At 41.0% G+C, this 72,089-nt stretch overlaps 1 protein-coding gene across 1 annotated transcript; it reads left to right on the top strand.

The window, feature by feature from the left end:
- Nucleotides 1–33,857: 33,857 nt before the first annotated feature.
- Nucleotides 33,858–48,586, top strand: LOC309384216 (vomeronasal type-2 receptor 26-like; the record flags this gene model as incomplete). The annotated part of the gene is made up of 4 exons (XM_081937457.1): nucleotides 33,858–34,015; nucleotides 34,880–35,165; nucleotides 47,130–47,256; nucleotides 47,685–48,586. 4 exons carry the CDS (start codon nucleotides 33,858–33,860, stop codon nucleotides 48,584–48,586), a joined length of 1,473 nt encoding a protein of 490 aa, XP_081793583.1.
- Between the last annotated feature and the right edge of the window lie 23,503 nt (nucleotides 48,587–72,089).

Raw genomic sequence — 72,089 nt, 5'->3', positions numbered from 1 at the left:
ATCTAATGTCATGAGCATCTATAAAATTCCACAGGTATGAAGGCAAATGGAATTAATTCTAAGTTGTAAATTGTTCAGATTTGCCTAGAAGGCAGCACTTGTCCATATTTCTCCAAAATAAATTTCTCCAAATAAATTGAAAGTTAGAGAGTAAATATTAGAAGAGCTGAAAGATTTTAAATTCACAAAGTATGTGAAGTGTGTGCGTCTGTGTGTGTATTTACATACATATGTAGTTATGTAGTTCCTGTGATCAGTTGCCCCCCCCCACCTGCCCCCACCCTATCCTGTCCTAAATTTCTGCATTTTTCAGCTCAGCTGATTCACGCAGCACAATGGATTTCTGTGCCTCAGCTGCTTTAGTTACCAGCACTGCTCAAACGGTAAGCTGTAGAGCTTGAAATTGGGGCAGTTTGTACTAGTACTACAGACTCAGCAGAGGGCTAGTACTAGTAACACCAGAAAGAGTGAAGCAGCTGGGTCAAAGGCAAAAGGACACTCAGCTGTGGATGTATCTGGTGTTGAAAGGAAAGTCTGATGCTGTAAAGATCTATACTCCATAGGAAGCTGGAATATAAGATCCATGAATCAAGGCAAGCTGGATGTGGTCAAACAAGAGATAACAAGACTAAACATCGACATCTTAGGAATCAGTGAATTAAAATGGACATGAATGGGTGAATTTAATTCAGATGACCATCAAGTATACTACTGTGGGCAAGAATCCCTCAGAAGAAATGGAGTAGCCTTCATAGTCAATAAAAGAGTAGAAAAAGCACTATCCCCAAAATGACAGAATGATCTCAGTTCGAATCCAAGGCAAACCATTCAACATCACAGTTGTCCAAGTCAATGCCCCAACCACTGGTGCTGAAGAGGATGAAGTTGACCAGTTCTATGAAGCACTACAGTACCTTATAGAAATAACACGAAACTGATCTCCTTATCATCATGGGGAGTTGTCAAGTAGGAAGGTCAAAAGATAACTGTAATAACAGTTTGGCCTTGGAGTACAAAATGAAGCAAGGCACAGGCTACAAACACTCTTTTCCAACAATCCAAGAGATGACTCTACACTTGGACATCACCAGATGGTCAACACAGAAATCAGATTGACTATGTTGTCTGCAGCCAAAAATGGAGAAGCGCTATGCAGCCAGTAAACATAAGACCAGGTGCTGACTGTGGCTCAGATCATTAGCTTCTCGTTGCAAAATTTAGGCTTAAAGTGAAGAAGATAGGGAAAAACACTAAGCCGCTCAGGTATGAACCAAATGATATCCCTGATGAATGTACAGTAGAGGTGACAAATAGATTTAAGAAATTAGATCTGATCCCATAGATCTATGGACGGAGGTTCACAATATTGTACAAGAGGTAGCAACTAAAACCATGCCATAGAAAAAGAAATGAAAGAAAAATGACTGTCTGAGGAAGCTTTACAAATAGCTGAGGAAAGAACAGAAGCAAAGGGCAAGGGAGAAAGGGGAAGATATGTCACTATGTTATTTTGTTTGTCTACTTGAGCCTCTATTATAAGTTATACTGTAGAGAAGTTTTTCTTATCTGACAATGATTTACTGCGCATGCTTAACATGTTTATAATACATCACACATTCCAGAGACTTCTTTCCTTTTGGTCTTTGTTCGTCTGCTGAAGAAGGTGGACAACATTTGTTCTTGCCAAAATGTAACAATTAGATAGATTTGTTTTATTTTTATTTTCATTTTATTTTCATATTAAAGTTTGTTTTCATTAGAACATGTTCTTGATTTTTTTTCATTTTCGCTACTTGAGGATATGCTGTTTGGAAAAGCCGTCGATTCCAGACCTCATTAGTTCAGGGTGAAATTTTTCCCCTGACAAGATACACCCAATTGAATGCAGAATTCCAGAGAATAGCTAGAAGAGATAAGAATGCTTTCTTAAATGAACAGTGCAAAGAAATAAAAAAAACAATAGAATATGGAGGACCAGAGAACTTTTTGAGAAAATTGGAGATATGAAGGGAAGGTTTCATGCAAAAATGTGCATGATGAAGGACCAAAATGGCAGGGATCTAACGAGGCAGAAGAGGTTAAGAAGGGGTGGCAAAATTGCACAGCAGAACTATACAAGAATGAGCTTAACATCCCTGATAATCACGATAGGATGATCACTGACGTCGAGCCAGACATTTTAGAATGTGAAGTCAAATGGGTCTCAGAAAGTCTGAGAAACAACAAGGCTAGTGGAGGCGACAGTATTCCAGCTGAGCTATTCAAAATCCTAAAAGGTGATGCAATAAAAGTGCTGCACTCAATTTGCCAACAAATTTGGAAAACTCAACAGTGGCCACAGGATTGGAAAAAGTCAGTTTACATTCCAATTCCAAAGAATGACAATGGCAGATAATGTTCAAACTACTGCACGATTGCACTCATTTCACATGCTAGCAAAGTTATGCTCACAATCCTACAAGCTAGGCTCCAGCAGTACGTGGACCAAGAACTTCCAGAAGTATAGGCAGGATTTCAAAGAGGCAGAGGAACTAGAGATCAAATTGCCAATATAGGCTGGATCATAGAGAAAGCTAGCGAGTTCCAGAAAAAATATCTATTTCTGTTTCATTCACTATGCTAAAGTCTTTGAGTGTGTGGATCACACCAAATTGTGGCACATTCTTAAAGAGATGGGAGTACCAGACCATGTTATTGGTCACTTGAGAAATCTATATGTGGGTCAAGAAGCAACAATGAGAAGTGTACTCGGAACCACTGATTGGTTCAGAATTAAGACAGGAATTAGGCAAGGTTGTATACTGTTGCCCTGCCAACTTAACTTATATGTAGAACTCAGCAGAGATGAATTTTTGCTAGTTTGCCCCAAATCGGGCAAACTGGTAGTGGCAGGGGCAGGAAGGTCTGCCTACCTGTCTGGACACTTCTTTGCATGCTCAGAAGCCTCGTGTGTGAGCACATGTGCGCATGTACAAGTGAACCGGTAGTAAAATAAATTGAAACCCACCACTGGAACACATCATGAGAATGGTGGGACTAAATGAATCACAAGTTGGAATTAAGATTGTCGGGAGAAATATCAACAGCCTCAGATATTCAGATGATACCACTCTAATGGCAAAAAGTGAGGTGGAACTAAAGAGCCTCTAGATGCGGGTGAAGGAGGAGAGTGCAAAAGTTGGCTTGAAACCTAACATTAAGAAAACTAAGACCATGGCGTCCACCCTCCTCAATTCCTGGCAAATAGATGGGAAAGAAATGGAGGTAGTGACAGATTTCATTTTCCTGGGCTCTATGTGTTCTCCAACTCGTCAGCTGCTTCTCTCCATTGCTGCTCTTGCTGGGAGAGCGTCTTGTACAATTTAGCAGCTGTGAGCTGCATCTTTTCTCTAAGTCCCAACTAGAAAGCACTGTGGCACAGAGAAGCTGCAGCCATGTTGAATGCTATTTCTCCCAGCCTCAGCACTTTCCGGATGGGACTTAGAGAAAAGAGTCAGCTCACAGCTGCTAAATTGCACAAGACCCTCTCCCAACAGTGCAGAGAAAAGAATCTGTTGCCCCAGAGAGCAGAGATGGAGGGGAGCAGGCCCCAAAAGGCTGCTCTGCCAAGCTTTGCACATGATTGAAGCACACACACTAACATTTTTTTATATATATAAATTTTATTTTATTTTTCTTTAAAAAAAGACAAAACAACACATACAGAACAAGAGCAGGGAAGTAAAAAAAACACAATTTCATCAAGCATGTCGTTTGGTTACAAGTTTTTGTGCAGTGGTTTTTACAATTAAGGATAAGGTCACTAATTATCCATTAAACATAGTTAAATATTTCATTGAGCTTTGGGTGTTCAAATTACCATTAGTATTCTTTCTTTTGTGACAACCCTTGTTTCTTTACATCCATAATTATATACTAGGTAACAATAAGTCTTTATAAAATTATATCACCATTCTCTAAAAGATAAGAATAAGGATTAAGTCAAAGAAAAGAAAAACTCATTACTTCATATAAGACATTTCTACTTTCCATTAGCCATAGAATTTCCAATCATCCTCAACTCCAAATATAATTTTCCATTATTATTTGTCAATCCATGTAGTCATTAAATATTTCAGTCTATATTTATATCCATTATTCATTACATCATCATTATTCCATTTTATATTATAAGATAGTTACCAACTACAATCATACCTAACAATTTAAATCAACTCACTCTTATATGTTGAATACCTTATTATTCTTATATCGTATAAGTAGATAGTCTGTTTCATAGTTAAAGCTTAACACATATAAAAAGAGTAAAAAGAAAGGATAATTTTTTTTAAACATTAAGTATAGCTTTCTATTATTATTACATATAAGATAAGATAAAGGGAAAAAAATTCATTTCCAGGTTTTTTTATCCAACCATTGATAAAACAAATCCCATACTTTATAGAATTGCTCATCCTCTAGTTCTCTAATTTCAAATGTAAGTTTACTCATTTCAGCACAGTCCATTATCTTCCGAACAATTTCTTCCTCTGTTGGTACTTTCTCATTTTTCCAGTGTTTAGCAAATGCAATTCTAGCAGTTGTTAACACATTTATAATCAAATATTTCAAGTCTTTATTGTATATTTCTGGTATTATTCCCAATAGAAAAAGTTCTGGTTTCAAGTCTATATGTTTATGTATCATTTTCTCCAACCACATGTGTATTTTAGTCTTTTAGCTTCAGGACAGGTCCACCACATGTGGTAGAATGTGCCCGGCGTATGTTGACATTTCCAGTATTTTTCAGACTTATTTTTCGACATTCTTGATATTCTCGATGGGGATAAGTGCCACCTATAAAACATCTTATACAAGTTTTCTTTATATGCAATTGACATTGTCATTTTATAATTTTGAGTCCACAATTTTTGCCATTTTTCTAAGTCAATCCCATGTCCAAAGTTTTTTCCCCAAGCTAGCATAGTTCCTTTCACTTGTTCTTCATATAATTTCACCTCTAATAGATAATCATAAAAAAATTTAATTACTTTTTCATCATTACCTGTTAAGATTTTATCTAATTCAGTCAGTTTATCATAAAAGCCCTCATTTTTTCGATCTTCATTGTATCTAGAATGTATTTGCACATATGAATACCAATTGAGTTCAATACCTCCTTGTTTCAATTCTTGTATAGATTTAAGTTCACCCTCTGTATTCAATAATTCAGCATATCTAACTTTTTCTTCCCTTTTATATACTATTGGATATGAAAAAGCTTCAATAGTTGATATCCAGACTGGAATTTTCAAGTAGTGCAACCTCTTAACCTTCTCCCAATTTGATAACAGAGCCTCTCTTATAAAATGGTCTCTGAAATAACCATGCTTTTTAGTTCCTTTATACCATAAGTATGCATGCCACCCCAACAGCAGCTCATGACCCTCTAGATTCAAAAGCCTATCATTTCTTAGTATTATCCATTCCTTAATCCACATCAAACTAGCTGCCTGGTAGTATAACTCCCAATCGGGTAGGCCCCACCCTCCCCTTGATTTGGCATCTTGTAACAGTTTACGTTTTATTCTTGCTTTTTTCCCTTGCCATATGAATTTCCACACCATTTTATTTAATTCTTCAAAATAGCCTTTCCCCAACTTAATTGGAATAGTCTGGAACAAATATAACAGTCAAGGTAGGATATTCATTTTAATTGTTGCGATTCTACCAATCATTGATAATTGAAGGTTCTCCCATTTTGCCAAATCTGTTGCAATTTGTTGCTTCAATTTAAGATAATTATCTTCTTTGAGGGTGCTGCATTTGGCTGTTAGGTGAATCCCCAAATATTTAACTTTATTTGTAATTTGCATTTCCAAATTTTCCGCCAATTCTTCTTTTTGTTTTCGGGGTATATTTTTTGTCAAGATCTTTGTTTTATCTTTGTTTATTTTTAAACCTGCAACTTCTCTATACGCCTCAATTTCTCCTATCAATTTGGGTGCAGATTGAAATGGCTCCTCAAGAATGAAGACTAAATCGTCAGCAAATGCTTGCAGCTTGTATTTTTCCTTTTTGATGGTCATTCCCTTTATTTCCTCCTCATCTCTAATCTTTCTATTTAGTACTTCTAATGTTAAGACAAAAAGCAATGGTGATAGTGGACAGCCTTGTCTTGTACCTCTTTTAATTTCAATTGGATCCGTCAGTTCTCCATTTATCATTATCTTGGCAGTTTGCTTGTGGTAAATCGTTTGTATAGCTTGAATAAAGTTCTTACCAAAGTTCATTTGTTCCATTTGTTGTATCATAAACATCCAATTCACATTGTCGAAGGCTTTCTGCGCATCCAGGAACATCAAAGCCATTTGCTTCCCAGAGTGGACCTGATAATATTCCAAGGTATCCAGAATTATCCTTATGTTGTCTCTAATTTGCCTCTTTGGTAAAAAGCCATTTTGGTCCGAGTGAATGAACCCATTTAAGTATTTTTTCAGTCTCTCCCCCAGTATAGAAGCAAATAGCTTATAATCTGAATTCTATAGTTCTTAATTTGCGTATGGTCTGCCTCCTCTTTGGGTAGCAATGTAATATATGTCTCCAACCATGAATTAGGTATTTTGCTTTCAATCATTACGTCATTCATGACTTCTAGTAATGGAATGGCCAAAGATTTTTCTAGTGTTCTATAGAATTCCACAGGAAGGCCATCCTGTCCCGGGGCCTTCCCATTATTTTGTCTTTTAAGGGCCTTGGTTAGTTCCATCATTGTTATTTTATCTTCTAGTATAGTTCTAATATCACTTGGTATTTGGGGGAGTTTGGCATTTTGTAGATATTGTTTCACTTCTTCCTCTTTTATGTTCTCTTCTTCATACAACTTGGCATAGTAATCTTGAATAATTTTCTTTTTTCCCATATTTCCATAGTGCAATTGTCCTTGTTCATCTCTTAGTTGTAATATTTTCTTGGTCTCTCTTTCTTTTCTCAGTTTATATGCCAGCCATCTGCCTGGTTTATTTGCATTTTCAAAATAGTTCTGTTTGGCGCCTCTGATTTTTTGAGCCAAGTCCTCCTTTTCCAGTAGGTCCATTTTGTGTTTTATTGTGTCCATCTTTATTTTAATCTCTTTCTTTTGTGGAAATTTCTGTAGTTCTTTTTCCAGTGTGCTGTAATCTTTTTCTAGATCCTTAGACACTTGTCTTTTCTTTAAATTTCTCTTTCTTACATAGTCTATTATCAAACCTCTAGAAAAGGCCTTCATTATATCCCAGAGATTCTGTAAGGATGTGTCTTCTTTTTTGTTTTCTTTAAAGAAGAAAGTCAATTCTTTTTCCATTTTCTTTACAAATTCTTTCTCTTTCAATATCATGTTATTTAGTGTCCATCTAGGTCTTATTCTTTGTTGTCTCCAACCAATTGTCGTTGGATTGTGATCCGCCCAGGTGTTCGACTCAATCTCCACGTCTAGTGCACTGTTGGATATATCCGTTGAGGCCCAAATCATGTCAATTCTAGAGAGCGATGAGTGTCTATTTGAATAGAAGCTGTATTGTTTTTTAGTGGGGTTCCTTTCTCTCCAAACATCTTTTAGGTTTATTTCATCCATCATCCTGAAGAAGGACTTTGGGAGTGTTTTTCTATTTAGTTTTGTTGTTTTGTGGGTTTTATAGTCCAAGTTCTGATCTACAATACCATTGAAGTCTCCCATCATACAAATATCAACATAGTCTAGATCAGAAATTTTCTTGTGGATTTTTTTATAAAATTCATCTTGTTTTTCATTAGGTGCGTAAATTCCAATTAGTAGTATTTTCCTAACATTGTCCATTATTTCCACCATTAAAATTCTTCCATCTTCGTCTGTATAGATTTGTTTCGCATGGATTTTATCTTTAATGTAAAAAGTCACACCTCTTTGTTTACAATCCGCTAACGAAGTAAAATTTCCCCCCAGTTTTGGTTGTACTAATAGATGGCTGTTTCTTTGCTGGATATGTACTTCTTGTAAGCAAATTATGTCTAATTTTAATTTTCCTAATTTATGAAATATTTTCCTTCTTTTATATGACAAATTGGTATGTAGGAAGCACACCACAATAGTAATGGGAGATTTTAACTACCCTGACATCAACTGGGAAACAAACTCTGCACCAAGTGGAAGATCCAACAGGTTCCTAACAAACCTAGCAGACAACTTTGTTTTCCAAAAAGTAGAGAAGGAAACAAGGGGATCAGCCATACTGGACTTAATTCTCACTAACAGAGAGGAAATGATAGAAGGTGTTGAAGTCATAGGAACCCTGGGGGCAAGTGACCATGCAATATTGGAATTCAACATTATCCAAACACAAGTAGTAGAACAAAGTCAAACTAGAGTCTTGGACTTTAAGAAAGCTAATTTCAATAAACTTAGAGAGAGCTTGGGAAAAATTCCATGGATGAGAATCCTCGAGGGGAAAACAACTCAAGAAGCTTGGGAAATTTTGAAAAATGAGATTAGAAAAGCCCAGTCTAACACAATACCAATGAAGAAGAAAAACAACAGCTCCCAAAAGAAACCAGCATGGCTGCATAAACAACTATCTGACAAACTGAAAGACAAAAAAAGTAAGTATAAAAAGTGGAAGGAGGGGGACATAACTAAGGCAGAATATCAGCAAATAGCCCGAGCCTGTAAAGATGAAGTGAGGAAAGCTAAGGCTCACAATGAAGAAAGGCTTGCCACAAAAGTAAAAATTAACAAAAAAAGCTTCTTCCAACATGTTAAAAACAAGAAAAAAGTTAAGGAAACAATTGGTCCATTGCTAGGAGAAAGTGGCAAGAAGGTGACAAGCAACAGGGAGAAAGCAGAACTATTTAACTCATGTTTTGCATCTGTCTTTACACAAAGGGATAAAACAGTCCAACCTATCAAAAGCAGCACCACAAAATTAGGAACACAAATTGAAATAGGGAAGAAAATGGTAAGTGAGCACCTGTCTACCCTAGATGAGTTCAAATCACCAGGACCGGATGGATTACACCCCAGAGTTCTGAAGGAACTAGCAGACGAGATCTCAGAACCACTGAATTATATCTTTCAGAGATCCTGGAACACCGGGGAACTACCAGAGGACTGGAAAAGAGCTGATGTGGTTCCCATCTTCAAAAAAGGGAAAAAATTAGATCCAGGAAACTACAGACCTATCAGCCTAACCTCAATACCAGGAAAGATTCTGGAAAAAATAATCAAGCAACGAATTTGCGAACACCTAGAAGCAAACAAAGTAATAGCCAAAAGCCAACATGGATTTGTCAAAAACAGATCATGCCAGACTAATCTTATTGCATTCTTTGATAATGTGACAAAATTAGTGGACCAGAGGAATGCCGTTGATATAGTTTACTTGGACTTCAGTAAGGCTTTTGATAAGGTAGACCATAACCTACTACTAGATAAAGTAGAAGAATGTGGGTTAGACAGCATCACCACCAGATGGATTGGTAACTGGCTGACCAACCGCACTCAACGTGTAGTTCTCAATGGAACTGCATCTACATGGAGGGAAGTATGCAGTGGAGTACCCCAAGGCTCTGTTTTAGGCCCAGTACTCTTCAACATCTTCATCAATGATTTGGATGAGGGAATAAATGGGGAACTCATCAAATTTGCAGATGATACCAAGCTGGCAGGAATAGCCAACACTCCAGAAGATAGGCTTAAGATACAGAAGGATCTTGACAAACTTGAACATTGGGCACTATCTAATAAAATGAAATTCAATGGTGAAAAGAGTAAGGTTCTACATTTAGGCAACAAAAACGGAATGCACAGGTACAGTATAGGTGATACCTTACTCAGTAGTAGTAACTGTGAAAGGGATCTTGGAGTCCTAGTGGACAACCATTTAAATATGAGCCAGCAGTGTGCAGCAGCTGCCAATAAAGCCAACACAGTTCTAGGCTGCATCAACAGAGGGATAGAATCAAGATCACGTGAAGTGTTAATACCACTTTATAATGCCTTGGTAAGGCCACACTTGGAATACTGCATTCAGTTCTGGTCGCCACGATGTAAAAAAGATGTGGAGACTCTAGAAAGAGTGCAGAGAAGAGCAACAAAGATGATTAGGGGACTGGAGACTAAAACATATGAAGAACGGTTGCAGGAACTGGGTATGTTTAGCTTAAGAGAAAGAAGGACTAGGGGAGACATGATAGCATTATTCCAATATCTCAGAGGTTGCCACAAAGAAGAGGGAGTCAAACTATTCTCCAAAGCACCTGAGGGTAGAACAAGAAGCAATGGGTGGAAACTAATCAAGGAGAGAAGCAACTTAGAACTGAGGAGAAATTTCCTGACAGTGAGAACAATTAATCAGTGGAACAGCTTGCCTCCAGAAGTTGTGAATGCCCCAACACTGGAAGTCTTTAAGAAGATGTTGGATAGCTATTTGTCTGAAACGGTATAGGGTTTCCTGCCTAGGCAGGGGGTTGGACTAGAAGACCTCCAAGGTCCCTTCCAACTCTACTATTGTATTATTGTATTATTGAAATTGAGTCCATTTATATTAATTGAAAGTAATTTTATTCCTTCCATCCTTATGTTTTATATATAGGGTTTATAGCTCTAGTTGATCTTGGTTCCCGTTGTGCTCTGATCTCTACACCCCCAACAGCCCCTTCTTCAATGTCAATTCCACCTACAGCACCCTCTGTCCTCTCAATTTCGATTATAGGTAAATCCAGCAGTTGCACCAGTAGCTCTTCGTTTCCAGGCTTCTCTGCCTTTCCTCTCAAATGTTCTGTGTAGAAAGCTTCTGCCTTCTCAATTGTATCAATTCTGTATCTCTGTCCTTTCCATAAAAACATGAGGCCTTCCGGAATCAACCATTTATAGTTAACTCCTATTTTAAGTAGAACTGTGGTCAAAAATTGGTATTTTCTTCTCTTCTCTCTCACCCTTCTTGGTATTTGCTTTAGAATTGCAATCTCTTTGCCTTTGTATTCCAGTTTTTTATCTCTTGTATTTTGCAGGATTTGTAGTTTTAATGCTTTTTTCGTAAATCTTACATGGACCTCCCTTGGGAGGGAGTTCCTCGTTGCATATCTTGTATTAACTCGAAATGTCTCATCTATCCCGTCCATTATCTTCTCCTCAGGTATCCCTAATATTTCTATGAGAATTTCAGATATTATTTGTGGCAGATTTTCACCCTTTTCTTCTACTATATTTTGAAACCTCAGAAAATATTCGGAACGCTCCATCTCCAATCCAATTATTGCACTGCTTTCTGTTTCCACTTCACTCAATCTGGAATCAAATTCTTCATCCCTCTTCTCTCTCTGCTTCTCTCTTTCAGCAATTTTTTGCATAACATCTTGTTTTTTGACCCACTGTTGTATATCTTTTATATTTCTCTCTGCTTCATCTGTTTTTTTCTATGTTCTCCATCTTCATTTCCATAATGCCCGTTTTCCTTATAAGTGTATCCAATTTTTCATCGGTGCTTGTTTGTAGTTTCTGTATTGATTGCATAATTGAATCTAGAGATATAGTCTTCTCTTTTTCCTGTTGAATCATAGATTGTATTGATCTTTGTCCTCCTGCTGGTGAGGAGGCAGGGGTTGTTGTTGTAGAGCCCACTGGTGTTGGCTTTCTACTCATCTTGCTATTTTATTCTCTCTTCTTCTTCTTCTTCTTCGTTTTGTAGTTCAGTCCAATTGCAATTAACACTAGGAGAAAGAGAAGATAGGGAGAAGAAAAGAGGAAGGGAGGAGGAAAAAGGGAAAAAGAGTGTATGGTAGTTAGATAAAAGTAGTAAGGGGAGGAATCAAGATTTAAGTAGAGAGCACAGAATATGGGAAATATAATAAAGGATATAAAAGAGAGGTAGAAGAAGGAGAGGGGCAAAAAGAGAAAGAAAGAGAAAGGGAAAAAAAGGCAATCCGTATAAGAAGGATGAGGGTAGATGAAGGGAGTGGGAGGAGAGAAAGAAAAAATTGTGTCTCTGTTATTTCGGGAAAAAAAAGAAAAGGAAAAAAGAAAAAATTTAAGCACCAGGAAAAAAAAAGAAAGAAAAAATTATTCAGCCCTTCCAGGCTTCAGGACTTCAGGAAAAAAAGAGACAAACAGCATACGCACCAACCAGGAAAAGGAAAAATCATCACATCCCCAGCAGAATAGTATAAACACTCAATGTAATTTCCAAAGTCACTCCAGTTTTCTCTTATAAGTCTTCCAAGATAAGATAAGTTTCCAGACCTTAAAGCTCCACAAGAAACAGCCTGCAATAAACAGCTGTGTTTCTTGCTTCTTATCAGGTCTCGACCTTGGGTGAATGGTGTTTTCTCAAAATAGTCCCAGCAGTAGGAATTAGCAACAATGTTTCAAAGTCCGCTAAATGGCAGTGTTAAAATGTATCCAGTCCCTAGCCCCTTAAAGCGCTGCCTTTAGTAAAAGGGAAAGTTAAACTAGGCAAAAAGAGAAAAAAGGTCTTTTAGCATTAAAAGGAATAAAGTAAAAGAAAAAAGGCTCTAATGAAGTCACTTTAAAAAAAAGAAAGGGAAGTTAAAAATAAAGAGAGAGCTTCAACAGCAATTGTAACAGCTGTAATGAAAGTCCGGTCTGGCTTCCGGTAGATAAAAAGGGGGGGGAGCCCAAATGGTTTCAATTAACTCTATTCAAACCCGCCGCTAAGTCTCCGGTTGTTTTCTATTTTCCTTTAGTCTCCAATTTAAGGGTGTCCTCTGCATAATTTAAACAAAAAAAAACTTTTTTTCAAATAGTCTCACCAAAACACGGCATGCTTCTCTCTCTCCTGCTCTTGCTTTGCGGAGCCGTCAGCCGCTTCGGCAGCCTGGGGGCTGGCTCTTGATCGCTGGCAAAAAGGGGTTTCCCCAGGGTTTCCAGAGACTTTGCGAGTGTCTCTGGATCCCCCGGAATTTCCCCTTACCTCCCACTGTCTCTACGGGACAGCTTGCGTCCAGTGGACCGTCCAAACGATCGGGATTCAACGGATCATCTGGAGTGACCAGAAGATCCGTGGTAACGCAGCGACGGGTGGCTCCTCCTCTCACACACTAACATTTTTGATGAACAGGTGGTGGAATTATTTGAAACCCACCACTACTGATACCTCATCCTCATTTACAATCCGGCGGGGTCCCCACAGTTCCTCTTCCCCCGCAAATCCCGCCTTGAGCCTCCACAGGGACTGGGTCTGCTTTAAAGCGAGGTTATTAAACCAACTTCTGCATTTCAAATGTCTGAAAGAAATTCAGCCAATTAAAGAGTTTATATAAAAATATTTGAAATCAATTATATGAATGAAGACAATGAAACAATATACCAATATTAAACAATTGCTGTGGGGGAGAGTATAACAAACAATATTTCAAGCCCAACATATGAAAGAATCAAATAATCTATGAGAAATTTATGTGTTTGTCAGTTTAAAAAGATATTCCATGAGTGTATAGTAGCATTCTAGTGTTTGAGTGGCTGCCACAAAGAGGAGGATGTCAATTTATTTTCCAAAGCACCAGATGGTAGAACAAGAAACAATGGATTGAAGCTAATCAAGGAGGGAAGAAACCTGGAAATAAGGCATTGAGGGAAATTAAACATTGGAACAGCTTCCCTCCAGAAGTTGTGGTTGCTTCCTCACTGGGGTTTTTTAAAGAATTGACTGGAGAGTCACTTGTCTGAAATGGTATTGGGTCTCCTACTTGAGCAGGGGGTTGGACTAGGGCAAAAGTGTCACTCAATTTCATTGAGGGCCGCATCAGGGTTGTGTTTGACCTTGGGGGGAGGTGTGGCCAAGGTGGGTGTGGCCAGAATGTCATCACTTGTGTCAGGGGGCACCTGTGGTAGCCCAAATGCTCTGCCAGCAAAACCAGGCTCCGGAACTTAGTTTTCGGCTGGGATGGCCTCCTGCAACCCTTTGCCAGCCAAAACAGAGCTTGAGGGTGCATGCTCCAGCTCCCTCTTCGCTGGCAGAGGCAACATGGGCCGGTCTTTTGTTATTTACAGGGTGGCTCTGCGGGCCAGATCTAAGCACCCTGCAGGCCGGATCCAGCCCCTGGGCCTTGAGGTTGATACCCTTGGCGTAGGGTATCCTGCTTGACTAGAAGATTTCCCAGCTCTATTCTGATAGACTAATGGACGGAGTGAATGGGTGAATTATCATGTGACAATGAGGGTGTGCTCTATGAGGAACACCCATGAACCTTCCCCACAGATAATTCAGAGCTCCCTGGTTTCAAAGGGAGCATACAAGACATCAGGACAGAACATCAAGGGAACTACCAATATTCATGCAGTTATTGTTTGAAACTTCTTAGATTTACCATCTGACATTTATCATTAAAACTGGCACAAACTACCAATAACTTCTCTTTTATCTTAAGATCAACTACAGTGTCATCAACCAGATGGCTGAGCAAAATCATCGTTTTCCTTTTTCATATCGGCTGACCCCAAACCAAGAACCTCCTTACTCAGCCATTGTCCAGCTTCTCCTGCATTTCCGATGGACGTGGATTGGCCTCCTTTCTCAGAACAATGAAAGAGGAGAAAAATTCAAAAGACGCTTTGAAGTTCTCTCTCTAAAAAATGGGATTTGCATTGTCCTCTCAGGAACCGTCCCAGAAGCAAATATGCCGACAAGTGCTGGAGACCCTGTCCTCCAAGAGAAAAGGAAAACGTTCATTTCTCTTATCAAGAGTCAAATAAAAATTATAGTATGCCAACTGGATTTTCAGGCCTTTGGAATGTTAACCATAATAATACAAACATTTGATATGACTAATACATCCCTTGTGGGAAGGGTGTGGATTGCAACAACTTTGACAGCTTTAAGTGTAAATGTTTTTGACCACTCGGTTGATCTCCAAAATAAATATGCTTTGTTTTCCTTCCTCATCCAGACAAAGAGAAAGGCTCAGTATTATGACTTTAATTCTTATGTATCTATGGTCACATCATATGGAAAGGAAGCATTCCAATGTTCCTATTCAAGTCCTCTGTTATCTAAGAAAATTTGGAAAAAATGCAGAGAAAAAGAGAACTGGGATTTCCCACCCCATGATGTGATTGCAAGAATCCTGTCTCAGGATTCCTCCAGTATTTCCCAAATAATTCAAGTTGTGGCCTGGGTCCTCAGTGCTGCCTCTTCCTCCCAACGGAGTAAGAGGAGAATGCAAGTTGGATACCATCAATCACACCAGATTGTACAGCCATGGCAGGTAAGTCTTCTCCTTTGAGGTTCAATTGATTCTCCCCTTCCAATTCCTCAATATTAAATTAAATGTAGAAAGTTGTGAGATATTCCAAAGAGCACTATTTGAGAGTGAATGTCAACCCTGAAGCTGACCTGACTGAGGCCATTTTGAAGTATCAGTGTTGCCACATGGGAGTCGAGGGATAAGGAGGGTGGAATGGATATAGGTGGGGTTTTGTAGCCAAAACAAAATATTTTCTCCTGGGAACCAAGGACATTTACACTGATGGCTGGAGGGAGGATGAGTGCAGTTACCCGGCAACCAGATGACACTTTGATTGGATCATGTGACTGATTGTTTGGAAAGGAGACAAAAACTTTTAATTTTAATTAGGTGAAAACTGTTGAATCATTTAGAGTCAGTTTTCACCAGCCTATATGCTAATATGATATGTCCAACAAAACTGATATTTGAGGAACCTGCTTGCCTCAGAGTCTTATTTGCTATGGGCATATTACTTCCTTATTTAATGATTCAATATTTCAGTATGCTATTTTTATGCCAATTATCAGGTTGTGAGTATTGTTCCTTTTATAATTTTTCCTTGTTCCTATTGTTTCTATAGAATATTGATCGTATTTGTTAAAATTTCACAAACATATAGTTCAAATAATAATAAACATATTTATGTTAAGTTATAATCTTCCATTATTTAATTATTAATTAATTTAATTATTCAATATTTCAATATGCTATTTTTATATTATTCTTTTTGGATCTTTGTTTGTCTTCTGGGCTGTTGACTATTCCTGCCAGGTTAGTTTTATCTGCAAATTTGATGAGTTCCCCTTCAGCCAGTTACAAGGCCACCTGATGGTGGTGTTATCTATTCCACGTTTTCAAAGATGCTTTATTTATTTATTTATTTGTTAGTTTGTCGAACATGTACAAGATAGCAAATATAAGTATGAACATGGACATGAAGGAAGGAAATAAATACAAATAAATGGGGACAGTAGGACAGGGACGGGAGACATGCTGGTGCGCTTATGCACTCCCCCCTTTAGGAATGGGGTGAGGTTCACCGTAGACAATTTATGGTTTCAGGCTGTAACAACGGAGTTGGGTAGAGAATTCCAGGCATTGACCACTCTGTTGCTGAAGTCATATTTTCTGCTATCAAGTTTGGAACGGTTTACTTTGAGTTTGTATCAAATGCTGACCCTTGTATTATTGAGGTTGAAGCTGAAGAAGTTGTTGACAGGTAAGACGTTGTAGCAGTCAATATTGTGTACTATGCTTAGTTCAGACCACAGGTGGTGCAGTACCAGATTTGCCAAGCCCAAAATTCCAAGCCTGTTCTAAGTATTCTATTGTGAGTAAAGGAGTGGAGTACTTTTCTCGTGAAATATCTCTGGACCCCCTCAATCATATTAATGTCTGATATACAGAGTGGATTCCAGGCAGATCAGTTGTATTCGAGAATGGTCTGGCAAAGGTTTTGTAAGTCCTAGTTTGAAGTACAATGTTACCAGAGAAGAAGCTTCACAAAATTAGGTTAACAACTCTTACTGCCTTTTTGGAAATGCTGTTGCTGTGAACTCTGGGGCTTAGATCATTAGAGATGAGGACTCCTTGGTCCTTGATGGAGTGAGAGTCATGTGCGAGATTGTTTCTGCCCAACTTGTATTTGGTGCTCTGATTTTTATTGCCAGTGTGTAGGACAGAGCATTTCTTAGTTGACATTTGGAGTTGCCAAATGAGTGACCATTCTGACTCATGATCAAAGTCACTTTGTAGGGCGACCTAGAACATATGAGAGAAATTTTTGAAAAAGAGCTGTAAATTCCTGGGGAATGACTGAAAGAAACCTCCCATGAAATGCTGAATCAATATGTTTCAGATGACAGTGGTGATTTGAAGAGGTGGAATTATTCAGAGCACCTCCAATCCAGGATAATAGCAAGAAAAATATTGAATAAAGGCTCAAATTGTCATATTTTTTCTATGTTTCTTCAGCTTCATAGGTTCCTGAGAAGCTTCCAACATCACAATATTTCCAGAGATGAGAATTCTTTGGAAGGAAATGGAGTTCCTGTTGCTGACTTTGATCTCATGCAGTGGACATCACTTTTGAACAAATCAGATGCAGGGGTGAAAATTGGATATGTAGAAAGAAGAGCCTCCTTGGAAGTCAAGATTTTTGTCAATCAAAGTGCCATCCAATGGCCAACATTATTTAACAAAGTAGTTGAGGATGCTCGGATTTTGCTCTTCTGTTTATCTCAATAAGAATTATTTCTTTTGGAGCAGAAAAAAAAATTCTTATTGAGGCCAATTGAGATAACTTCCAAATGAGTGAACAAAGCCTCATTAATTTATTAGATATTGTCAGAGTTTGTTGTATAACTTCAAATCCAGAAGGCACACACTGATAACTGATTCAGCTGGATTCATTAACTATACATAAGCATAGATGAATAAATGTACAATACCAACAGGTGGTTCTTCCAAGTAAACACAAAGCAGGAGAGTTACAGGCAAACACAAGCAGTTAGTTTCATATCAGCAGACAAGCCCAGAGAGACTGATAGTTTACTTCACAGAGAACCAGACTGCTTAATACTGCTAAGCCACACCCAGACTTCTTACTTAAGTTTCTGTATCCAATTCTTTGCACACACTCAGATCTCTTTAAGCTCCAAATGGCTGAATTAGTTGCTATGGCTATTCATTGGCTAACCTTGTTCCCATGTCTCTCCCAGTCATGAATATTTTAATAGATATCATTTTACTTTAGAGGTTTTACAATAATCCATCACACGCTGGAACCTACTGCATTGCATTGCAGGATTTGCAATGTACATTATTAAACTGGAATATGTTGCTATTATTTATAGTACATCAAATTATCTTTTTTTCGGTAAGAGAAAATCCAGAATGTCTATGTAGATTCTCAGTCATGCAGGTCATGGATGTGCCAAAGGTGCTTTTTCAAAAGGCACCTGGACTTTGTTTTCTTTTGAAGATGTTTCACTTCTCATCCAAGCTTCTTCAGTTCTGACTGAATGGTGGAGGTTGGAAACATTTGGAACTGCTGAAAAGACAGTGTTGTAAAACAGGATATAGATTCAGCAATTACAGGAAGATTCCACCACCATTTGCACTATTCAGGTGACCCCGAGGGCACCGATAAATTCCAAGTGGTCTCAACAACTTTCAGAAAGTCTGCTAACAACCAGATGACTGCAAGGAATATATATCCATCCATACTCCACCATTCAGTCAGAACTGAAGAAGCTTCTGGAACTGAGAAGCGAAACGTCTTCAAGGGAAAACAAAGATCAGTTGTCTGGGAGACAATCCAGAATATGAAGGGTTTAGTCAACTGAATTGCATAAGTGAATGATTTGATTAAGAATGTGGTGAGGGAAATGAGGGCAGCTAAAAAAGTCATTTACATCATTCTTACATACATACATACATACATACATACATACATACATACATACAGATATAGATATAGATTAGATATAGATAGTATGTATATATATATATATATATATATATATATATATATATATATATATATATATATATATATACACATACTAGTCTCCCTTTATTTATTTATCAGCACAAATACAACATATATATATATGTGTGTGTGTGTGTGTGTGTGTGTGTGTGTGTATTTGTGTTACAACCCCTGGTATGACTATATATATCTATACTAGTCTCCCTTTATTTATTTATCAGTACAATTACAACACAAATATATATATACACATACATACATACATACATACATACATACATACATACATACATACATACATACCAGGGGTTGTAACACACACACACACACACACACATATATGTTATATTTGTACTGATAAATAAATATAAAAAGGCAACAGTAAAAATAAAAATATGGTTTTCTGCCTGCATGGTCTTTGTGATAAGCCGAAGGACAGAAAGAGGGAGTAGTGACCTTCCTCCCATATTTAGTCATACCAGGGGTTGTAACACAAATACATACATACATACATACATACATACATACATACATATATATATATATATATATATATATATATATATATATATATATATATATATATATATATACATACACACACACAAAGATAAATTCCAAGTGGCCTCAACAACATTCAGAAAGTCTGCTAACAACCAGATGACTGCAAGAAATATAAATCCATCCATACTCCACCATTCAGTCAGAACTGAAGAAGCTTCTGGAACTGAGAAGCGAAATGTCTTCGCAGTCGCCATCTTCAGGCTGGGTTTTGACCTTAAAGCGTGGTCAGAGCTGCCGTCTTTCTATAAATCATGGTGGGGTGTGTGGAGTGCTGGCTTTGTTTCAGTAAGTGGAATGATTGGTCGTGTTGTTGTATCATGATTGGTAGATTGGTGCTGATTGGTGCTGGCTGTGTGTCCTATTGTTGTTTCGTGTTGTAATGGCCTGGGTGTTGGGTGGGGCTCGTTTGTTGACTAGCGCTGGTTTCCAGATGTCTGCTATGCGGGAGGTATCATCATGTATATTCATGTTGTGGGCGTGTTTCTCTATTTTAATAGCTTCCAGAATTATTCTCTTGTTGAAGTGTCCAGTTTTGGAGATTAACCTCGTTCCTTCAAAATTAATTTCATGTCTTGTAGCTTTAAGGTGCTGGAAAAGGGAGGCTGTTATTTCTTTGCTTTCTTTTTTACTGCATTCCTGTGTTTTGTGATGCATTTATTCTCCTGTTCGTTTGTCCTATGTATGTTGCAGGGCAGATTTTGAATGGTATTTTGTAGACTCCTTGGTTTTCTAGCTGGATTTTGTCTTTGTGGTTTCTTAAGATGTTGGCTGTTTTTGGTCAGTGTTGAAGGCTATCTTGATATTGTGTTTGTGGAGAATTTTGCTGATTTTATCTGTGGTGCCTTTGATGTAAGGGAGGAGGGTGATGCCGTTGTCCTGTTCTGTGTCTCGGTTTTTTGGGGGAGTCTCCCTTTGGATTTAGTTGGTAATTGTTTTTCTTTGGAATCCTTTGGAGATTAATATGTTTGTGAGAGTGTGTAATTCAGTTTTCAGGTGGTCTTTGTCAGCTAGGCATTTGGTTCTGTAGATGAGGGTCTTGGCTACAGAGTTGATCTGTGCAGGGTGGTGATGGGATTGTGCGTTTAAGTAGCGATTGGTATGTGTTTTTTTCTGGTAGATGGTGTGTCTTAGGGAGCCATTGGGTTTTTTGTAGATTAGGACGTCCAGAAAAGGAAGTTGGTTGTTTGCTTCTATTTGCATAGTGAATTGTATTTTGGGGTGTAGGCGGTTGAGATGTGTGAGGAAGTTGTCCAGTTTTTCTTTCCCGTGTGGCCAAATCACGAAAGTGTCATCAACAAACCCAAACTCTGGCTTAGATATGTTGATGACACTTTTGTGATTGTGTGCGTGTGTGTGCGTGTGTGTGTGTATCCTTATATATCTCCATATATGTATATATGTTTATGTATGTATATGTATACATGTATATGTGTATGTATGTATGTATGTATGTTTATATGTATGTGTGTGTGTGTGTGTATTGTGTCACAACCCCTGGTATGCCCAAATATGGGAGGGAGCATACTGCTTCCCTTTTCTGTCTATCGGTTCACCCTAGGAGCCATCCAGCAGAAAGCCATTTTTTTATGTTGCCTTGTTACATTTGTGTTACATTTGGCAACAGGCAAATAGGCAACATTCCTATTTCCCTGGCTTAGCTGATAAAGGAGGAGAGCCTGTGGCTTAGTGGCTAATACAACTGCCTAATATGTAATACAGCCCAAGTTAAATTCCCAGTAAGGGTATGGCTAGTTGATGAGAGCTAAATAGCTTGAAATAGATCTATACTAGTCTCCCTTTATTTATTTATCAGCACAAATGCAACGTGTGTGTGTGTGTGTGTGTGTGTGTGTGTGTGTGATACCATTCTCATTCATGCACTAAGGAGAAACACCTTTTGCAATAGAACTATTTTCCTTCGGAAGAAAGAATAAGGCAATGTTTTGGGATCTACAATGGAGATTGATAGAGAAAGAGAATGGCCTTTCATTGCAAGTAGAGTAATTAAATTTCATGCCATTACTTCTTGACTGATTTTCTCAATGTGCTCCTGAACTTCTGGAAGCCAGTTGATTTCACTAAATCCTCTAATTCATACATTACCCTGACTAATCTTTCTGTTTATATTTAGATGGTACCTTATTCAAGATGTTCAGAAAGTTGCTCCCCAGGTTACACCAAGATTGTGAGAGAGGGAGCCCCAGTTTGCTGCTACGATTGTTCTCTCTGTATGGAAGGAACATACTCCGGGCAAGAAGGTACAGTACGTGGCTCCAAAAATAGGGGGAAAAAATCAGGATTCAATTAAAATTCTCTATTGCTTTTTGGGGGTATTTGATCAAAAAGCAAAAAAAAAAAGCATTACATTTCTTGAAGGCATCAACAAACTTTTCCAAGATTGGGCACTATCAGCAAATTTGGATATGATGTAAGCATTTAAATAAATAATGGAAGATTGCAGATTTCTATAGACTTGCTTGCTTTGTTTTTGGAAAGAAGTTTTGAGAGCTGATAATAACATTCAACTTCAGCCTTTAAAAAGAGTGTTGATTACTTTAACTAATGATGTGTCATGTGGATATCTGGGCAGAAATATTATATTACCGAGTTTCCCCGAAAATATGACAGTGTCTTATTTTCTTTTGCCCCACGAAAATGGCCTTGGGCTTATTATCAGGGAGGGCTTATTGTTTTGGGGTTACCGGCCGGCTGCTCCCTTGCGAACTGGCTCCCGAAGAGCCAGGCACAGCCTAGGGCGAAGCAGTTATGAGGTAACCATGCTCATGAGCAGCCACCCGGCAAATCCCCTCTCCAGCTGGGCAGAGCGCCATTCACTGACCTAGGGATATAACTAAGACACCAGGCCACGTGACACTCTGCCCGACCCCCAGCTCCCACAGCTTGGCACATTCGGGATACCCCCTAGGTCAGTGCAAGAAGCTCTGCCCACCTGGAGAGGGGTTGCTCGAGCGCCTGTTCCACCCCAAGCCTCACCAAGCCCTTGCACAGCTCTCCCAGTGCACTGCCGCTGGCCACTGCTGGCCGCCGCCGCCTGCCGCCACCGCCACCACGCTCTGAGCATAACTTCCCAACTCCAAACCTCAGGGCCGAGTCTTCCAGCATCGGCCGCTCTAGGAGTGCTCTCTATGGTGGGCCAGCTGGCGGACAGAGAGTCTTCCAGACAGAGAGTCTTCCAGCAGCCGGGCCACCATAGAGAGCACTCCTAGAGTGGCCGATGCTGGAAGACTCAGCCCCGAGTTTTGGAGTTTGGAAGTTATGCTCAGAGCGTGGCAGCGGCGGACAGCGGCGGACAGCGGCAATGCCCTGGGAGAGCTGCACAAGGGCTTGGTGAGGCTTGGGGTGGAATTATCATTTGAGCAACCCCCCTCTCCAGCCGGGCAGAGCTCCTAGTACTGACCTAGGGGGTATCCCAAATGTGCCAAGCCACAGGAGCTGGGGGGTGGGCAGAGCATCACGTGACTTGGTGTCTTAGTGATACCCCCTAGGTCAGTGAATGGCGCTCTGCCCGGCTGGAGAGGAGATTTGCTGGGCGGCTGCTCGTGAGCGTGGTTACCTTATAACTGCTTTGCCCCTGAGGCTGTGCTCGGCTCTTTGGGAGCCCACTTGCACGGCAGCAGCTGCCCGGCAACTCCCCCCTCCAGCCAGGCAGAACACCACTCCTCAACCTAGCGGTATCCTGAAGGCGACAAGCAACATGAGCGCCTTCCCCCCTCCCAGGTCCCATGGGTTGGTGCCTTTGGGATACCACTAGGTCGGTGAGCGGTGCTCTTCCTAGCTGGAGGATGGTGGTGGGTTGTCTAGGGAGTTTATTTTCGGGGGTGGGCTTATATTTTTGTCCACCCGAAAAATTGGGCAAGGCATTAGTTTCAGGACAGGTCGTATTTTCGGGAAAACATGGTAGTCCTTGAAAATGAAGTAATTGATTTCTGATGCAGTTTTTATGCTCCTACAGCTGCAGAAACAGATACATGCTAACCATTTTTTTCCAGATGCAGCACATTGTGAAAGGTGTCCAGATGACCAGTATTCCAATAAGAAGCGAGATCAATGTGTCCCCAAAAATATAAGCTTCTTATCCTATGAAGAATTATTGGGATACATCCTGGCTTTCTTTGCCATTGCTTTATCCCTAACCACTGCCTTTATTCTGGGGATCTTCATTAAATACCGAGAAACTCCCATAGTCAAAGCTAACAACCGGGACCTCACCTACATTCTTCTGATCTCCCTCTTGCTTGCTTTCTTGACCCCCCTTCTGTTTATTGGTCATCCCAAGAAAGTGACTTGCCTTCTTCGGCAAGTCACTTTCAGTTTTGTTTTCTCAGTTGCCGTCTCTTCCTTGCTGGCAAAGACGATTATGGTCGTAGTTGCATTTTTGGCCATGAAGCCAGGAAGCAGGATGAGAAAATGGCTAGGGAAGGGTCTGGCCAACTTTATAGTTTTATCCTGCTCCGGAATTCAAGTATGCATCTGTATCATATGGCTGGGAATCTTTCCCCCATTCCCAGATTCTGACTTTCGTTCCCAACCAGGAAACATCCTGCAGCAATGCAATGAAGGCTCTGTCACCATGTTCTACTCTGCCCTTGGCTACATGGGTTTTCTGGCTGCCATTTGCTTCTTTGTGGCATTTCTGGCTCGAAAGCTGCCTGGTTCCTTCAATGAAGCCAAACTGATCACCTTCAGCATGTTGGTTTTTTGCAGTGTTTGGATCTCCTTTGTCCCCACCTACCTGAGCACTAAAGGGAAATACATGGTAGCCGTGCAGATCTTCTCCATCCTGGCCTCCAGCCTGGGTTTACTGGGCTGCATCTTTATCCCCAAATGCTACATTATTATCCTGAGACCTGCCCTGAACACCAAAGAACATCTGATGATGAAAACTTTATTATAAGCAATAATAAAGTATATTATTTTATTTCCCTTAATATATTTATTAATATTGCTTACTGATGCAATATTTATAAATACTCTGTAGAGATTCTTTTGCTAATCACAGGGGACATTAACCAATTTGAATGTGGAAAAGTAAATTAAGAAGTAAAATATGAATTTGGAAACTGTACATCTGTCTAGATATTATTTTGTGAAAAAGCTTAGTGACTTGATGGGTTTTGGGGCCTCGGTGGATTATGACCTTTAATTTGCAAAAAGACTCCCAAAGAACTACAATAGTAACAATGTGGATAAATTTAACGTGGACTATAAATTTTACTGCTGAAAGAAGAAGAAACAGTGGAAGCGCTTACTCTTAAGATTTATGAGTAATTGATTATTAATTATTGACTTTGTAATCATATATATATGATATATATATGCTGATATTTGTACTAATATAATATTAGAGAGTTGAAGGTGATACACCAGGGAGTGTGGGAAATATTTTTCTTTTTTTTAAAAAAAAAAGTTTTTTATTTATTCTTTCAAATTCATTCTTAAATATACATTCTTATAATTGCTATTTAACATGTGTCAATTCATATCATTTTTCCGCCTGTATATTTACATTTTCATACTTTCTTATTTCCCCTTCCTCTGATTTAATAATGTGTCATATGAGTTATTTGTTTTGTGCTTTATTCCTTTCTTTTTCTATTTGTATCTTTTTTCAAGCCAATCATAAAATTGCCCCCATGTCCTGTAGTACACTCTTTGTCCTTTATTTTCAATGTCAACCTATTCATTTCTGCACAATCCAATATCTTCTTTATTGTCTCTCCTTCCATGGGATTTTGTCTACTTTCCAATTTTGTGCAAATACAATTCACTGCTGTTATTATTTGTACAACCAAACATGAGTCTTCTTTAGTATATTTCTCTGGTAGAATATCCAATAAGGATACCTCTGGCTTAAATTCTATGGGCTGATGTATCCTTTTCTCTAACCATGATTGTATTTTAAGCCAATAGCTTTTTGCGTCTCTACATGTCCACCACGTATGATAACATGTTCCTGGTAATTGGTGACATTTGCAACATTTAGCTGATTTATCCTTAAACATTTTTGCTAATCTTTCCGGTGTCATGTGCCATCTATAAAACATTTTATGTAAGTTCTCTTTGTATGCTGTAGCCATTGTCATTTTATATTTCCTTTCCCATAGTTGTTGCCATTTTTCTAGTTCTATTGTATTTCCAAAGTTTTTTGCCCATCTTATCATTGTTTCTTTAACCTCTTCTTCTTCTAAATTTATTCTAAGTAAATAACTGTACAATTTTTTAATCATTTTTTCATCCATTCCCATGAGTATCCTCTCTAATTCTGAATCTTCCATATTAAAACCATACTCTTTAACATCTTTCTCATATCTTGTTTGTATTTGCATTTGTTTAAACCATCCTATATCAATCCCTTGTTCTTCTAATTCTTTCTTTTGTTTTAGTTCTCCCTGTGCTGTTAGTATATCTTTGTACCTAATAACCTTTTTTTACTACTAATATTCAGATATATCAAAGCTTCTATCGTTGAAAGCCACATTGGTACTTCCATATAGTGTTTTTCTTTTACTTTTTCCCATGCTGCATATAAACCATTTCTTATACAGTGTCTCTGAAAATAACCATGTATTCTATTTTTCCCTATTTTTGTCCACCCAATTGCATATCGTGTCCCTCCAAGGCTAATAACCTTGTATTTCTTAATAATATCCATTCTTTTATCCACGTTAAAGCGGTTGCTTTATAATATAATTCCCAATTCGGTACACCAAATCCACATCTAATCCTTGAATCTTGTAACATTCTTATATTAATTCTCGCTTTCTTTCCTTGCCAAATATATTTTATTATTATTTTATTTAGTTTTTCGAAGTACTTTTTTTCCAGTTTTATCAGTATTGTTTAGAATAAAAATAATATTCTTGGTAATATATTCATCTAAATTACCGCTATTCTTCTCATTGGTGATAACTGTAAGTTTTTCCATTTCTCTATATCCATTTCAATTTGATTTCTTAATTTATAGTAATTATCTTCTTTAATAGTTACACATCTCAAAGTCAACTGTATTCCCAAATATTTCAGTCTTTTTACTATTTGAATATCTAATTTTTCCATTGTTTCTCTTTTCTGTTTTTCTGTTATGTTTTTCACTAACATTTTGGTTTTGTCTTTGTTAATTTTCAATCTTGCCACTCCTCCATACTCATCTATTTGTTCTAATAGTTTTGGACCTTTTTCCATTGGATCCCCAATAGTGAATACCAAGTCATCTGCAAATGCTTGCAATTTATATTCTTCTTTTAAAACTTTCATTCCTTTTATATCTTTATCTTGCCTTATCTTTCTGTTTACAATTTCTAATGTCAATATAAATAATAGTGGATAAAGCAGACACCCTTGACTAGTCCCTTTTCAATCAGCACTTTTTCTGTCATATCTCCATTTACTATTACTTTAGCCTGTTGTTCCTTATAGATGGTTTTAACCTTCCCAAAATCCATCATTTGCAGTTGCATTATCATAAATTGCCAATTTACATTATCAAAAGCTTTCTGTGCATCCAAAAATAACAATGCCATTTGTTTCCCGGGATGTACTTCATAATATTCTAATGCATTCAATATAATTTGCATATTATCTCTAATTTGTCTCTTAGGTAAAAAAACTATTTTGATCTGAGTGTACAAATTCATTTAACAATCTTTTAAGTCTTTCCGCCATTATTGATGCAACGATTTTATAATCCACGTTTAATAAAGAGATTGGTCTATAGTTCTTTATTTGTCGCAAGTCTGTTTCTTCTTTTGGGATAAGAGTTATATAAGCCTCCGACCAGGAATCCGGTACTTTTGCTTTCAATAACAGCTCATTAAATACTTCTAACATTATGTTGCTAGTACATCTTGTAGCATTTTGTAATAGTCCGCTGGTAGTCCATCTGGACCTGGTGTTTTCCCTTTTTTTGTCTTTTTATTGCTTCTATTACTTCCATCTTTGTTATTCTCTCTTCTAGTGCCTTTTTAATTTTTTTTGGAATCTTAAGTATTTCTGCACTCTCTAAATACTGTTTTATCTTTTCCTCTGCTGTTGTAGCTTGCTGGTAAACAAGAACAACCAACAAAAAACCTCACCAAATTCCTACAAAGAGAGCAAAAGTAATTTTAAAAAATGACCACAATTGTAAAATAAAAATATATCTTTAATCCCCCTTATTCCCTCCAACTCTAACAGTAGGAGAGTCAAGGAGGAAAAAAGAAGGAGAAAAAGGAGAGAGAAAAATAAAAATAATAATGAAAAGTAAAAATCCAATAAGTACCCGTTAGGTGGAAAGTTACAAGTTAAAATAAAAAAAGAAGTTGATTTAAAAATGGAAGCAAGTACAGATTCACCTGAAGAAAATAGCTTCTATTCTTAATATAAACAAAAGCTCCACAGTTCCAAACATTTCCAAAACAATTCCAGAGCTTCAAAGTTATAATCAGAATAGTGGAGAAACAAAACACCCAAGATGAATCCACAGCTGGTATTTTGTCTTAGATAATCAAAAAAAGTGTTCAAGATAAAGTGTTCAAGGTTATTTTTCCTCTCTCTCTGTTGTCACTAGATGGCTCTGTTGTTTCTTAGAAGAGTAGCTAGGAAGGGGGGAAAAGGTTCAAAAAAGCAATCTCAGAGATCAGTTCTTTAAATATCAGTTTTTAAAATATCAATTTCAAAATTAAAGTTTTTTACTTTTTGACAACTCGCTGTGGCTGTCTTCCTTCCCATCTAGGTCGAAAGCTGTTGCAGAAGTTTGGGGGGGGGGTGTTGCAACCCCCTTCACCTCTGCCCCTGCTCTCCTTCCTCACTACCCCTCCAAGACAGTTTCAGGGCAAAACAAGCCACCCAGGATGATAGGATATGGCCGCTCCTCCAGAGCTCTGAAGATTGCGTGCAAACAGTTGAGACGCTGGCTGATTCCTCCTGGAAATATTTTTCAACTGGGCAAAAATAATTACTGTGCTTTCTATTTTGTAGGAGTACTTTTTGATTATCAGAGATGACTAGTACATTGAACATATAAAAGATAGGAAAGAAAATCTAATCTACATCCACATCAGCAATATCATCAGAGGCATCAAGCCCGTCAAATCAACAATCGATAGAAAGCATGTTAGGCCTGAAGAAGTCAAGCTCCATGCAGAGTATGCAAGTGATGCTACTATCGATCCAAGAAGCCATGAGCAAAAGTCAGGAAGTTATGTCAAAAAACTATGATGAGATCAAAAATGAAATGGGAGAGATGAATGGGAATATACATAAGATGGACAAAAAGATAAGGAACTTCCAGCAAATGATAGTGAAGAGGATACAGAAAATAGAAATGAGGGCTGAGCAAACAGGAAAAAGAATGGAAGAAATGGACCAAAAGCTACCACAGGCTAATAGAAAATTAGAAGAGACAGTTATCTTTCTTGAGATGTAAAAGGCAGCTTACTATCTGAGATTTCAGAATATTGTAGAAGAGAAAGAGGAAGTCCTGCTTGAAGAGTTGCTGGCTGGAGTATTACAGAAAAAGAAGCATGATGTACAAAGCGAAATGGACAAAATATTCAGAATCCATACGAACTATGCAAGAAGGCAAATATTACCAAAAGAGGTGCACATGAGGTTTACCAAGAAGATGCTGGGAGATTAAATATAGAAATGAACTAGAGATGAGCCTATGAAGTACAAAGGGAGTGAAATTCTGACTTTAAAACAAATACCTAGGAGAGTTAGAGAGGAGAGGAGAGCAAAGGAGACAGCATCAATGATGTCAGAAATTAGAACACATCAGAGGTGGGTTGCAAATCTCCAAGGCTACTGGTTCGCTCATGTTCGCTCTCTCGCTCGTGTGCCCACAATTCTTCTGCGCATGTGCAGAAGCATCCGAGTGGGTAGGCAGAGCCTACCACCACTACCGGTTTGCCCAATCCAGGCCGAACTGGGAGCACCCCACCTCTGAAACAGATGTGCAAGAGGTAGACATAGCAACGAACATATGGGCAGATCACAACCTCATAAAAGTTACATGGAAGGGACAAAATAAGAAACTGAGATGGACAAAAAATCAAACTATTTTAAAAGACAAGGAGTTCACACAAATGATGGAAAAAGAAATAGAATTTTGTTTTAAAGAAAATAGAAAGGAAGAAACATCCCTGCAAAAAGTCTGGGATATGGCAAAAGCATACATGCGAAGATTAGCGATAACATACCGTATTTTTCAGAGTATAAGACAAATCTTTTTACCCCAATTAAGAGGGTGAAAATCTCAGTGTGTCTTATACTCTGAATGTAGCCCCACCCACCCGATCATTGCGTCGCATTTTCAGGTGGTTCCAGGCGGTGGGGATCCTCACTTCTATTTGGATTTTGGTAATGAGCCTTTTATCCATTTAAAACAAACCCTATCACCCTATGTGTATTTAACAGGAGGGGGTGGGGTGGGGTATGATTTTCATGGGGGCAGAAGAGGGACTTGGCACTGAAGGCTCTACTCCCGAGATGTCTCATTTTCCTACCTATAACCGTAGGCATTGAAAGCCTGGCTTTCTCTCAGCAAGCCCGATAGAGAAACAGCACTTCAGTCCTTCTGGATGCTGCCATCTCCTAAACACGTAACTGGGCTTCCCAGCAATCCCCCTGCACCTTTGCTCCTGAGGTCAGAGCCCAATTCCTGAAGTGGCCCTGGGAAGTGCGGGGGTCGAGGCTCGGTTGGTGAAACGGGCACTGAGCAGGAGGCATAAGGCAGTTGCCGTGATCTACACCACCTGGAATGCCTTCTTTTCAGATCAGCCACCATCCACATGTCTGGTTGAAGATCCACCACTCTCTTCCTACATATTCATACAATAGGATAGATTTATCATGACAGCCATTTGAGTGGACAGTGAACTGCCCCCGATTCTGATCATGCTTCAACTGGATGGGGAAGCCGCTACCGCTAGGCTCCAGCAGGTTGAGCGGAGCCACCTGTACCATGGAGGAACCCCCCGTGCCTTCCCCCCTCTTCCCCACCACTGGCTGCTTTGCCTTTGTCCATGCATGGTGGGAAAGTGCTTGGAGGGGAGCCCAGGTGGGGGGGGCAGAGTGTGGAATGGGGGGATCCATCTCCTCATATCTTGATCAAGCAGTCCTTGCAGGCCAGCTGTCAGGGGAGCAATCCATGTGGTTCTCCTACCAGGAAACTTTATAATGGGAAGAGTGGGGGGGAACCCCTCTGGTTGCCAGGCCCACACTTGGTGACAGGAGCCAAAGCAGCCTTCCACATGCCAGGTTTTTGGTATTGGGAAGGAAAGCATTTTCAGGTTCATGATTCCCTCCCCAATTGCAAAAACGGTACATGTAGAAGGAGATGGATCTGAAATGAAGGCGTTTGAGGCCAGGAGTAAAGAGAAGGTCAGTCTGCAGTGCCCACCATACTTATAAGTGTGTAGAGTGTTATGGTATAACTATGAGATTAACAGTTATAACTATGACGTTCAATATTTTGTATATTTCAAAGAGACTACATTGTATGATTATGAGAACAATGGTTATAATTAGAGTGCATAATACTATATATACTTTAAAAAGACTTGATACAGACTGTACACTATTGTTGCAGAAATGGAAATATGATGTATAATAAAAAATGCACAATATAAATATATTTTAAAAAAGAAAGAAAAGACCAGGCAGTATGACAATAAGACAACCTTTAAAATAAATCTTTAAGGTTATATCTATACCACATTACAAAATTGTGGTGTTTGTGGGTTGCTTGTGTTTTTCAGATGTAGCCCATTGTGAATAGTGTCCAGATATTCAGCATTCCCAATAAGAAGCAGAATAAACATGTCCCCAAAATTATAATTTTCTTATCTTATAAAGAAATTCTGGGTACCATCCTGACTCTCTTTGTCATTGCTTTATCCATAACCATAAGTACTGCCTTTATTCTGGGAATCTTCATTAAATATTGAGAAACTCCCATAGAAAAAGCAAACAATCAGAAACTCACCTACATCCTCCTAGTTTCACTCCTGCTTTCTTTCTTGACCTCCCTTCTCTTTATTGATCACCCCATGAAAATGGCCTCTCTCCTTCAACAACCCATTTTCAGTGTTGTTTATTCAATTGCCGTGTCTTTCTTGCTAACCTAGACTGTAATGGTGGTGATGGTGGCCTTCCAAAGTACACAGTCTAACACAATATGAGACTGGTAGTCAATTGTAGTAACAATTGTGGGTATGATTTTGTCATGGCACGCATGGTTTTCTATCAGTTTTGGGTGACACCTGTCTTCAAAACTGGCAGAAGTCTCATAGCACAGGGCTCACCAATGGATTCTGTCAGGACCCACTGCTGGCCCATATCTTTGGAGTCCATACTTTGGAGCCTATACCTTTGGAATCAGAGCTTCAGATTAATGTTCAACCTTGAAGCAACTGATTGTCCAGGTAATATATGTAATTTATTAACTTATACTCCATTAAATAGTTTTAGAGGGTGCAATGGAGAAAGGTCTCAGATAGCAGAAGAACTCATACCTGCACATCACAAAGCAATGGCCCTGGGCTCTGCTCCTCAGATTTTGTTTAGCCTTCACCTTCAGCCATTGTGGTATTGTATTGCTATAGCATCATCTCTTGGTTCCCTATTAGATTACCTATGTAAGAGGCAGCAAATATCACCACATCATGAAGAAGTCAGTGAGAAGCTATTTTTCTGTTTAATTCCCCAGGGAATTTTGACTAGATCTTCTTTGTAGCCATGAAGACTGATAGTCTTCCGCATTTTGAAAGACACAAGACATTTAACAGGGGTCTCCAATAGGTTGTTCAATATGTCATGATCTGGAGTTAACCATTCTGGAGTATCTAACCAGAGATGGGTGTCACATAAATTTACCACCGGTTCGCCCAGCATGCGCACATCTGTTTTGTGAGCGTGTACGCATTCCACGCATGTGCGTGAACTTCCATGCATACGCTATACCCGTGATGGCGAACCTATGGCACGGGTGCCAAGTGGAATGCGGAGCCATTTGCATGCGCGCGCTGGCCAGCTGAGTTCACCTTTTTAAAAGCTATTTTTCGCCTTCCCCAGGCTCCAGAGGCTTTATAGGAGCCTGGGGAGGGCGAAAAGAGCCTCCCCGCCCCCCCCGGAGGCTTCAGGGACCGTCCCTGAAGCCTTCGGAACGCTTAAAACCACCCTCTGAGCAAACTGGAAGTGACTTCCGGGTTGCTCGGAGGGTCGTTTTAAGCGCTCCGAAGGCTTCAGGGACCGTCCGAGGCTTCCCTGATGCCTTCGGAGCACTTAAAACGACCCTCCGAGCAACCCGGAAGTCACTTCCGGTTTGCTCGGAGGGTGGTTTTTAGCGCTCCAAAGGCTTCAGGGACCGTCCGAGGCTTCCCTGATGCCTTCGGAGGGTGGTTTTAAGCGCTCCGAAGGCTTCAGAGACCATCCGAGGCTTCCATGATGCCTTCGGAGCACTTAAAACGACCCTCCGAGCAACCCGGAGTTACTTCTGGTTTGCTCGGAGGGTGGTTTTAAGCACTCCGAAGGCTTCAGGGAAGCCTCTGGACAGTCCCTGAAGCCTCTGGAGGGCCTCCGGGGGGTTGGGGGAGGCTCTTTTCACCCTCCCCAGGTTCCTATAAAGCCCCTGGAGCATGGGGAGGGCAAAAAAACATGTAAAAATGGGGGGGTCGCACATTTTGCGCGCATGCACACTGGGGGGGGGTCGCACGTTGCATTATGGGTGCGGCACACCCGCACTCGACCCCCCTGCACTCCCCCCACTTGTGGCACGCGAGCCAAAAAAGGTTCGCCATCACTGCGCTATACTCATGCACATGGCTTAAAAAATATGGCTTAATAGGATGGCATAGAGCTGGGACATGTGGGCAGGTCACCACTAATGGTTTGCCTGAATCGATCTAAACCAGCTGAATACCACCTCTGATCTAACCATTGAGAAAGACGGCCTCTCATCCACATCAGACAGAAAAAGAAGGAAATATAATGGTTCATTGCCTACTTCAGGAATATTGAACTGGTTTTCCACATTGTAAGGTTTAGAATCACAAGAATAAGTTTTCAGACTAAGAAAACAATCAAACTTCCCCGAATTGTTCCTTTCTTGATTCTCAAATTAGAATTACTCTCCTGAGTCAAACAAAACTCTTTTCTCCAACTGCACACTTTTGTGGCAATGCTCATTCCCAATTCCCCTTCTAATTTTTACAAGCATGTATTATTTATTCTCCTTTGGAATTGCCACCACCACAATTAGTTGCCAATCAGTGTAATGACAAATGGGATAGACAGCACCTGATACTCTGATTTGTAACAGCCTCCTTCTGTGATGAGAGCAGAGGTTGGGGTAAAGCTGGGCAAATACTGTAGCAATCTGAAATTGCAGATAAAACTTCCAAATCTGGAGGCAAACTGGACCTTCTTCGCTTTCATTGTAGTCTCTGAGATTTAACTCTGTGCTGAAGAAAGAACTATAGGAAGAATCTCTTGCAGTGTATGTCAAATGTTGTTGCATATACAGCTCTTTCTGCTTCAGTTTCTGTCTCAAATTCCCTGTGCCAGTATGCTGGTGAAATGCCCATTTAAGGTGATAATAGAAGAAAAGGAATGGTTCCATTACTACAAGCCAGGAGACTACTGGATTACTGGAATAATGTCTGGAATCGGAGCTCGATTGTACCAATTTTCATTCTCCAAGCCTCCAACCCACCAACTGAAAAGGTAATTGTCAGAACGTCCAGGATTCTAGTGATAGGATTTCTATGCAACAATTTCTTCTCTAGGAACGATTTCACTTGTCCTATTCCTCACTTTGAGAAAGGCAAATTCACTATTGCCCATTCAAATTTCCTTTAGAGGAAAGGCTCCTGGGGAACATGATGATTTTATAAAAGTTCCTTTATATACCAATACCAAGGCCTGACTGCAAGCAACACAGTTCTAGGTTATCCAAAGAGAGAATTTCGAGCTTAGTAGCATAAGGAATTCCATTGTGTACAGAAGCGTACAAGACTTTTTTGGTGAAGTACTTCTGAACCCACTCGATTGCACATATGGTGGGGATTCCAAACGGTTGAACAATACTCTAAAATTGATCTAGCACAAGTTTTATAAGCTCTAATTAGCAATATAATGTTTCCAGAAAAAAAGCTTTGCAAAATTAAGTTTACAATACAATAATACAATACAATAGCAGAGTTGGAGGTGTTCTAGTCCAACTCCCTACCTACAACTCTTAATGCTTTTTTAGCAATGCTGTTATAGTGAGTTTGGAGCATAAATAGTCAGCAATAAGTACACCTAGGCCCTTTACAAAGTGAAGGTCATCTGCAAGATCAATGCCACCTAGCTTATACTTGACATTCTGATTACGTTTACCAATATGTAAGACAGAGCATTTATTAATCAAAATTTGAAATTGCCACATAGATGACCATTCAGACACATAGTTGAGATCACTTTGCAAAACGACAAAATTGAAATTTTTTTATGTGATTGGCAAAAACAACGCAACTTCTTTTAAGATGATCACATAAATTGTTGATATAGAGCAAAAAAAAGATGTTGAAATTTCTTGCGTTGCAGTGAGAACACTTTCTACCACCTTCTTCCCTTCTTGTTGGCTGTTCATGAAGTCAACCGGAATCCTTGGCTCTTACCCAACATCACCCTGGGCTACAACATCTATCAGAACTTTTTCAGTGCAAGAATGACATATGAGGCCATGCTGGATGTGCTCTCTACAGGGCAGGAGAACGTCCCAAACTACAGATGTGGAAGACAAAAGAACCTGCTGGCGGTTCTTGAAGAGATGGATTCTGAACTCTTTGATCATATATCTAATGTCATGAGCATCTATAAAATTCCACAGGTATGAAGGCCAATGGAATTAATTCCAAGTTGTAAATTGCTAAGATTTCCCTAGAACGCAGCACTTGTCCATATTTCTCCAAATGATTTTCTCCAAATAATTTGAAAGTCAGAGAGTAAATATTGGAAGAGCTGAATTTTTTAATTCACAAACTACGTGAAATTTCTTTCTGTGTTTGTATGTGTGTGTGCATACATATGTAGTTTTGCAGTTCCTGTGATCAGTTGGCCTTGCCCACCCACCCCCGTCCTATCCTGTCCTAAATTTCTGCATTTTTCAGCTCAGCTGATTCACGCATCACAGAGGATTTCTGTGACTCAGCTATTTTACTTACCGGGGCTGCCCTAGAAGGTAGGCTGCAGAGCTTGAAATTGGTACATTTTGAATGCTGTATGTGCACGCAAAGCACACCCTCAAAGAACCGGTTTATTAACTGATTGCAGCTCACCACTCTATGTACACAAACACACATATATGTATTGTATATATGTGTTTATATAAATATATCCCCCTCATGGATTACTGCCTTGTCATGGTGAAGGGGCTTGCATAGCTCAATGAAGTTATGAGCTATGTCGTGCATGGCCACCCAAGACAGACAAGTCATAGCCGAGAGATCTGATAAAATGTGATCCACTGGAGAAGGAAATGGCAACCCACTCCACTATCTTTGCCATGAAAACCCCATGGACCATACCAAAAGTCACAAAGATATGACTATGGAATATCAGCCCCTAAGGTCGGAAGGTGTCCAATATGCTACTGGGGAAGAGCAAAGGGCTAATTCTAGTAGTGCCAGAAAGAGTGAAGCGGTTGGGTCAAAGCCGAAAGGACGCTCAGCTGTGGATGTATCTGGTGGTGAAAGGAAAGTCTGATGCTGTAAAAATCCATACTCCATAGTTAGCTGGAATATAAGATCCATGAATCAAGGCAAGCAGGATGTGGTCAAACAAGAGATGACAAGACTAAACATCAACATTTAAGAATCAGCGAGCTAAAATGGACATGAATGGGTGAATTTAATTCAGATGAACATCAGGTATACTACTGTGGGCAAGAATCCCTCAGAAGAAAAGGAGTAGCCTTCATAGTCAATAAAAAGTAGGAAAAGCAGTAATGAGATACAATCCCCAAAATGACAGAATGATCTCAATTTGAATCCAAGGCAAACCATTCAACATCACAGCAGTCCAAGTCTATGCCCAAACCACTGGTGCTGAAGAGGATGAAGTTGACCAGTTCAATGAAGGCCTAGAGCACCTTATAGAATTAACACCAAAAAATGATGTCCTTATCATCATGGGGGATTGGAATGCTAAAGTACGTAGGCAAAATTAACTGGAAAAACAGGTAAGTTTGGCTTTGGAGTACAAAATAAAGCAGGTCACAGGCTGGTAGAATTTTGTCAAGAAAATACAATGGTCATAGCAAACACTCTTTTCCAACAACCCAAGAGATGACTCTACACTTGGACATCACCAGATGGTAAGCAGAGAAATCAAATTGATTATGTGTTCTGCAGCCAAAGATGGAGAAGCGCTATACATACATTAAAGATAAGACCAGGAGCTGACTGTGGCTCAGATCATGAGCTTCTCGTTGCAAAATTTGGGCTTAAAATGAAGAAGATAAGGAAAAACACTAAGCTGCTCAGGTATGAACCAAATCATATCCCTGATGAATATACAGTAGAGGTGACAAATAGATTTAAGAAATTAGATCTGAATCCTTAGATCTATGGACGGAGGTTCACAACATTGTACAAGAGGTAGCAACTAAAACCATGCCATAGAAAAAGAAATGCAGGAAAGCAAAATTGCTGTCTGGGGAAGCTCTACAAATAGCTGAGGAAAGAAGGGAAGTGAAATGCAAGGGAGAAAGAGGAAGATACACCCAATTGAATGCAGAATTCCAGAGAATAGCTAGAAGAGATAAGAATGCCTTCTTAAATGAACAGCAAAGAAATAGAAAAAAACAATAGAATAGGGAGGACCAGAGATCTCTTCAAGAAAATTGAAATATGAAGGGAAGGTTTCATGCAAAGATGTGCATGATAAAGGACCAAAATGGCAGGGACCTAACAGAGGCAGAAGAGGTTAAGAAGCGGTGGCAAAATTACACAGAAGAACCAAAGAAAAATGAGCTTAACATCCCTGATAACCACGATAGGATGATCACGGACCTAAAGCCAGACATTCTGGAATATGAAGTCAAAGGGATCTTAGGAAGTCTCAGCAACAACAAAGCTAGTGGAGGTGAGAGTATTCCAGCTGAGCTATTCAAAATCTTAAAAGATGATGCAGTAAAAGTGCTACACTCATTCTGCCAGCAAATTTGGAAAACTCAACAGTGGCCATAGGATTGGAAATGGTCAGTTTACATTCCAATCCCAAAGAAGGGCAATGGCAAAGAATGTTCAAACTACTCCACCATTGCACTCATTTCACATCCTAGCAAAGGTATTCTCACAATCGTACAAGTTGGGCTCCAGCAATATGTTGACCGAGAACTACCAGAAGTATAGGCAGGATTTCAAAGAGGCAGAGGAACTAGAGATCAAATTGCCAATATACACTGGATCATAGAGAAAGCTTGGGAGTTCCAGAAAAACATCTACTTCTGCTTCATTGAATATGCTAAAGTCTTTGATTGTGTGGATCACAACAAACTTAAAGAAATGGGAGTACCCGACCATATTATATGTCTCTCGAGAAACCTATATGCAGGTGCTTCTTGCAACAGTGAGAATAGGACACGGAACCACTGATTGGTTCAAAATTAGGCAAGGATGTATAATGTCGCCCTGCCAATTTAACTTATATGCAGGACACAGAAGAGGTGAGTTTCTGCCGGTTTGCCCCAGATCGGCTGAACTGGTAGTGGCGGTGGTTGGAGGCTCCGCCCATCTGCCCGTATGCTTCCCCCCACACACAGATCCTGCCCTGGGTCTTCACAGGAACTCGGTCTGCTTTAAAGTGAGGGTATTAAACTGACTTCTGCATTTCAAATGTCTAAAAGAAATTCAGCTAATTAAAGAGTTTATATAAAAATATTTGAAATCAATTATATGAATGAAGACAATGAAATAATATACCAATATTAAACAATTGTTGATGGGAGATATAACAATATTTCAAGCTCAACATATGAAAGAATAAAAAAAGCAATATCTGTGAGAATAATCTATGAGAAATCAATGTGTTTGTCAGTTTTAAAAGATATCCCATGAGTGTATAGCAGTTTTTCACTGTTTGAGAGGCTGCCATATAGGGGAGGACTAGGGCAGGGCTGTCACTCGATTTCATTGAGGGCTGCATCAGGGTTGTTTTTGACTTTTGGGGGGAGGTGTGGCCAAGGTGGACATGGCCACCACGATGTCACTTGTGTCAGGGGGCGCCTATGGTATCCCAAATGCTCTGCCAGCAAAAATGGGCTCCCAAACTCCATTTTCAGATGGGACAGCTCCTGCAACCCGCTACCAGTGAAAACAGAGCTCGGGGTGGTGGTGCTCTAGCTCCCTTTTTGCTGGCAGAGGCACTGTGGGCTATTTTCAGGGCAGCCCCAAGGAACAGATCTAAGCACCCTGCAGGCTGGATCTGGGCCTTGAGTTTGATACCCCTGGACTAAGGTCTCCTGCTTGACTAGAAGACTCCCCAGCTCTATTCTGGTTGACTAATGGACTGAGTGGATGGGTGAGGTATAAAGTGACCAGGAGGGTGTGCTCTATGAGGACTGTCAGGGTGTGAATTCCGCCCTGAAATTAACGAGGTATGAATCTTGGCATTCCTTGAAAGCATACCTTTGAAGTAAGCGAAATAAACCCAAGGCATAATCTAATAAAACATTTTAATTGTAAATACACCTGGAATGCAAAGGTTTACCAATTAGCGAATTTTCAACATTAACAGTTTTATGAGGAACCTCAGGCTTGCTCTGAGCAACCTGCTTCTTTATTTTCTGTTTGTTGGCTTTAGGAGCCTTTGGAGTAGCAACAGGATCTCTCTCTGAAGCATCTCTCTCTGGGCCTGCGCTTTCCTCTTTTGGAGTTTGTATATTAGCCTGTGCTTGCGGTTTAGGCTTTGGTTTTATGTAATAAACACCACCAATTAGCATGGTTTCAGCAACAATATCTCCATTTTTAACTATGTAACTTGCTTTTTCGATGTGGTGAACCTGGAACTTTAACATTCTAGACAAGTGACTTTGACTTAGCAAATTACTAGTTGCTGAAGGTATGTAATAAACATCAGGGATGAATGCATCGAGCTCTTCAACATAAACAGTTCCTTTTCCCATGACCTTACAAGGATGATTGGAGAAAGAATAAAGTTCACGTAGATAAGGTTCAGGTTCATGCATCTCTGTGAAGATTTCCTTTCTGTAGGTAACATGCAACGCTGCTCCACTGTCCAAAGTCCACAGAAGCCGTCTGTCGTACTCTGGAGCAGCTTGTGGATCGTTGGTTAAGGCCAATGTGACGAGTGGAGCTTGCGGATCACGCCCTGGACCACAACGACCTTGTCTTCCACCTCTACCTCTGCCTCTGGAGTCTGTTCCTCTGGGCTGGTATGTATTGGGAGCTAGAACTCGTTTAGGACAATCCCGGGTATCATGTCCCATATGGTTACAGATGTAGCATCTTGGCATCCTTGGAGTGTAGACTCTTCCTCGGAAGGGACGTCTTGCTGGAGCTCTCGACGCAGGCAGCCCTCGCAAATGTGGTGTGCCTAAAAATAAAGCTTCCTCCTCAATTAAAAGTCTGCAAACATTATTGACTGTGCATTGAGCAATAGGCACGTGGTTAATCTTTGCAATGGCATCTTTCCATTCAAAATTCAATGAGTTAATGATAATGCTGATCATTTGAACATCATCAATAAAATGGCCACTTTCTCTCAATTCTCTTCTCATTCCTTTCAGGTTGGTCAAATGTCCACCAATTTGTTCACCAGGTTTCACTTTCAAACCATGGGACTCAGACATGAGCAAACATGAAGATTCAATTGAAACGGGTCTGTAGCAATCTTCCAAATGGGCCCAAATTTGTTGGGCTGTTGCATTAGGCGGAAAGATAACCTGCAGTTCAGTATCCATGGACATTAATAATGTTGTGAAAGCCTTAGTCTCTAAGTCTCTTATTGCAGGAGTCCATGGCTGGGCAGGAGGATTAAGCACCATACAATGGGTACCTTATCTGCGAAGCAAAATTGAAACCTCGCTGACCCAGGCTTTATAATTTTGTCCTGACATTTTTAGTTTTGACTCACCAGTCAATGGAGGAACAAAAGATGCCTGTTGAGGGATGTGCATTTGAAAAGCTTGCTGTGCACATAAAAATGCTTGTTGTTGAACCTGGGGTCGCTGTGATCTAGCTGGGGCTGGTGCTTGAGCTGGAATAAAAGCATGGCTTGCTGGAGACTGCATTAAGTACTGTTCTGCTCCATCTGAGAAGGCTCCAAAACCCCCAGGGGGCGCTGAAAATTGGGCCTGTGGAGGTACTTGTTGCTTTGCAGCCTGAATATCTGAGTAATCTGCTCTCTGTAGTAAATTATTTCTGCCAGGAGAGGGTGCTGTGGTTACATCTTTTGGCTGTAATATTTCTGCCTGCGTGGCATGTGCAATTGGAGAACAAAGGAGATCACATGGCAATTTTAACATGTGCACAGCTCTCTGTTCTGATTTGCCTGACACAATATCCTCCAGGGGATGTGTCTTAGGCTTTGGAGAAAAAGGCAAGATGGCGTTTTCAGAAATTTGAAAAGCATGGGAATCCCTCTTCTCTGAATTGAGCATGGAATAAACATTTTTGGCCTGGAACAACTGGCGTTCGTAATATTCTATTTGATTACAATAGCTTTCCATGCCTTGCTCAGAGCTTCGGAGAGAATCATACATTTCTCCCTCTGTGTGGGAGTGAAATTGCTCTGGCTATGAAAGCCTTGGCCTGGCACTGAGCGTTTCAAAATCTCTAGGAGATGTTTGGGAGCATGCATAATTAAGAAAACACGTTACTGACCTCAGTAGGGATACGTCATATCCAGAAGCAGTCCCATCTTCTTGAGATCTGTGTGAGATCTGTCCCACTTCTTCACCCCGTCCAGTTGCATCAAGAGTTGTAAATCTTTGTAAAATACTTTTCACCTCTTCATTGGAGAGACTAAAGCCATCAGAATGCCTCACAGAAAGTTCTTTTATTTTTTCTTCTTCTTAGGCATCTTAGAAGTGTTCCTCAGTCGCTATAAATCATTTGTCTTAATTAGCCTAGGCGTTTATCTTCAAAAAATAACAAAGCAAGAAAAAACATCCACCATCCTCTGGTTCCATTTGTCAGGATGTGAATTCCACCCTGAATTAATGAGTTGTGAATCTTGGCATTTATTGAAACCATACCTTTGAAGTAAGCGAAATAAACCCAAGGCATAATCTAATAAAACATTTTAATTGTAAATAAAGTAAAAATACAAACTTACTAACTAAATTAATTACATCTTTGGCAGAGCCTCTGTCTGCCTGGCATGCAGACAAATGAAGGAAGGAAGAAGGAATATGATGTAATGACATGCGCAGTAAATCATTGCTGATAAGAAGACAATTCATTGCTGCACAGAATGTAGGCACAGCTGGCAAACCAAATAAACACAGTGACAAGGACCACCTATGAAACATATCCACAGATAATTCAGAGCTACATGGTTTCAAAGGGAGCATACAAGACAACAGGACATAATGTCAAGGGAACTATCAATATTCATGCAGTTATTGTTTGAAACTTCTCTCAGCCATGGGGAAAGGCCCTTAGATTTACAATCTGACTTTTATCATTAAAACCAGCACAAACTACCAATAACTTCTCTTTTATCTTTAGATCAACTACAGTGTCATCAACCAGATGTCTGAGCAAAATCATCGTTTTCCTTTTTCATATCGGCTGACCCCAAACCAAGAACCTCCTTACTCAACAATTGTCCAGCTGCTCCTGCATTTCCGATGGACATGGATTGGCCTCCTTTCTCAGGACAATGAAAAAGGAGAAAAATTCAAAACAAGTTTGGAAGTTCTCGCTCTAAAAAATGGGATTTGCATTGTCCTCTCGGGAACCGTCCCAGAAGCAAATATGCAGTCAAGTGCTGGAGAAACTGTCATGCAAGAAAAAAGGAAAATGTTCTATTCTCTTATCAAGAGTCAAATAAAAATTATAGTATGCCAACTGGATTTTCAGGCCTTTGGAATGTTAGCAATAATAATACAAGCAATTGATATGACTAATACATCCCTTGTGGGAAGGGTGTGGATTGCAACAACTTTGACAGCTTTAAGTGTAAGTTTTTTTGACCATTCGCTTGATCTCCAAAATAAATATGCTTTGTTTTCCTTCCTCATCCAGAGAAAGAGAAGGACTCAGTATTATGACAATAAATCTTATGCATTTATGGTCACATTGTATGGAAAGGAAGTGTTTCAATGTTCCTATCCAAGTCTTCTGTTATCTAAGAAAGTTTGGAAAAAATGCAGAGAAAAAGAGAACTGGGAATTCCCACCCCATGATATGATTGCAAGAATCCTGTCTCAGGATTCCTCCAGCATTTCCCAAATAATTCAAGTTGTGGCCTCGGTCCTCAGTGCTGCCTCTTCCTCCCAAAGGAGTAAGAGGAGAATGCAGGCTGGATACCTTCAATCACCCCAGATTGTACAGCCATGGCAGGTAAGTCTTCTCTTTTGAGGTTCCATTGATTTTCCATTTCAAGTTCCGCAATATTAAATTAGATGTAGAAAGGGGTGAGATATTCAAAGAACGGTTGCTCAATTTGTGGTATTTGAGAGTGAGTGTCAACCCTGAAGCTGACCTGACTGAGGCCATTTTGAAGGTTCAGTGTTGCCACACTGGAGTCGAGGGATAAGGAGTGGGGGGAATAGACATAGCTGGGGTTTTGTAGCCAAAACAAAATATTTTCTCCTGGGAACCAAGGACATTCCCACTGATGGCTGGAGGGATGATTGGTCTAGTTACCAGGCAACCAGATGACACCTTGATTGTACCATGTGACTGATTGTTTGGAAAGGGGAGGAAAACTTTTACTTTTAATTAGGTGAAAACTGCAGGAGCATTTAGAGTCAGGTGTCACCAGCCTATATGCTTATATGATATTTCCAATAAAGCTGATATTTGAGGAACTTGCTTGCCTCAGAGTCCTGTATTATGGGCATATTATTTGGAACCCTGACATTAAACTGACTCTAAAAAAATGTTCCCTAAGTTTTTTTCTGTTTTAATTTTTTACAAACATATCAATGTGTGAACAGTGTGGCACCTGAGTGTCTTACATTTTGGTACAAATAAAATAATATTCATTATAGTTACTACAGTTGAAAAGCTTATATAGTTCTGGTAATAATGCACATATTTTGTTGAATTATAATCTTTTATTATTTAGTTATTCAATATTTCAATACATTATTTTTATACCAAGCATCTTGTAATAGGTATCGTTCCTTTTGCTACCAATAGAATATTGATAATCATATTTGTTACATTTCACAAAGTTATATTGTTCCGATAATAATACACATATTTATGTTAAGTTATAATCTTCCATTATTTAATTATTCAATATTTCAATATGTTATTTTTATATTATTCTTTTTGGACCTTGAGATTGTCTTCTGGGGTGTTGGCTATTCCTGCCAGCTTAGTGTTGGATGCAAATGTGATGAGTTCCCCTTCAATTCCCTCGCCTAGATCTTTTTTGAAGATATTGAAGAGTGCTGGGCCTAAAATTGAAGCTTGGGGTACCCCATTGCTTACTTCCCTCCAAGTGGATGAGGTTCCCCAGAGGACTTCATGTTGAATGTAATTTGTCAGCCAGTTACAAAGCCACCTGATGGTGGTACAATACAATACAATACAATAGTAGAGTTGGAAGGGACCTTGGAGGTCTTCTAGTCCAACCCCCTGCCTAGGCAGGAAACCCTATACCGTTTCAGACAAATAGTTATCCATCATCTTCTTAAAGACTTCCAGTGTTGGGGCATTCACAACTTCTGGAGGCAAGCTGTTCCACTGATTAATTGTTCTCACTGTCAGGAAATTTCTCCTCAGTTCTAAGTTGCTTCTCTCCTTGATTAGTTTCCACCCATTGCTTCTTGTTCTACCCTCAGGTGCTTTGGAGAATAGTTTGACTCCCTCTTCTTTGTGGCAACCTCTGAGATATTGGAATAATGCTATCATGTCTCCCCTAGTCCTTCTTTCTCTTAAGCTACCTATTGGTGTTACCTATTCCATGTTTTCAAGAATTGTTTGTTTGCTTGTTTGTTTGTTTGTTTGCTTGCTTGCTTGCTTACTTATTTCCTTACTTAAGTCTTTAAGAAGATGCTGGATAGCCATCTGTCTGAAACAGTATAAGGTTTCCTGCCTAGGCAGGGGGTTGGAGTAGAAGACCTCCAAGGTCCCTTCCAACTCTGCTATTGTATTGCATTGTATTGTAATACAAATAAATGGGGACAGTAGGACAGGAATGGTAGGAATGCTGGTGCACTTATGCATGCCCCCTTTACGGACCTCTTAGGAATGGGGTGAGGTCCATGGTAGAAAGTTTAAGGTTGAAGCTGTGAAGGTTTGAGGTTGTAACAAAGGAGTCAGGTAGAGCATTCCAGGTGGTGACCTCTCTGTTGCTGAAGTCGTATTTCCTGCAAGTGAGTTATGAGCAGTTTACCTTGAGTTTGTATCGATTGCTTACCCGTGTATTGGTAAGGTTCAAATAGGTGGGGACAAAGGAGACCCAAACACTGCAAAAAACCAACATGCTGAAGGTGATCAGTTTGGCTTCATTGGAAGTTCAAGCTGAAGAAGTTGTTCACAGGTAAGATGTCGTAGCCAACAATTTTCTCTACTATGCTTAGTTCAGACTGCTACTGGTGCAGTTCCAGAGCTGTAAATTCCTGGGGAATGACTGAAAGAAACTTCCCATGAAATACTGAATCAATGTTTCAGATGGCAGTGGTGGCTTGAAGAGGTTGATTATTCAGAGTACCGCCATTCCAGAATAATAGCAAGAATAACTTTGAATAAAGGCTCAAATTGTCATGTTTTTTTCTATGTTTCTGCAGCTTCATAGCTTCCTGAGAAACCTCCAACATCACAATATTTCCAGAGATGGGATTTCTTTTGAAGCAAATGGAGTTCCTGTTGGTGACTTCGATATCATGCAGTGGACATCACTTTTGAACAAATCAGATGTGGGGTTGAAAATTGGGAATGTAGAAAGACAAGCCTCCTCGGAAGTCAAGATTTCTGTCAATCAAAGTACCATCCAATGGCCAACATTATTTAACAAAGTAGTTGAGGCTGCTTATATTTTGCTCTTCTATTTTTCTCCATATGTAGAATCTTTTCTGCTCAATAAGAAATAATTTTTATTGAGGCCAATTAAGATACACTATATTGCCAAAAGTATTCGCTCACCCATCCAAATAATCAGAATCAGGTGTTCCAATCCTTCCACGGCCACAGGTGTATAAAATCAAGTAGCTAGGCATGCAGACTGTTGGGACAAACATTTGTGAAAGAATGGGTCACTCTCAGGAGCTCAGTGAATTCCAGCGTGGAACTGTGATAGGATGCCACCTGTGCAACAAATCCAGTCGTGAAATTTCCTCGCTCCTAAATATTCCACAGTCAACTGTCAGCTGTATTATTAGAACGTGGAAGTGTTTGGGAATGACAGAAACTCAGCCACAAAGTGGTAGGCCACGTAAACTCATCCAACATCAGTGTGTGATCTCACAAATGCGCTTGTGGAAGAATTGTCAGAAATTTCCATAAGCACACCTCTATACCTTGTGGCCAGCCTTCCCAGAAGAGTTGAAGCTGTTATAGAAAAGCCCAGATAGACTGATAGTTTACTTCACAAAGCAACAGACTACTTAATACTGCTAAGCCACACCTAGATTTCTTACTTAAGTTTACTTGCTTACTATAAGGATGCAGATTCAGAAATTGCAGGAAGGTTCCACACCTATTTGCACTATTCAGGTGACCCTGATGGCGGAGATAAATTCCAAGTGGCCTCAACAACTTTCAGAAAGGCTGCTAACTACCAGATGACTGCAAAGAGTATAAATCTTTCCATACTCCACCATTCAGTCAGAACAGAAGAAGCTTCTGGAACTGAGAAGCAAAACGTCTTCAAGGAAAAACAAAGATCAGTTGTCTGGGAGACAATCCAGAATATGAAGGGTTTAGTCCACTGAACTGCATAAGAGAAAGATATGATTAAGGATGTGGTGAGGAAAATGAGGGCAGCAAGAAAAGTCATTTACATCAGTGGTGGGTTTCACATTCTGTTAGCACCAATTTGCCCTACAAGAGGCCGCTTGCTTCCTGGGCGCCCCTTCTACGCATGCACCTGGCCTTGCATGCATGTGCCCAGCCACAAAAACATGCCAAAATTGTATGGCATAGATCCAGGGCAAGTGGTTAGGGGTGGTGATTTCCCCCCATGATTTTCGCTACCGGTTTGGGCAAACCAGTCTGAACCAGCTGAATACCACCTCTGATTTACATATGATGATACAATGGTCAGTTGTTTGAGAGAAAGATTGGGACTCTCGAGAAATCTAGATGTTGGAGGTTTCCTCAGAAAGCAAAGATGGAGACAATATATCTATATCTATATATGGTATAGCATTATCATACCTGCTCTAAGGAGAAACACCTTTTGCAATGGAGCTACTTTCCTTTGGAAGAAAGAATAAGGAAATGAATCTGTTTTGGGATCTACAATGAAGATTGATAGAGAAAGAGAATGGCCTTTCATTTGTCCCTTGCATGTAGAGTAATTAAAGTTCATGCCATTACTTCTTGACTGGTTTTGCTCAATGTGCTCCTGGGCTTCTGGAACCAGTTGATTTCAGTAAAAACTTCAAAGTTATATATTGCTCTGAAATAACCTTTCTATTTATGTTTAGATGGTGCCTTATTCAAGATGTACAGAAAGTTGCTCTCCAGGTTACACCAAGATTGTGAGAGAGGGGGCCCCAGTTTGCTGTTACGACTGTTCTCTGTGTATGGAAGGAACATACTCTGGGCAAGAAGGTAGAGTAGGTGGCTCCAAAAATATCAAAAAAATCAGGATTCAATCAAAATTCTCTATTCCTTTTTGGGGCTATTTGATCAAGAAGCAAAAAAAACATTTCATTTCTTGAAGGCATCCACAAACTGTTCAAAGATTGGGCACTATCAGCAACTTTGAATGATGATGTGAGCATTAAAATAAATAATGAAATATTGCTGATATCTATTGACTTGCTTGCTTGGTTTTAAGAAAGAAGTTTTGAGAGCTGATAATCACATTCATCTTCAGCCTTTCAAAAGAGTGTTGATAAATATAACTAATGTTGTGCCATATGAATATCCCTGGGCAGAATTATTATGTTATTTCTTGAAAATGAATTGATTTCTGATGTGGTTTTCATGCTCCTAGAATTGCAGAAACAAATACATGCTAACCAATTTTTTTCCAGATGCAGCCCATTGTGAAAAGTGCCCAGATGACCAGTATTCCAATAAGAAGCGAGATCAGTGTGTCCCCAAAAATATAAGCTTCTTATCCTATGAAGAGTTGTTGGGATTCACCCTGGCTTTCTTTGCCATTGCTTTGTCCCTAACCACCGCTTTTATTCTGGGGATCTTCATTAAATACCGAGAAACTCCCATAGTCAAAGCTAACAACAGGGACCTCACCTACATTCTTCTGATCTCCCTCTTGCTTGCTTTCTTGACCCCCCTTCTGTTTATTGGTCATCCCAAGAAAGTGACTTGCCTTCTTCGGCAAGTCACCTTCAGTTTCGTTTTCTCAGTTGCCGTCTCTTCCTTGCTGGCAAAGACAATTATGGTGGTAGTTGCATTTTTGGCCACGAAGCCAGGCAGCAGCATGAGGAAATGGCTGGGGAAGGGTCTGCCCAACTCTATTGTTTTATCCTGCTCTGGTATTCAAGTATGCATCTGTATCATATGGCTGGCAATCTTTCCCCCATTCCCAGATTCTGACTTTCATTCCCAAGCAGAACACATCCTGTTGCAATGCAATGAAGGCTCTGTCACCATGTTCTACTCTGCCCTTGGCTACATGGGTTTCCTGGCTGCCATTTGCTTCTTTGTGGCATTTCTGGCTCGAAAGCTGCCTGGTTCCTTCAATGAAGCCAAACTGATCACCTTTAGCATGTTGGTTTTTTGCAGTGTTTGGATCTCCTTTGTCCCCACGTACTTGAGCACCAAGGGGAAGTACATGGTAGCCGTGCAGATCTTCTCCATCCTGGCCTCCAGCCTGGGTTTACTGGGCTGCATCTTTATCCCCAAATGCTACATTATTATCCTGAGACCTGCCTTGAACACCAAAGAACAGCTGATGATGAAAACTCATTAAGGCTCCTCATGTTGGTGTTTATTTTTGTGCAGTTTACATGCAGCATAAAATCACATACTTTGAAGTAATGTGTTAAGTGTTGTCGTTTATCTTTCTTCATTCCATATGAATTTTGTATTATAATAATTGAGTAAAAAGTTGCTTAAACAACTCAAACTCTTTGAAATAGGACTATCCTTCAATTGTCACAATTTGAATTCATGTTCAATCATAACAATCACCAACAACGTTAATATAATTTCTGAAACCAGGCCAGATAAATTGTTACCAGAGATGTTTTGATGTGGTTTTATATTAAATCAAAGACTATGGCTAATGATAGTGGGTGTTTTTGTTATTATATAGGTTGATGTGCGGCTGTTATATATTATTTTCTGGGTGATCTGACTTTGTTTTTAAAAAATTTAATTTCAAATACTGTATATATTTGATTGATCTCTTCTGGTTGGATAATGTAAGATCACTCACAGTTAAATAAATGAGATAGATAGGTAGGTAGATGGGAGAGATCAAGAAGCAAAAAAACAGAGAAACAGATAACATTCCATATATTAATAATCAGTAAAATATGAACATGAACTTCAGAGCAGCTTTAACCCCAGGGGGATTAGTGAAGGTAGAGGGGAAGCCCCAAAGACTATATGGAGAAAGGCAATCTCCTGATGGAACATAGGGAAACCCCTTGGAGCCAACTGGAGAGAAGATGGTCATCATGGCCAACCCAAAGCTGTGACAGATTGATGAAACACATGATGATAAAAATCAAAGAGCAACATGGCTGAACTGGGTGAGAAATCTCTAACCTTCTGCAAATGAATTTACCCTGATATAGCACTGGAAAATTGTGATAGTGGGACTCAAAAAAAGGGGTTGAGCAGGATTATTGCTCCATGAGAGTAGCGCCAACTAAGCTTTCAGAGCTATTGACATATTTGGAAGAGATTAACAAAGCAACAGTAAAAAAAAATGGAGACTGAGCTAGAAAAAAGTCTACACTAAGTTTTTTGAAAGAACTTTAAAAAAATTAAAGACTACTAGGAATATGCTTCCTATTATTGTTGTTGGACTGATGTCGGATTTAAACCACTTAAGGAGAAGCTTTCCAGCATTTAAAAGAGAACAAGGTCACCATCTATACTGACCAGAAAAGTGCATACAAAAGGAAAGTGACTGATGCAATATTTATAAATAATCCATAAAGACTCTTGTGATATTCAGAGAGGACATTAACCAATTTGAATGTGGAAAAGTAAAAAAAGAAGAGAAATATTCTCTGGTGAACTTAGAAAATATACATCTATCTAGATATTATTTTGGGGGAAAGCTTGGGGAACTGATGGGTTTTGGGGCGTTGATGGATTATGAACTTTAATTTGCAAAAAGACTCCCAAAGGACTACAATAGTAACAGTGTGGATAAATTTAATGTGGACTTCAAATTATTTTGGAGAAGTACTTTTTGATTATCAGAGATGTACATTGAACCAGAGGTGGATTCCTTCAGGTCCTTTCTGGTATGCCAGAAGAGGTACTGAAAATCTGGCGTACTGAACCAGTCCGGTAGTAATGGCGGTTTGGCCACACCCCTGAACCTCTCTCAGAAGCTTTTTTAAAGCCCTTTTCCCCCGCCAGTTCAGGCAAGGGAAAAGAGGTTTTAAAACTAAAAGAGGGGGGGAGAGGGAGGAAGGAGCAGGAAACCTTACATTGTCTGGATTATTTTGTGCCTCTAACAGACAGGAAAATTGCCAGAAAGGAGAAGGAGTTGACTAGCACAAGGCTGCCATGCAGAGGAAGGCAGAGATAGTCCTTGACGTATGACTACAACTGAGCCCAAAATTTTGGTTGTTAAGCAAGAGCGTTGTTAAGTGGGCTTCACCACATTTTACCCAATCCATGACATCTCCTGGTGAGTGACATCAAGTTGGCCATGCCCACCCAGTCACATGACCACCTAGCCATACCCACAAAATAGGCCATGCCCACAGAACAGGTAGTAAAAAAATTGAAACCCACCCCTGCATCGAACATATCAAAGATAGGAAAGAAAACCTCATCTACATCCTCATCAGCAATATCATCAGAGGCATCAAGCCCATCTAATCAACAATTGAGGCCTGTTAGTTAGGCCTGAAGATATCATGCTCCATGCAGAGTATGCAAGCGATGCTACTATCGATTCAAGAAGCCATGACCAAAAGTCAGGAAGTTATGTCAAAATACCCTGATGAGATCAAAAATGAAATGGGGGAGATGAAGAGGGATATATGTAAGATGGATGAAAAGACAGGGAACTTCCAGCAAATGATAGTGCAGAATAAACAGAGTATACAGAAAATAGAAATAAGGGCTGACCAAAAAGGGGGGAATATGGACGAAATGGACCAAAAGCTACCACAGGCTAATAGAAAGTTAGAAGAGACTTTTATCTTTGTCGAGATGGAAAAGGCAGCTTACTCTCTGATATTTCATAATATTGTGGAAGAGAAAGAGGAAGCTCTGGTTGAGGTGATGATAGAGCTGCTGGCTGGAGTATTACAGAAAAAGAAGCATGATGTAAGAGAACTAGACAAAATATTCAGAATCCATACAAACTATACAAGAAGGCAAACATTGCCAAAAGAGATGCATGTGAGGTTTACCAAGAAATGGTGAGAGATGAAATATTAAAAAGTACTAGAGATGAGTCTGTGAAGTACAAAGGGTGAGAAATTCTGATCTTAAAACAAATACCTAGGAGAGTTAGAGAGGAGAGGAGAGCAGAGGAGACAGTATCAATTCTTGACAGCACAAATGATTAAATATAATGTGATGTTCAATTGGCTGATACCAGAAGGAATTCTGGTTACCTGGCAAGACAAAAAAATTAGGGTGGATACCTTGGATAAATTGCATGAATTGCAAGTAGAAGAAAAAGCTTTAGATCAACAAGAAAGAGTGAGGGTGGAAAAAGGAGCGGGCAGAATGAGAAGGTGCAAGAACAAAAGGACAGAAAGGATAGAAAGAGATGAGAACAACAGCCGCCCCGAGTCCTTCGGGAGAGGGTTGCGGCTAATCAAATAAAAATTTGAATTTGAGAACTGTAAGACTTATATATAAGTGAAAAGAAGCCTGAAAAGAAAAAGACTGAGAAAAACAGCCCAACGCTATTGCCAAACTTCCATTTTGCACATTGGGCAGTTTTTCTTCCTCCGGAGGCTTCAAGAGGCTTCCCTGTAACCTTCAGAGTGTGAAAAACATTCAAACGCACAAACCGGAAGTCCATTCCCAAACTTCCGGTTTCCTTATTGGGCCATTTTTCTCCCTCTTGAACCTTCAAGAGGCTTCCCTGAAGCCTCCGGAAAGGGAAAAACAGCCCAATGCACAAACCAGAAGTCTGTTCCCAACAGTGACGTGCGGTGAGGGTTATGGCTGGGGAGGCTGGTGACGTCATCAGGAAGGCGGGGAATGGGACCACGTGTGCAGCACATGTGGTCCCATTCTCCGCCTTCCTGAGTGAACATTAAGAGGACCGCGGAGTGCACTGATCCGCATAGCATTGCTTCCTCCACCAGCGCCAGTCCCTTCCCCACCCACTCCTTCAAGGTCTCCCACCAACCCAAAGCCCGATCCCCAGCTCCCTCGGGCAAGGCTTGAGCGGGGTGAATGGGAAAGCAACGTAAGGGGCTGCGCTTTCACCCTGCTCAAGCCTTGCTGCCTGCAGCCACCACCCGCCCTCGCTGCCCCTTTCGTTGCTTTCCCGCCCACCTCTAAGGCGTGCCAAAGCCTCCTTCGTCCCCCCCAGCGCACGCCCTTTTTATTTCCCGCGATACCCCCCCCCCATTTCGGGAAAGCTTTCCCCATTGCCTGGGGGGGTGAAGGGGCCGGCTCCTCTCCCCCCACTCCCTCCGTCCCTGCCTCTCTCCTCAGCCCCAAAGCTCCGTCCGCGTGACTCACTTCCAAGGCGGTGGCTGGAGAGGCACGCAAGAACGACGAGCGGTTTCCCACCAAAGCGGCGTTTTGCATGGAACAAGGAAAAGTCCGCTTTGTCGCCCCGAGCTCTTGTTTGCGCTTCCGCCCCTTTTTCTTCGCTCCATCCCGCTCCGACTCTGGAAGGGCCAGCGAGGTTGGCTCCAGCCGAGAGCGACAGGAAGGAGAGGAGGGGGCAGCTGCAGGCTACCTTCCGCCCCAGCCATGCGCACCTCGCTCTTGTCGGAGCCTCGGCTGCCCGCAGCTTCCACTGAGAACCGCAACTCCGCCCGCCTCGCCAAACCAATTTTGAAATCATTCTTTATTCCAAATGCGCACGAAAAGCTGGAAAAGACAGCTGGGTAGATGCGTGTTTGCGTTCCAGCTACCTGGTGCTCTTTTCCACCGATCGCGGACGCTTTTTGTGCGCATTTGGAATAAAGAATGATTTCGAAATTGGTTTGGTGACCCTCTCTGCAGTCCCTCACTCTCGCCAGCGAAGGAAGGAGGGATACACTCACTCTCTCTCTCACACACACACACACAAAAGGCAAATCGAGCAGCCGCTGTTGGGAGCCCGTCACATACATTCGGGCAATGGGGGGGCCAGACTAGAGGGACTGCAGAGAGGTTCACCTCGAGTCTAGGGCAGTGAGTGATTCGATGGGAAAGTTCCCTCTTCCTCCGCCCACCCTCCTTTGCTTAGGCTTCTTTGTCAAGAAGTGGCTTTTGGGACTAATGGGAGAGGAGAGTGAAGAGAGAGAGAGAGTGAATGGGAGAGAGAGAGAGAGAGAGAGAGAGAGAGAGTGAATCCCGTCACATACATTCGGGCAATGGGGGGGGCTTTCTTGCACGCCTTCAGAAAGCTTCTGAAGGTATGCAAGAAAGCCCCCCCCCCATTGCCCAAATGTATGTGATGGGCTCCCAGCAGCGGCTGCTCGGATTTGCCATTTGAGGGAGAGAGAGAGAGAATGTATCCCTCCTTCCTCCAGTCCAACACTCTCGCTGGCATCCCGGCCAGACGAGAGGGACTGCAGAGAGGGTCTCCTCGAGTCTAGGACAGCGAGTCATTCAATGGGAAAGTTGCCTCTTGGAAGGAATAACCCAGCTTGGCTCCCGCTTTCGATCTGCCGCCCAACGACTGAACGGAGAAGCGAAGAGGCAGGAGAGACGAAGCGGGAGCCAAGCGGGTTATTCCTTCCAAGAGGCAACTTTCCCATTGAATGACTCGCTGTCCTAGACTTGAGGAGACCCTCTCTGCAGTCCCTCTCGTCTGGCCGGGATGCTTTTTTGAGCCTTTTTTTAACAGTTAAGCAGAGTCATCAGCAGCTAGCTCAGTCTCGCCTCAGCTGTCGCCTGGGAGGCGGAGCGCGCTAAAACCTCACAGCAAGCTCTCATTTTTTTTTTCATGATGAGAGGTGCGGCTGTGCCTCACTTGCCTCACCTGACTGCACATCACTGGTTCCCAAACTTCCATTTTGCACGTTGGGTTGGTCGCAGGGATGTATGGGGCAGGATACGATCCCGCAAATAACTAGGTCCCGTGCCATGGAGCGCTTTAAAGATGGTGATCAACACCTTGAAACGCACCTGGAAGGCTACAGGAAGCCAGTGCAGCTCGGGCAGGAGAGGTGTCACATGTACTCCCCATAACTGCCCGCGCAGCCGCATTCTGGACCAACTGCAGTCTCCGGGTGCATCTCAAGGGAAGCCCCATGTAGAGAGCATTACAGTAATCCAGACGGGACGTCACCAGTGCATGAGTGACTGTGCGAAAGGCATCCCGGTCCAATAGGGGGCGCAATTGGCGCACCAGGCGAACCTGGTGGAACGCCCCCTTGCCACGGCTGCCACATGATCATCCATAGACAGCCGGGCATCTAGGAGGATGCCCAAATTGCGCGCCCGCTCCATGGGGGCCAGTTGCTCGCCCCCGATGGCCAGTGATGGAATCAGCTGGTTGAACCGGGGGGCCGGTAGCCACAGCCACTCCGTCTTGGAGGGGTTGAGTTTAAGTCTGTTGTCTCCCATCCAGACCCATACGGCTTCCAAACACCGGGACATCACGTCAATGGCCTCGTTGGGGTGGTTCGGGGTGGAGATGTACAGCTGCGTGTCGTCAGCGTACAGATGGTATCCCACCCCAAAACCACGGATGATCTCACCCAGCGGTTTCATGTATGTGTTGAACAGGAGGGGCGAGAGGACCGACCCCTGTGGCACCCCACAAGTGAGCGACCTTAGGGTCGACCTCTGCTCCCCTGCCAACACACATTCCACCAGGTTCGCCTGGTGCGCCAATTGTGCCCCCTATTGGACCAGGACGCCTTATGCACAGTCACTCATGCACTGGTGACGTCTCGTCTGGACTACTGCAATGCTCTCTACATGGGGCTCCCCTTGAGATGCGCCCGAAGACTACAGCTAGTTCAGAATGTGGCTGCCTGGGCTATCATGGGGAGTACTAGGTACTCCCACATAACACCTCTCATGCGCGAGCTGGACCTAGTTACCTGCGGGATCGCATCCTACCGCATACATCCCTGCGACCAATTCGCTCTCACAGGGAGGGACTCCTCCGGGTGCCATCCACCAAGCAATGCCAACGGGCGGCGCCTAGGAGTAGAGCCTTCTCTGTGATGGGCCCAACCGTCTGGAATGACCTCCCCCCCCCCCGATATCAGAACTACTACCGACCTCCACTCCTTCTGACAAAAACTTAAGACTCACCTGTTCCAATTAGCTGGCCTGGCCCATTTATAGTCCCATTTATACCTCCTGGCAAATATTTTACCCTGGGATAGTTTTTAGGGGTGTTTCTAATGTATTTTTAAATTTTTAGAATTTTTAATCTAACTTTAACTAGTGTACAGTAAACTATTGCTACCTCCTCCAGCCACATCTATATTTATTTTATATTTATATTATGTATATTTACTGTTTTTAATATGACTGTACACCACCCCGAGTCCCTTCTGGGAGAGGGGCGGTCTAGAAATTAAATAAAAGTTAAAGTTAAGTTAAAGTATAGCAACCACACTCTCTACAACCTTCGCTAGAAAGGGAAGGTTGGAGACAGGATGATAATTTGCTAGCTCAGTTGGGTCCAGAGAAGGCTTCTTGAGTAAGGGCCTCACAACCGCCTCTTTCAAGGAGGCTGGTAGGAACCCCTCGCTCAATGAAGCATTCACTAGTCCCAAGAGCCAGCCTCGTGTAACCTCCCAGGATGCCAGTACAAGCCAGGAGGGACATGGGTCCAATAAACATGTGGTGGCTCGCAGTCACCCACACAACCTGTCCAAATCATCGGGGGCAACAGAGTCAAACTCCTCCCAGAATGGTCTCTCAAGACTGGCCTCAGACGTCTCCCCTGGATCACTGAAGGAGACCCATTCCCTCCGTATCTGAGCGATTTTATCCTGCAGATATTCCCCAAATTCCTCTGCCCTGCCCTGCAAGGGGGCTTCCCGCGGCCACTGTGACAGGAGGGAGCGGGTCACCCGAAACAGGGCGGCAGGGCGGTTGTCTGCGGATGCAATGAGAGCGGCACAATATCGACATTTGGCCACTCTCAATGCCACAAGGTATGTCCTTAAATAGGTCCTTACCTGTGTTCTGTCAGATTCGGAGCGAGAGGATCTCCATCTGTTCTCTAGGCGTCTCTTGTGGCGTTTCATCACCCTCAGCTCCTCGGTAAACCAAGGGGCCAGGGTGGATCTTTGCCACAGGAGAGGCCGCAAAGGCGCAACCCAGTCTAAGGCCCCGGCGGCCGCACTATTCCATGTGGCTACCAGGTCCTCCATCCGGGAGCGGGTCAGGTCGACAGGAAGTGGCCCAAGCTCCGTCTGGAACCTATCCGGATCCATCAGGCGCCTGGGGCGGAACCATCTAGGACATTCTGGTTCCGCCTCCCCGCGGTGGGGGGTAGTGCCAGGGAAGTCAAGCCGGAGAAGTGAGTGATCTGACCATGACAGGGGTGTGATGACTAAGTCCCCTATTCCCAGATCACTCGTCCACTGGCCAGAGACAAAAACAAGATCCAGTGTGTTATACTCTGAAAAATACGGTATGTTATCGCTAATCCTCACATGTATGCTTTTGCCATATCCCAGACTTTTTGCAGGGATGTTTCTTCTTTTCTATTTACTTTAAAACAAAATTCTATTTCTTTTTCCATCATTTGTGTGAACTTCTTGTCTTTTAAAATAGTTTGTTTTATTGTCCATCTCACCTAGGTATTTGTTTTAAAGTCAGAATTTCACTCCCTTTGTACTTCATAGGCTCATCTCTAGTTCTTTTCTATATTTAATCTCCCAGCATCTTCTTGGTAAACCTCATGTGCACCTCTTTTGGTAATATTTGCCTTCTTGCATAGTTCGTATGGATTCTGAATATTTTGTCCATTTCGCTTTGTATATCATGCTTCTTTTTCTGTAATACTCCAGCCAGCAACTCTTCAAGCAGGACTTCCTCTTTCTCTTCTACAATATTCTGAAAACTCAGATAGTAAGCTGCCTTTTACATCTCAAGAAAGATAACTGTCTCTTCTAATTTTCTATTAGCCTGTGGTAGCTTTTGGTCCATTTCTTCCATTCTTTTTCCTGTTTGCTCAGCCCTCATTTCTATTTTCTGTATCCTCTGTTCACTCTTCACTATCATTTGCTGGAAGTTCCTTATCTTTTTGTCCATCTTATGTATATTCCCATTCATCTCTCCCATTTTATTTTTGATCTCATCATAGTTTTTTGACATAACTTCCTGACTTTTGCTCATGGCTTCTTGGATCGATAATAGCATCGTTTACATACTCTGCATGGAGCTTGACTTCTTCAGGCCTAACATGCTTTCTATCGATAGTTGATTAGACGGGCTTGATGCCTCTGATGATATTGCTGATGAGGATGTAGATGAGATTTTCTTTCCTATCTTTTATATGTTCAATGTACTAGTCATCTCTGATAATCAAAAAGTACTTCTACAAAATAGCAAGCACAGTAATTATTTTTGCCCAGTTGAAAAATATTTCCAGGAGGAATCAGCCAGCGTCTCAACGGTTTGCACACAATCTTCGGAGCTCTAGAGGAGCGGCCATATCCTATCATCCTGGGTGGCTTGTTTTGGCCTGAAACTGTCTTGGAGGGGTAGTGAGGAAGGAGAGCAGGGGCAGAGGTGAAGGGGGTTTCAACAACCCCCCCCCAAACTTCTGCAACAGCTTTCGACCTAGATGGGAAGGAAGACAGCCACAGCGAGTTGTCAAAAAGTAAAAAACTTTAATTTTGAAATTGATATTTTAAAAACTGATATTTAAAGAACTGATCTCTGAGATTGCTTTTTTGAACCTCCCCCCCCTTCCTAGCTACTCTTCTAAGAAACAACAGAGCCATCTAGTGACAACAGAGAGAGAGGAAAAATAACCTTGAAGACTTTATCTTGAACACTTTTTTTGATTATCTAAGACAAAATACCAGCTCATTCGGGATACCAGCTCTAATATTATATTAGTACAAATATCAGCATACTATACACACACACACAAACACACACACACACACATACATGTATGTATATATATATATATATATATATATATATATATATATATATATATATATATATATATATATATAATTACAGTTAATAATTAATAATCAATTACTCATAAATCTTAAGAGTAAGCGCTTCCACTGTTTCTTCTTCTTTCAGCAGTAAAATTTATAGTCCAAGTTAAATTTATCCACATTGTTACTATTGCAGTTCTTTGGGAGTATTTTTGCAAATTAAAGTTCATAATCCACCGAGGCCCCAAAACCCATCAAGTCACTTAGCTTTTTCACAAAATAATATCTAGACAGATGTATAGTTTCCAAATTTATATTTTTCTTCTTAATTTACTTTTCCACATTCAAATTGGTTAATGTCCTCTGTGATTATCAAAAGAATCTCTACGGAGTATTTATAAATATTGCATCAGTAAGCAATATTAATAAATATATTAAGGGAAATAAAATAATATACTTTATTATTGCTTATAATAAAGTTTTCATCATCAGATGTTCTTTGGTGTTCAGGGCAGGTCTCAGGATAATAATGTAGCATTTGGGGATAAAGATGCAGCCCAGTAAACCGAGGCTGGAAGCCAGGATGGAGAAGATCTGCACAGCCACCATATATTTCCCTTTAGTGCTCAGGTAGGTGGGGACAAAGGAGATCCAAACACTGCAAAAAACCAGCATGCTGAAGGTGATCAGTTTGGCTTCATTGAAGGAACCAGGCAGCTTTCGAGCCAGAAATGCCACAAAGAAGCAAATGAGAGCCAGGAAACCCATGTAGCCAAGGGCAGAGTAGAACATGGTGACAGAGCCTTCATTGCATTGCAACAGGATGTATTCTGGTTGGGAATGAAAGTCAGAATCTGGGAATGGGGGAAAGATTCCCAGCCATATGATACAGATGCATAGTTGAATACCAGAGCAGGATAAAACAATAGAGTTGGCAAGACTCTTCCCCAGCCATTTCCTCATGCCGCTGCCTGGCTTCGTGGCCAAAAATGCAACTACCACCATAATCGTCTTTGCCAGCAAGGAAGAGACGGCAACTGAGAAAATGAAACTGAAGGCGACTTGCCGAAGAAGACAAGTCACTTTCTTGGGATGACCAATAAATAGAAGGGAGGTCAAGAAAGCAAGCAAGAGGGAGATGAGAAGAATGTAGGTGAGATCCCGGTTGTTAGCTTTGACTATGGGAGTTTCTCGGTATTTAATGAAGATCCCCAGAATAAAAGCGGTGGTTAGGGACAAAGCAATGGCAAAGAAAGCCAGGATGAATCCCAACAACTCTTCATAGGATAAGAAGCTTATATTTTTGGGGACACACTGATCTCGCTTCTTATTGGAATACTGGTCATCTGGGCACTTTTCACAATGGGCTGCATCTGGAAAAAATGGTTAGCATGTATCTGTTTCTGCAGCTGTAGGAGCATGAAAACTGCATCAGAAATCGATTACTTCATTTTCAAGGACTACCGTGTTTCCCCGAAAATATGACCTGTCCCGAAACTAAAGCCTTGCCACATTTTTCACATGGGCAAAAATATAAGCCCACCCCCCAAAATAAACCCCCTGGACAACCCACCCCCATCCTCCAGCTAGGAAGAGCACCGCTCACCGACCTAGCGGTATCCCAAAGGCGCCAAACCATGGGACCTGGGAGGGGTGAAGGCGCTCATGTTGCTTGCCGCCTTCAGGATACCGCTAGGTTGAGGAGTGGTGTTCTGCCTGGCTGGATGGGGGAGTTGCTGGGCGGCTGCTGCCGTGCGAGTGGGCTCCCGAAGAGCCGGGCACAGCCTCAGGGGTGAAGCAGTTATAAGGTAACAATGCTCACGAGCAGCCGCCCAGCAAATCCCCTCTCCAGCCGGGCAGAGTGCCATTCACTGACCTAGGGGGGTATCACTAAGGTGCCAAGCCACGTGGTGCTCTGCCCATCCCCCAGCTCCCATGGCTTGGCTCATTCGGGATACCCCTTAGGTCAGTGCATCGAGCTCTGCCCAGCTGGAGAGGGGGGTTGCGCGAGTGCCTCTTCTGCCCCAAGCCTCAACAAGCTCTTGCGCAGCTCTCTCAGGGCACCATGGCTGGCCGCCGCCACCCAGCACCGCCTGTCGCCGCCACGCTCCAAGCATAACTTCCAAACTCCATAACTCGGGGTCGAGTCTTCCAGCATCAGCCACTCTAGGAGTGCTCCCTATAGTGGCCCAGCTGTTAGAAGACTCTCTGTCTGGAAGACTCTCTGTCTGGCAGCCGGCCCACCATAGAGAGCACTCCTAGAGCGGCCGATGCTGGAAGACTGGGCCCTGAGTTTTGGAGTTTGGAAGTTATGCTCAGACCATGGCGGCGGCGGGTGGTGGCAGATGGTAGTGGCCAGCGGCAGTGCCCTAGGAGAGCTGCGGAAGGGGTTGGTGAGGCTTGGGGTGGAACAGGCGCTCACGCACCCCACCTCTCCAGCCGGGCAGAGCTCGATGCACTGACCTAGGGGGAATCCCGAATGTGCCAAGCCGTGGGAGCTGGTGATCGGGCAGAGCGTCACGTGGCTTGGTGTCTTACCCCGTAGGTCACTGAATGGCGCTCTGCCCGGCTGGAGAGGGGATTTGCCAGGCGGCTGCTCGTGAGCATGGTTACCTCATAACTGCTTCGCCCCTGAGGCTGTGCCTGGCTCTTTGGGACCCAGTTCGCAAGGAAGCAGCCGGCTGGAACCCCAAAACAATAAGCCCTCCCTAATTATAAGCCCAAGGCCATATTTCATGGGGCAAAAGAAAATAAGACCCTGTCGTATTTTCAGGGAGACACGGTAATATAATATTTCTGCCCAGATATCCATATGACACATCATTAGTTAAAGTAATCAACACTCTTTTTAAAGGCTGAAGATGAATGTTATTATCAGCTCTCAAAACCTCTTTCCAAAAACAAAGCAAGCAAGTCTATAGAAATCAGAAATCTTCCATTATTTATTTAAATGCTCACATCATATCCAAATTTGCTGATATTGCCCAATCTTTGAAAAGTTTGTGAATGCTTTCAAGAAATGTAACATTGTTGTTGTTGTTTTTGCTTCTTGATCAAATATTCCCCAAAACAATAGAAAATTTTAATTGAATCCTGGGTTTTTTTGTTTTGGTTTTGGGGTCACCTACCTTCTTGCCCAGAGTATGTTCCTTCCATACAGAGAGAACAGTTGTAGCAGCAAACTGGGGCTCCCTCTCTCACAATCTTGGTGTAACCTGGGGAGCAACTTTCTGAACATCTTGAATAAGGCACCATCTAAACATAAACAGAAAGATTAGTCAGGGTAATTTATGAATTAGAAGGATTTAGTGAAATCAACTGGCTTCCAGAAGTTCAGGAGCACATTGTGAAAATCAGTCAATAAATAATGGCATGAAATTTAATTACTCTACTTGTAATGAAAGGCCATTCTCTTTCTCTATATCTCCATTGTAGATCCCAAAACATTGCCTTATTCTTTCTTCCAAAGGAAAATAGTTCCATTGCAAAAGGTGTTTCTCCTTAGGGCATTAATGAGAACACTATAACGCACGCACGCACGCGCGCACACACACACACATTGCATTTGTGCTGATAAATAAATAAAGGGAGACTAGTATAGATCTATTTCAAGCTATTTAGCTCTCATCAGCTAGCCATACCCTTACTGGGAATTGAACCTGGGCTGTATTACATATTAGGCAGTTGTATTAGCCACTAAGCCACAGGCTCTCCTCCTTTATCAGCTAAGCCAGAGAAATAGGTATGTTGCGTATTTGCCTGTTGCCAAATGCAACACAAATGTAACAAGGCAACATAAAAAAATGGCTTTCTGCCTGGATGGCTACTAGGGTGAGCTGATAGGCAGAAAAGGGAAGCAGTATGCTCCTCCCATATTTGGGCATACCAGGGGTTGTGACACAATACACACACAGACACACACATACATACATACACATACACATACACATACACTTACACATACACATACACATATACATATACATATACACATATACATATACATACATACATATATGGAGATATATAAGGATATATAAGGATAAACACACACACACACACACAATCATGAAAGTGTCATCAACATATCTAAGCCAGAGTTTGGGTTTGTTGATGACACTTTCATGATTTGGCCACATGGGAAATAAAAACTGGACTACTTCCTCACACATCTCAACAGCCTACACCCCAAAATACAATTCACTATGGAAATAGATGCAAACAACCAACTTCCTTTTCTGGACGTCCTAATCTACAAAAAAAAACCAATGGCTCCCTAGGACACACCATCTACCAGAAAAAAAACACACACCAATCGCTACTTAAACGCACAATCCCATCACCACACTGCACAGATCAACTCTGTAGCCAAGACCCTCATCTACCGAACCAAATGCCTAGCCGACAAAGACCACCTGAAAACTGAATTACACACTCTCACAAACATATTAATCTCCAAAGGATTCCAAAGAAAAACAATTACCAACCTAATCCAAAGGGACACTCCCCCCAAAAACCGAGACACAGAACAGGACAATGGCATCACCCTCCTCCCCTACATCAAAGGGACCACAGATAAAATCAGCAAAATTCTCCACAAACACAATATCAAGATAGCCTTCAACACTGACCAAAAATAGCCAACATCTTAAGAAACCACAAACACAAAATCCAGCTAGAAAACCAAAGAGTCTACAAAATACCATGCAAAATCTGAGAGAATAAATGCATCGCAGAACACAAGAACGCAGTAAGAAAAAAAGAAATAACTTCCTCCCTTTTCCAACATCTTAAAGCTACAGGACATGAAATTAATTTTGAAGGAACCAGGTTAATCTCCAAAGCAGAACACTTCAACAAGAGAATAATCATGAAGGCTATCGAAATAGAGAAACACCCCCACAACATGAATAAACATGATGATACCTCCCACATATGAGACATCTGGAAATCAGCCCTAGTCAACAAATGAGCCCCACCCACCACCCAGGCCGTTGCAACACGAAACAACAATGGACATACAGCCAGCACCAATAAGCACCAATCTACCAATCATGACACAACCACATGACCAATCATCCCACTTACTGAAACATAGCCAGCACTCCACATACCCCACCATGATTTATAGAAAGACGGCAGCTCTGACCACGCTTTTAGGCCAAAGCCCAGCCTGAAGATGGCGAGTGATATATATATTTAAAAGTCATTTAAATCACACATATATATATATCAGCTTGGCCAGGGAAATAGGTATGTATTTGTGTTATGACCCTGGGTATGCCCAAATATGGGAGGGAGCTCACTACTCCCCCTTTCTATCCTTCGGCTCATAACAGAGGACCATCCAGGCAGAAAACCATATTTTTATTTTAAATGTTGCCTTTTTTATATTTGTGTTGTATTTGTGCTGATACACAGGCATACCAGGGCATACCAGGGGTTATAACACAAATACATACCTATTTCCCTGGCCTAGCTGATAAGGAAGACAGCCTGTGGCTTAGTGGCAATTACATCGGCCTAATATGCAATACAGCCCTGGTTCGATTCCCAGTAAGGGTATGGCTAGCTGATGAGAGCTAATTAGCTCGAAATAGATCTATACTAGTCTCCCTTTATTTATTTATCAGTACAAATACAACACAAATATAAAAAGGCAACAATAAAAATATGGTTTTCTGCCTGCACAAATATAACACACACACACACACATACACACATAGACACACACACACACACACACGTATGTATGTATGTATGTATGTATGTATGTATGTATGTATGTATGTATGTATTTATGTTACAACCCCTGGTATGACTAAATATGGGAGGAAGGTCACTACTCCCTCTTTCTGTCCTTCGGCTTATCACAGAAGACCATGCAGGCAGAAAACCATATTTTTATTGTTGCCTTTTTATATTTGTGTTGTATTTGTACTGATAAATAAATAAAGGGAGACTAGTATAGATCCATTTCGAGCTAATTAGCTCTCATCAGCTAGCCATAACCTTACTGGGATTTGAACCCGGGCTGTATATATCTTAGGCAGAAGTCTTAGCCACTAAGCCACGGGATCACTTCCTTATCAGTTGAGCCAGGGAAATAGGTATGTATTTGTGTTACAACCCCTGGTATGCCTAAATATGGGAGGAAGGTCACTACTTTCTCTTTCTGTCCTTCGGCTTATCACAGAAGACCATGCAGGCATATTTTTATTTTTAATGTTGCCTTTTTTATATTTGTGTTGTATTTGTACTGATAAATAAATAAAGGGGGACTAGTATAGATCTATTTCGAGCTAATTAGCTCTCATCAGCTAGCCATACCCTTACTGGGATTTGAACCCGGGCTGTATAAGGTAGAAGTCATAGCCACTAAGCCACGGGATCACTTCCTTATCACAAATACATTTCTTCCTGTAACACAAATACATATCTATTTCCCTGGCTCAACTGATAATTTGATGTACTATAGATAATAGCAACATATTCCAGTTTAATAATGTACATTGCAAATCCTGCAATGCAATGCAATAGGTTCCAGTGTGTGATAGATTATTGTAAAACCTCTAAAGTAAAATGATATCTATTAAAATATTCATGACTGGGAGCGCCATGGGAACAAGGTCAGCCAATGAATAGCCATAGCAACTAAGTCAGCCAATTGCAGCTTAAAGAGATCTGAGTATGTGCAAAGAATTGGAAACAGAAACTTAAGTAAGAAGTCTGGGTGTGGCTTAGCAGTATTAAGTAGTCTGCTGCTCTGTGAAGTAAACCATCAGTCTGTCTGGGCTTGTCTGCTGATATGAAACTAACTGCTTGTGTTTGCCTGTAACTCTCCTGCCTTGTGTTTACTTGGAAGAACCACCTGTTGGTATTGTACATTTATTCATCTACACTTAAGTATAGTTAATGAATCCAGCTGAATCAGTTATCTGTGTGTGCCTTCTGGATTTGAAGTTATACAACAAACTCTGACAATATCTAGTAAATTAATGAGGCTTTCTCTTATTTGGAAGTTATCTCAATTGGCCTCAATAAGAATTAATTTTTTTCTGCTCCAAAAGAAATAATTCTTATTGAGATAAAGAGAAGAGCAAAATCCGAGCATCCTCAACTACTTTGTTAAATAATGTTGGCCATTGGATGGTACTTTGATTGACAGAAATCTTGACTTCCAAGGAGGCTTGTCTTTCTACAATCCCAATTTTCACCCCTGCATCTGATTTGTTCAAAAGTGATGTCCACTGCATGATATCAAAGTCAGCAACAGGAACTCCATTTTCTTCCAAATAAATCCCATCTCTGGAAATATTGTGATGTTGGAAGTTTCTCAGGAACCTATGAAGCTGCAGAAACAAAAAAAAAAGCATGACAATTTGAGCCTTTATTCAATATTTTTCTTGCTATTATTCTGGATTGGAGGGACTCAAAATAATTCAAACTCTTCAAATCACCATTGCCGTCTGAAACATTGATTCAGCATTTCATGGGAAGTTTCTTTTAGTCATTCCCCAGGAATTTACAGCTCTTTTTCAAAAAATTCTCTCACATGGTCAAGGTTGCCTTCCAAAGTGACCTTAACCATGTGTCAGATGGTTGTGCATTTGGCAACTCCAAATCTCAACTAACAAATGCTCTGTCCTACACACTGGCAATAAAAATCAGAGCACCAAATATAAGTTGGGCAGAAACAATCTTGCACATGACTCTCACTCCATCAAGGATCAAGGAGTACTCATCTCTAATGATCTAAGCCCCAGAGTTCACAGCAACAGCATTTCCAAAAAGGCATTAAGAGTTGTTAACCTAATTTTGCAAAGCTTCTTCTCTGGTAATATTGTACTGCAAACTAGGACTTACAAAACCTTTGCCAGACCATTCTCGAATACAGCTGATCTTCCTGGAATCCACACTGTATATCAGACATTAATATGATTGAGTGAGTCCAGAGATATTTCACTAGAAGAATACTCCACTCCTCTACTCACAATAGAATACTTAGAACAGGCTTGAAATTTTGGGCTTGGCTAATCTGGTACTTCACCACCTGTAGTCTGAACTAAGCATAGTACACAACATTGACTGCTACAATGTCTTTCCTGTCAACAACTTCTTCAGCTTCAACCTCAATAATACACGGGTCAGCATTCGATACAAACTCAAAGTAAACCGTTCCAAACTTAATAGCAGAAAATATGACTTCAGCAACAGAGTGGTCAATGCCTGGAATTCTCTACCCAACTCCGTTGTTACAGCCTGAAACCGTAAATTGTCTACGGTGAACCTCACCCCATTCCTAAAGGGGGGAGTGCATAAGCGCACCAGCATGTCTCCCGTCCCTGTCCTACTGTCCCCATTTATTTGTATTTATTTCCTTCATTCATGTCCATGTTCATACTTATACTTGCTATCTTGTACATGTTCGACAAACTAACAAATAAATAAATAAATAAAGCATCTTTGAAAACATGGAATAGGTAACACCACCATCAGGTGGCCTTGTAACTGGCTGAAGGGGAACTCATCAAATTTGCAGACAAAACTAACCTGGCAGGAATAGTCAACAGCCCAGAAGACAAGCTCAAGATCCAAAAAGAATAATATAAAAATAGCATATTGAAATATTGAATAATTAAATTAATTAATAATTAAATAATGGAAGATTATAATTTAACATATATATGTGTACTATTATTAGAACTATATAAGTTTGTGAAATTTTAACAAATACGATCAATATTCCATAGATAGTAAAAGGAACAATACTCAGAACACAATAATTGGCATAAAAACAGTGTATTGAAATATTGACTCATTAAATAAGGAAGCAATATGCCCTACCAAACAGAATTCTGAGGCATGCAAGTTCCTTAAATATTCATTTCATTGGACATATGATATAAGCATATAGGCTGGTGAAAACTGAGTATAAATGTTCCCGCAGTTTTCACATAATTAAAGGTAAAAGTTTTAATCCCCTTTCCAAACAATCAGTTACATGGTAGAATCAAGGTGGCATCTGATTGCCGAGTAACTGCACTCATCCTCCCTCCATCGGTGAGAATGTCCTTGGTTCCCAGGAGAAAATATTTTGTTTTGGCTACAAAACCCAGGCTATCTTTATTCCCCCCTCCTTATCCCTCGACTCCCGTGTGGCAACACTGAACCTTCACACTGGCCTCAGTCAGGTCAGCTTCAGGGTTGACACTCTCAAATACCACAAACTGGGCAACTGCTCTTTGGAATATCTCACAACTTTCTACATCTAATTTAATATTGACGAATTGGAAGGGGAGAATCAATTAAACCTCAAAGGAGAAGACTTACCTGCCATGGCTGTACAATCTGGGGTGATTGATGGTTTCCAACTTGCATTCTCCTCTTACTCCGTTGGGAGGAAGAGGCAGCACTGAGGACCCAGGCCACAACTTGAATTATTTGGGAAATACTGGAGGAATCCTGAGACAGGATTCTTGCAATCACATCATGGGGTGGGAATTCCCAGTTCTCTTTTTCTCTGCATTTTTTCCAAATTTTCTTAGATAGCAGAGGACTTGAATAGGAACACTGGAATGCTTCCTTTCCATACTTTAGGACCATAGATGCATAAGAATTAAAGTCATAATACTGAGCCCTTCTCTTTGTCTGGATGAGGAAGGAAAACAAAACATGTTTATTTTGGAGATCAACTGAGCGGTCAAAAATATTTACATTTAAAGCTGTCAAAGTTGTTGCAATCCACACCCTTCCCACAGTGGATTTATTAGTCATATCAGTTATTTGTATTATTATTGTTAACATTCCGAAGGCCTGAAAATCCAGTTTGCATACTATAATTTTTATTTGACTCTCAATCAGAGAACGAAACATTTTCCTTTTTTCTTGGAGAAGTGTGTCTCCAGTACTTGTCTGCATATTTGCGTCTGGGCCGACTCCTGAGAGGACAATGCAAATCCCATTTTTTAGAGCGAGAACTTCAAAGCGTCTTTTGAATTTTTCTCCTCTTTCATTGTCCTGATAAAGGAGGCCAATCCACGTCCATCGGAAATGCAGGAGAAGCTGGACAATTGTTGAGTAAGGAGGTTCTTGGTTTGAAGTCAGACGATATGAAAAAGGAAAACGATTTTGCTCAGACATCTGGTTGATGACACTGTAGTTGATCTAAAGATAAAAGAGAAGGTATTGGTAGTTTGTGCCAGTTTTAATGATAAAAGTCAGATGGTAAATCTAAGGGCCTTTCCTCACGGCTGAGAGAAGTTTCAAACAATAACTGCATGAATTTTGCTAGTTCCCATGACGTTCTGTCCTGTTGTCTTGTATGCTCCCTTTGAAACCAGGGAGCTCTGAATTATCTGTGGGTAAGGTTCATGGGTGGTCCTCATAGAGCACACCCTCCTGGTCACATTGTAACTCACCCATCCACTCAGTCCATTAGTCAATCAGAATAGAGTTGGTAAGTCTTCTAGTCCAACCACTTGCTCAAGCAAGAAACAGTAATCTATGGGTGTTAAATTCAAGGCCCGGGGCCCGGATCCACCCCACGGGGTGCTTAGATCTGGCCTGCAGGACTGCCCTGGAAATAGCGAAGGACCGGCTGACATGGCCCTCCCAAGCTGCCCCCCCCCCCCCGAGCTCTGTTTTCACTGGCAGAGGGTTGCAGGAGGCTGTCTCAGCTGAAAACAGAGCTTGGGAGCCCATTTTTGCTGGCAGAGCATTTGGGCTACCATAGGCTCCCTCTGACACAAGTGACATCATGCTGGCCATGTCCACCTTGGCCACACCTGCCCCCAAAAGTCAAACACAACCCTGATGCAGCCCTCAATGAAATCGAGTGACACCCCTGCCCTAGTCCTCCTCTATATGGCAGCCTCTCAAACAGTGAAATACTGCTATACACTCATGGGATATCTTTTAAAACTGAACACATTGATTTCTCACAGATTATTCTCACGGATATTGCTTTTTTTATTCTTTCATATGTTGAGCTTGAAATATTGTTATATCTCCCATCCAGCAATTGTTTAATATTGGTATATTATTTCGTTATCTTCATTCATATAATTGACTTCAAACATTTTTATATAAACTCTTTAATTAGCTGAATTTCTTTTAGACATTTGAAATCTAGAAGTTGGTTTAATAACCTCACTTTAAAACAGTGAAAGCATCTGGGCAGGTGGGCGGAGCCTCCAGCCACCGCTACTACCAGTTCACCCAATCTGGGGCAAACCGGCAGAAACCCACATCTTCTGTGTCCTGCATATAAGTTAAATAGGCAGGGCAACAGTATACATCCTTGCCGAACTCCTTTCTTAATTTTGAACCAATCAGTGGTTCCGTGTCCTGTTCTCACTGTTACTTCTTGACATGCATATGGGTTTCTCAAGAGACCAATAAGATAGTCTGGTACTCCCATCTTTTTAAGAACTTGGCACAATTTGTTGTGATCCACACAATCAAAGACTTTAGCATAGTAAATGAAGCAGAAGTAGATGTTTTTCTGGAAATCCCAAGCTTTCTCTATGATCCAGCATATATTGGCAATTTGATCTCTAGTTCCTCTGGCTCTTTGAAATTCTACCTGTACTTCTGGTAGTTCTCGGTCCACATACTGCTGGAGCCTAGCTTGTAGGATTGTGAGCATAGCTTTGCTAGCATGTGAAATGAGTGCAATGGTGCAGTAGTTTGAACATTCTTTGGCATTGCCCTTCTTTGGAATTAGAATGTAAACTGACCATTTCCAATCCTGTGGCCACTTATGAATTTTCCAAATTTGCTGGCAAATTTAGCACTTTTACTGCATCATCTTTTTGGACATTGAATAACTCAGCTGGAATACTATCACCTCCATTAGCTTTGTTGTTGCTCAGACTCCCTAAGACCCATTTGACTTCACCTTCTAGAATGTCTGGCTTGAGGTCAGTGATAATCCTATCGTGGTTATCAGGGATGTTAAGCTCATTCTTTTATAGTTCTGCTGTGTAATTTTACCATGTCTTATTAACTTCTTCTGCTGCTGTTATGTCCCTGCCATTTTGGTCCTTTATCATGCCCATCTTTGCATGAACATTCCCTTCATATCTCCATTTTTTAAAGAGATCTCTGATCCTCCCTATTCTATTGTTTTCTTCTATTTCTTTCCACTGTTCATTTAAGAAGGTATTGTTATTTCGCTATTCTCTGGAATTCTGCTATCAGTTGGGTGTATCTTCCTCTTTCTTCCTTGTCTTTCACTTCCCTTCTTTCCTCAGCTATTTGTAAAGGTTCCTTAGACAGTCATTTTGCTTTCCTGCATTTCTTTTTCTTTGGGATGGTTTTATTTGCTACCTCTTGTACAATATTGTGAACCTCCATCCATAGATCTAAAGAATCAGATCTAATTCCTTAAATCTATTTGTCACCTCTACTGTATGTTCATCAAGGATATGATTTAGTTCATACCTGAGTGGCTTAGTGTTTTTCACTATCTTCTTCATTTTAAGCCCAGATTTTGCAATGAGAAGCTCATGATCTGAGCCACAGTCAGCTCCTGGTCTTAAGTTTACTGACAGTATAGCATTTCTCCATCTTTGGCTGCAGAGCACATAATCAATTTGATTTCTGTGTTGACCATCTGGTGATGTCCATGTGTAGAGTCATCTCTTGGGTTGTTGGAAAAGACCATCGTATTTTCTTGACAAAATTCTACCAGCCTGTGCCCTGCTTCATTTTGTACTCCAAGCCAAACTGGCCTGTTTTTCCAGTTATCTTTTGCCTTCCTACTTTAGCATTCCAATCCCCCATGATGATAAGGACATCATTTTTTGATGTTAATTCTATAAGGTGCTGTAGTGCTTCATAGAACCGGTCAACTTCATCCTCTTCAGCACCAGTGGTTGGGGCATGGACTTGGATAACTGTGATGTTGAATGGTTTTCCTTGGATTGAACTGAGATCATTCTGTCATTTTGGGGATTGTATCCCATTTCTGTTTTTCCTAATCTTTTATTGACTATGAAAGCTACTCCATTTCTATTGAGGGATTCTTGCCTGCAGTAGTATAGCTGATGGTCATCTGAATTAAATTCAACTCCTTAAGTCCATTTTAGTTCACTGATTCATACCCTTTGCACAGTCACTCATGCCCTGGTGACTTCCCGTCTTGATTACTGTAACGCTCTCTACATGGGGCTCCCCTTGAGATGCACCCGAAGGCTCCAGCTGGTTCAGAATGCAGCCGCGCGGGTTATTATGGGGAGTACTAGGTACTCCCATGTAACACCTTTCCTGCGTGAGCTGCACTGGCTGCCTGTGGCTTTTCGGATGCGTTTCAAGGTGTTGATTATCATCTTCAAAGCGCTCCATGGCTCGGGACCTAGTTACCTGCGGGATCGCATTCTACCCCATATATCCCTGCGACCAATCCGCTCTCACAGAGAGGGTCTCCTCCGGGTACCTTCCGCTAAACAGTGCAGGCGGGCTGTGCCTAGGAATAGGGCCTTCTCTGTGATGGGCCCAACCCTCTGGAACGACCTCCCCCCCGATATTAGAACCACCTCGGATCTCCGCTCCTTCCGCAAGAAACTCAAGACCCACCTGTTTCGATTAGCTGGCCTGGCCTAATTGAAATTGTAATTGTATTTACAGGGAACATCTATTACTAACCTTCCTGGATGGCTTTTTAAATTTTAAATTGGGGTTTTAAACTGGTTTTAGAATTGTTTTTAATTATTTAAATTGGTTTTGGGTTTTATACACAGACGGTATGTGTGCGCTGTTTTGTTTGATGTCTTATGTTATGTTTTGTTGTCTTGAACATGAACGGTCTGTTCACCGCCCCGAGTCCCTACGGGGAGAGGGGGCGGTCTATAAATTTAATAGAAAATAAATAAATTATTAAATAAATTTAATAAACCAAACCTAAACCAATTCCTAAGATGTTGATATGTAATCTTGTCATTTCTTGTTTGACCACATCCAGCTTCCCTTGATTCATGGATCTCACATTTCCGGTTC

This window comes from Natrix helvetica (genome assembly GCF_964273705.1).
Source record: "Natrix helvetica genome assembly, chromosome: 1".
Taxonomy (NCBI): Eukaryota; Metazoa; Chordata; class Lepidosauria; order Squamata; family Natricidae; genus Natrix; species Natrix helvetica.
This window is presented reverse-complemented; position numbering and strand designations above follow the sequence as displayed.